The 71,062-nt window shown below is 48.7% G+C and overlaps 3 protein-coding genes across 3 annotated transcripts; 2 read left to right on the top strand and 1 right to left on the bottom strand.

The window, feature by feature from the left end:
• The first annotated feature begins 30,318 nt into the window (after window positions 1-30,318).
• LOC128731290 (N(4)-(Beta-N-acetylglucosaminyl)-L-asparaginase) lies at window positions 30,319-31,808 on the top strand. Its single transcript, XM_053824399.1, has 3 exons — window positions 30,319-30,442; window positions 30,504-30,886; window positions 31,128-31,808. Exons 1-3 carry the CDS (start codon window positions 30,319-30,321, stop codon window positions 31,683-31,685), a joined length of 1,065 nt encoding a protein of 354 aa, XP_053680374.1. The 3' UTR covers window positions 31,686-31,808.
• Window positions 31,809-34,611: 2,803 nt separating this feature from the next.
• LOC128722046 (paired mesoderm homeobox protein 2A-like) lies at window positions 34,612-69,927 on the top strand. The gene is made up of 4 exons (XM_053815861.1): window positions 34,612-34,957; window positions 52,357-52,553; window positions 66,823-67,141; window positions 69,542-69,927. Exons 1-4 carry the CDS (start codon window positions 34,612-34,614, stop codon window positions 69,925-69,927), a joined length of 1,248 nt encoding a protein of 415 aa, XP_053671836.1.
• LOC128722045 (sodium-independent sulfate anion transporter-like) lies at window positions 35,328-41,037 on the bottom strand. The gene is made up of 5 exons (XM_053815860.1): window positions 40,964-41,037; window positions 37,651-37,802; window positions 37,353-37,591; window positions 36,502-37,282; window positions 35,328-36,437 (listed from the first exon to the last, which is right to left on the bottom strand). Exons 1-5 carry the CDS (start codon window positions 41,035-41,037, stop codon window positions 35,644-35,646), a joined length of 2,040 nt encoding a protein of 679 aa, XP_053671835.1. The 3' UTR covers window positions 35,328-35,643.
• Window positions 69,928-71,062: the final 1,135 nt, after the last annotated feature.

Here is a 71,062-nt window from a genome sequence, read left to right as displayed (position 1 = left end):
ATGGAAAAGCGAAACTCATAAGCAACAAAGCACTTAACACCGAATAACAGAACAACCTTTTTTGTGGGTCGCTCTGTTCGCCATTTCTCGCCCGCTCATCGGATGCGTGCTTTTCACTTTATCAGCATGGGATGGCCCTTTCTCGAGTTCCCTGGCTTGGGCGTGGGTGGGAAAAAAAAGGTTCGAGCTGTAAAATCTCAAGTGCCGCTTGCACCGACCGGAGTCACATCTCGCAACATCCCGGGACGTCGAGAGACCTCTTTCATTCAGGCGAATGTGAATTATTAGACGTTTAAAATTGGGCTCCGTTTCCTGGCGCGATCGCTGATCCCTGGGTGTGGATGAATTCCGGACGATTGAAACAAAAGCCAGCTCCCACAGTGCAGGGCATCGGGAGGCATCTGGCAAAACGGTGACGAACACGTCTGGCAGCTTCCGAACCGGTTTGCATGCTGCTAGAACCTTAAGATTCCGGCACCAGCAGTCGCGTTGGGGTTTTATCAGTCATTGAAGGAAATGAACGGCCCAAAAAACAGGCGACTTTCGATTGTGCGCCCGAAGATCTTTCTGCTCATAAGGGGTGGTTCGTCAGCGCACCAGACGCTAGGCGTACGCACGATCACCAGATGGACGAAAGGATGATGAATCGCTGGATCGCTGGCAGTGGCTTCCGCGGATATTTTGTTTTTTGTTTGTTTCATTCTTCAATGGCACCTTTTTTACGCCAAGCAAAAAAGGGGATAACAAAAGGAAGATATCGTCAAGTTGACGCACATCGTCATGGAACGCTGGCGTAGAGCGTTGCGTCTTGAGGAACACCGAAACCCACGGTTGTAGGCGTGTAATTTGTTATGAGTCAGTGAGCCGGGACATCATGTGCTGGAACGCGTAGCGTCTGCGTGTCCTGGCCGGATGTTCCAACCAGCTCCTGCAGTTGCGGTGAGACGAATTAAACATCATCGCTGGTGGTGAAGTCGTCGTAATGAGGAACAAGTCTCCGTTAGCGTCAGGGGGTCCTTGTTGGACGAGGTCGAAGGGTCACCGGTTTTCGAAAGCGTGCCGTGAAGGTGGTTCCGTTCGTAGTTCCTCACAAAAAAAAACAGAGAAGGGGTTCGCTTCCTCGAAAAGTGGTGCAGTTTTTATTGTTGTTTTGCCTCCTTAGGCGTATCGTGGTTCAGGGGTTTGGAGCTCCAGGAGCTAGGCGAACTTGGCGAACAATAGGCTAAACGGGCAGGAGTGACGCGACCGGCGCGACGTCTCGGCGCACAACACAATAGCTTCTGGAAGGTACGCACGAGGGCGGAAAAAGGGCCAGAAAAAAGAAGGCAACGCACGGAACACCTGGACGTCGTTTTTTTTTGCTCACATGCGTGTGTATGTGCGACGTTGGCTCATGCTCGCAGGACCTCCAGGATCTCAAGCAGAAGAAGAAGAAGAAGAAGAAGAAGAAGAAGGTAAGAAATGGTCCTTCGTCAACGAATTTATTGCTTCATGAGTGTGTTGGTTCATCCTGTGGGGTTATGTGCTGCTCCCATTGTCACAGGAGAAAATTGCACCACACACACACGCGCACGCACGCGCAAGCACCGCAAAAACGAAACAAGGTGAGACCTGTTTGGCACGGGCCGTTTCGGCTTCGATTTGGCTCGAGCGATTTGAACGTTAAAAGAAGTCTCTTCCAAAGTACACCGCGAACAGTTTGAAGGGCAAAGGAAGTGATAAAAAAAGATGGCCGAATAGAACCATCCACCCAGTGGCTCGTGAAGGCGAACGGGGTCTTGGGCGAGCAATTTTCATCCTTTTCAACCAGATCAGTCGCAAGGAACCACAAGAGCTCCCTGTTCACTCCGGCCGGCGGCATAGGGAAGAACACGAAGAACAACAGGAGCAACAAAAAGCAGGCGAAAACGTTCCGAAATCTCCGCACACCAAGCGTATGAGCGGCACTGGCCGTTGTCGTTGCTGGCGCTGACTTTAGGCTTCCTTTTTTTTTTGGCGCTTAATCGTCTCGCTAAAAGACGCTGGCGCTGATCGGCGCTACATCCGCCATCGCTGAATGGATGATGAGGTTATTCTTACGATTTTCTCTCTCTCTCTCTCCGTCTCGTTCTGTCTCACGCTTTAAGGCGAGCGCCCTTCGACCGTACGCATCCATTTATCGATCGGTGATCGGAGGACTTAGCTGGGAGGACGATCGACGGCACGCAGCGCTACTAACTAACGACCCTAATGGGCCGGTTCGAAGGAGAGGATCCGTCCTAACAACTTAATTGTTCGCCGCCTCAAACGTGCAAGCCGTGGGTGCGAGACGAAGCGGAGAATGGAATGTTCGATTGTAAGTACAAGATTGGGGTGTTGTTTTTATCTCGCTCACTTATCTCTCTCTCTCTCTCTCTGTCTCTCTCTTGCGCGTACGACCTCGATTGTGGCCGCAAGGTACCTCAAGTGGACCCGGCAATGCTGGACGAGCTTTTGACGAGTTTAAGCCCCTACGATCGCCTTTCAGCGCAACTTCGCCCCGTAAGGGTCAATCGGTTTGGGCAAAAATATTTGAAGAAATTATTTACCTGCTAATTCCCAAATCCTGCCGCCTCCGTCGAGCAACTCCTTGAGAAAAAACAGGCGCTGGCTCTGGGGGAAGAGAATTACATCCCACCGAGGTCACCGCTAAACGGCGTTGTTTGAACGGTTTGGCGGAAAAACAAACGTTACCTTCCGTGAAGGGCGAGCGGATGTGTTCTAGACAAGGAGATGCGTGCTTTTTTTTTTCCCCGAGAGATCCTTCCCGAGATCTCACACAAGCGCGGCTCTGAACCGGGCCTCTGATTAAACTCTCAGAGGTTTCATTTTCTTGTTGTTTTTTCACGGTATTTTCTCTCGGCCTTTAATGATGAAAGAAATAAATCAAACCGCTCGTAACCGCTCGATCTCAGGCGTCGGCGGTGGTGACGTTTTACAACGCGCTCACTCACCGTTCCTGGAAGATCCTCGCAATGGCTGGACGGGAGTGCATTCCGCGGTGCGCATTCTTGATCCTCGAGATCGAGATCCTGCATGCTCGAGATGTGCATTTAGGTTCTTTCTTTTCAATTTCTCACAAAAAGGACTCGCATCAACGCAAAGTGTCCGCGGATCGGACCGCCTTTGGGCCCCTATTCGCTCGTTCGTCCTTCTCGAATCGCTTATCGCTTACGCGTCCCGATTAGGTGCCGGGATGGGTGGAGGGCAAACAGACGCGGTCAGGGTATCCTTTTTTTTCTTCCCGCGGCCCATCCCGGTCCTTCTACCGGCCGGAAGCCCACCCCGAGCGCTGGGGCCGAAAGGTGTCAATTTAAAATCGTGATACTCGTTTCCCGAGCGCTGATTAAAGGACGGCTCTGGCCGAAAGGAAAAAAAAGCAGCGGCCCCGGGCGGTGTTTGGTGAATAAATAAACAGCCAGCAAAGGGGCCAGAAAATGCCACCATGGGCACGGCATACCTGTGGGAAACGGCGCGAGAGTCAAACGTAGAAAAAAAGGCAAACCTCACGTTGGGCAAGCCTGCGTGGAGGAGTCCGGCCATTCTTCGTGCCCCGTTGCAAACGAGCAGCTTGTTTGGGACGTTGTTTGCTCATCCCGCAAGGGCCCGCAATTCCGGCCCGCAAATGGTCCGAAACAGGGGAAACCATTCCGTGTAGTAGCGTGTAAGACAGAAACACAAGCGAGAAGAAACAGAGCCCCATTCCTAAATCAGGTTCTTCAGGGGTAGAATTTTTTCCAGAAAATATTTGCTTTTCTAATCGCACGTTCGTGGACGCTCGTCTTGGTGGTGCATCCTTGTTGGCATCCTGTCTAGAAGGTGTGTTCGATTTGGTTTCGCCCGCAATTCGTGGTTGGCCACGCGGCTAATTCCGTGCTCCAAATACGCTGCTAAACATTTAGCGAGCTCCAATCACGGGGACTCCGGAATTTTGCCTTCTAAGACAATTCTAAGGAGCCTCTAAATGGAGCCAATCCTTGCCGGTACGATTGTGCCTTCAATGCCAACGGCACAAAGACAGGCGCATCATCATTACCGGTCTGCTGTGTTTACCATCCCTCGAACTCTGGTCCGGAGGCTCAGTTTTCGGGCTCACTTCGCTTCCTTTTGTTCCAAAACCACCTTCTAATGGGCTTTGGTCTCCTCGATTACCCGACATTGGTTCGGTGCTGTCTGAACTGCTTAATGTTGGCCAAAATTTTGCGCTCCTCTCTAGCGCAAGTGTCCGTGTCCTTTCGCGCTGGTTCGTTTCTTGTGCGTTGCCTGCGTTACCGAAAATCGATCCGCCAAATCCCGGGCGTTCGTTTTGTTTTTCCTTTTTTTGCAGCCCTCACACAACCCGTACAGGTCCAGGATTCCCTCAACACATAACGAACGTCACAAGAGCACCACGGTGGCTGCCTGAGACCTCGTGTCTCGCAGGACGGAGGCTTAAATTTGCTTAATCGATGCCGTCAACGAACAACAAGAGCGTCCAGTTTTTTCCTTCTTCCAACCAACAAAGGTACACCAAAAGGACCCCCTGGTTTTGGGTTGGGATTTGCGTTTTGCACTTCTTGTCCTTTTTGCTCGCCGGCGGCTTGGGTCGTGATTTGATCATCCGAAGATCGGCAGGATTCCTTGCAGGAGCAGAGAGGACAGGGATGCTTGTCACCCTTCAACCCTTCCTTCGAACTCGTGAACAAACTCCCGAAACCCCGGTAGGGGGTGTTAAAGGCTATTCCGGCGAGCGGAGGCAGCGAACCTAATCGCCTACCGTGTGGTCGCTCGCAAGGAAAACAAAGTGCCTAATGCATTCTGTCACTTGTTTCGCAGATATATGTGCCTTTTTTTGTGTGGTTGTTGTTCTGCATGGCGCAGCACGTTCCAGGTACGGTCAGGACGATCAGGAGACACCGTGTGGCAGTTCTGGTTTCGGGTTACAGTTGCAAATGATGAGATTACGTGCAGGTAGGCGGGCGATCCCGCGGTGAAGGTGCATTCTAATGCTTTGGAACTTTCACTCGTTCAGATTCGGGAAGTCTTGCTTTTTTTGGCAATGCCTACAGACTCCCAAACCCGTCTCGGTGGCTTGATAAGGCTTTATGTTTCGGATTTTAATTGACATTCCTACGTGAGGAAGGCGCGCAGTATTTGTTTCGCTCAGCAGTCGGGAAGCAAATTAACCGCCCATCCTTTTGCTGGATTTTTGTGTACAAATTGGCGAACGAGGATCGTCGAGTTTAATTTGTTCGTGATCTAAACAATCATCTATGGTAGATTGAATAAAAATGAGGATGAGAAGTTTGAAAACACGTGATGCTTTTCTCATGTAATTTTCAAACAGTGAAAAATTAATAAAAAGGATCAAATTTTAAACATCAAAAATCAAACTCAAACCGATCAGTTGCATTTGCACCGATGGGTTAAATACGTGACGGCGTTAAATACATTGTTGCCGCCCGAAGCCTAATATTTGAACAGATATTACTTCATGCCGCATTCTTTTCCCGACCGATAACATCTTATATTACCTTCACAAGCACCGACCGGATCGGTTCGGTTGTCGGACTGAACATTTTTTTCTTCTGCTTCTTTATTTCAAGCTGCTCCTTCTTCGCCCGCACACCTCATTAGCACATTGGTTTATCACAAAAGCGCTTATCGTCACCATCGGCTTTGCCGGCTGCAGATGCAGATGCACTTTGGCGCATGCACCTTCGGGCTTCCACCTTTCGGTTTTAATTGTTGAGTTGCTTTATTTTTTTTTCGCCTTCTTCGACTTGCGAAACACAATTTGCTTACATCTTCGAACATGGGGTTTTTGTGCTTTTTTTTCTCTTTTCGTTTTCTTTGGCTGCCTCCCTGTTCCGCCCGTGTTGGTAAATATTAAACACAACAACAAAATAAGAAAAGAAACGCAACGCGACTCGCTGCGTGCCAAATCGAATTGGCCTTCGATCGGGCTTTGTGGGACGGTTTGGTTGGGCTCAACACCACCCTCCGGGGAAACGGTGCCCTGAACCTCGGGGACAGCTGCAAACGCGATCAAGGAGCTCGATCAAGGAGTGCGCAAGGAGTGCACAAGTATAAACAAATAAAACCCCATGCACATGCGCGAGCAGCATCAGCGGTGGCGGTGGAATTGCAAGAGAAAGAGAGAGAGAGAGAGAGAGAGAGAGAGAGAGAGAGCGAAACGAAAAAAAAGAACCATAATCCGGTTGGCCCGCCGTTGCTTTGTCTGTTTGCGTGTTTAATTTTGTTTTTGCATCGACATCCTGGCTGGCCGCCAGATGTGAAGATGACGGGCCCTGTCGGATGTTGAGCCTACGGGCGTCTTACGCGACCCGTCTTGAGGCTGAGGCGGTTCAGCAAGCGAGTAGGCTTAAAAAATAATACAATAATTGGCCTGCGCAAAACGCCTTCGGTGGAGCGCTCGAGCACAAAAGATACGGGCACGTGCTTGCCTCGAACACCTGAGAAACCTGCGGGAGTGATCCTCGAAGTGGACAATGTAGCAATTTGCTTCGTAGGTGCGCAGAAGCTGCACGCTTGCAGCTGCCAAAAGGATCAGACGCAAACACGCCCGGTGTCCTTTTGCATGAAGATTTCTCAACGCACGCTGAGATTGGAGATTTTTTTTCACGATTTCTTTCATTTCAGGCGACACACAGCCTTTGTGACGTTGTGGGGATTTTCGTTTTCTCGAGGACCCAACGCCTGCTTCGATTACGTCTGCGTCCTATAGCGCACCGTTACGGTCACATTACAACGCAATCTAGATTGCCTTTTCTTTGGATGTTGCTCCCGAAAAAAAACTCGAAACACGCTGCGAAGGAGCACCGGTGAATGGATTTCGGCAGGACCTTCTGCGGCAATCAAAGTTAAAAGGAAAGAAGGTCTTCAATCACCCGAAACCAGGTTCGGGACGAAAAAAAAGGCAGCTCGTTCCATAATCTCGTACTCAATGCATTTCTAATTAGAGCACACACAAACGCGTTTCGTAAAGTACCCCATCTCGTCTACTTCCAGAACCAGCCTGCCTCAACTTTTGGATCCTTTTTCTTCGTCCCATTTTGCAGCCGTTTCAGCTCGTAATGGTCCATCGTCTTGCCTGGTAGTCGACCGGAGCCAAATCTCGGTTTCGACCCGCCGCTTCCGGAACGATCACCAAGATTGCCGGGCTGACTCGGGGAAGTCTATGGGCATTGCGCTGCGTTGAAGAGGATAACCGATAGACACCGGTACGCAAGGGGTGTCCCAAGCATGCCACTACACCTGGTCTTCATTTTTTTTTACTCACCTTTCTTTTGGGTAAGGGATCTTTGATAATGTTTTTATTTGCTTGCGATACCTCCGAGCGATCCTTCGGGATCATCGCCGGCGTCCGTCGGGACGGTTTCGTCCTTCCGGGGCGCACGTTGACATCGAACGGTTAAGATCGAAGGATAATGCGCAACCGGACGGGTGGTGACGAGAGCCCACCAAACCGTGGAGGGTTGTGTTAGAGGAAATTTATGAACCTCGACCGTACTTTCTACTCGTGCAACCCGATTTGACCCGCTTTTCTCGGCCCAGGTGCTGGTATTGCCGGAAAAGATCCTGAAAGATGGCACGGGAAGGAATTGGCTAAGCGTGAAAAAATACCCAATTTCCACATTTCCAACGAAAGGGACGAAAGTTGCTTTCTTCCGGCATTTCCTTCCGGAACGGGCAAGTAAGCATCCCCGTTACTGCTGTAAGGACACGGCGATCGGGCAACACCAACGGCACCTCCTTTGATCGACAGGAGCAAAGGAAAAAGAGTCCCGAATTATGATATGAAAACACCACAGGCGGAAGGAACGATTTTGATGCGATTTTTGGTCTTTGGGAGCCAGCTCACCGGGTTTTGGGAGAAAAAGGAAAGTGAATGCATCACGTGGATTCGGTTCGGTCGGTTGAGGCCGTCGTAAAAATTTATTTTCCGTATTTTTCGCTTTTTTGATTCGGTTTAAATTGCTCACCCCGGGGTAGGCGCTAGAAGTATCGAGAATATGTGCATTCTTTTTTTTTTATAAATTTTCCCATTTCCCTCCTCACTATTTGAAATTTTTTATCCCTTTCTCTCTCTCTCTCTCTCTAGTGCACCAAGAAACACTCGTCAGGAGCACTCTTCGGGAGTGACTTGTTGTATTCGCCCCAGGATTTACTTGAAGCGCCTTGGCGTAACGATTTCTTTGCGCCGGCTGATCGAAGGTTTTTTCTCAGCTCCCTTCGGAAACTGTCCCCTTGGCCAATCAGCACAGGAGGTCCTTAATTAAGGCGCAGCCGCACCGTGAACGCAATCTCGGCACCCATTGTGCGCCGGTTTGGTGAATATTTGCTTGCGGAGTCGAGATTTTTTTAATGTTATTTTAGGAAAATAAAGCCCACTCATAAACGATGGGTGTGCGTGAGTATTGAGCTGCATGGAAATGCGTTCGATGGGTCGAACATAATGAAGAATGGCTGAGAATGTTCAAAATAAAACGAATAAAATAATGGAATATCGAAGAAAAAAATAATACATCCATAGGCATGACCATGACGAATGGGATCGATGAGGTTGTGGGTATCGTTTGAAAAATCGTACCTTTCTGAGAAATGGCGGTACGGAAATTAGGAAAAATATTTTTTTTCTTTAGAAGCGTGTGAAATTTTCTGCCCAAGAAAGCTTCTGGGCAGCGTCCCATTTCTCGTAAGAGCGTTCTGCTGACCGCTTGTAAATGATTTGAACGATATTTTATCCTTGCACGGAGATTCTCCCAACTCGCCAGAAGCCTATCGATCGCCCGTCTGTAACATGAGTCCTCGGTTGATACGTTAAATGAAAAGACCACCAGGCGAGTGATGAGCCGAGTGCCGGTGTCGGTGGTTTTATGAATGAAAATTGAACAAATTTAAGCGTTAGACGAAAACGTTCACTCCGCATCAACATGATACCTTGCAGTGTGTCCGTTTTTGCTCTCAAAATGTTTCAAATTATGCTCGCCCTCGGTTGGGGTGGCGTTGAGAGGGAAAAAATGGCCGTGATTTCAGTATCTGATTGCAGCGAGAAAAGCCATCCCAAGCCGGAGAACGTGCACGTGAGGAAGCCCTTTCGGAAGCCCTTCTGCCCAGGAGAATTGCACTTGAAGAAGGCATCGAAACGCCGAGGAAACTGGATCCTGCCTTGGCGGACCGGCCGCTTGGACTTGCACCCACAGTTTCCCACACGCAGGATCACCGACTGCCGGGTGCGCACAATCATCGTCGGTTGGAAAATTGCCGTACCGCTGCGTCCCTTTGCTGGAAATCGGATACTTTCCCAAAACCGTCGTCGCATCTTTTGGGCGCATCCCTGCTCACGATCGGGCACGATCATCACTTAACTCGAGCTCCCTGTGACTCTGGCACGCAGCTTCCTGCCCGGAGCGTAGTGTCCTTCTACCAAAAGGGTAGCAAAAAGTGTCACTGACGACTCGAACCACCGGGGTAGTGATCATCGATCGACGGCTTCCAGCGATCCTTGTTCACACCTACTGAGCCTTGTTCGTCGAAATCACCCCTTTCGAGGGCGAACGAGTGCTCGCGAGTTCACGTCTCCTTGCGGGGCCTGTTGTGTCATTGATCCTTTGACTCGATGGCAGCTGGCCGAAGAAGCTGGCCTTTCCAGTGGGAAACGCGCTCGAAGGTGCATCGGAAACCAAACCAACCATTGCAAGACGGGTGAACGCCACGAAGAAAGAAAGAACCACAAAACAACACACACAACTATCATTATTTGCCCACAATGACAGGAAGAAGTACCGTCATGCGGAAGAGGTTCTCCCACCGCAGCACTTTTCGCGCACGCAACTGCGCGGTTGTTGCAACGGCAAAAAAGGAAGAGAGAGAAGCAAGCAAAAAAAAAAACATGGTGGATTTAAAAAGCGAAACAACCGGGCCCGGCAAGAAACACGCGAAAACACACGGCGAAGCTGTAAGCCCGGCTTCGGTTTATGCAAATACCGACAGATGCTGAGAAATGGAGTTGAATGCCTTCCCCGACATGCCGTCATGTCCTGTTTGGGCTCTATTTCCTCCCGCGAGGCCAATGGTTGCGCTGTCCAGACTGGGCACATGTGCGCCCGGAGGTCATGCTGGCCGGAAGGCTCACACACACACACACACACACACACACGCGCACCGGGTCATCTAAAGATGAAAAACACCCTACGCAACCGGGACTTGCGTAAGACCTGCCGTTCGGAAGTGAAATTCCCTTCACGCGGCTTGGTTGGTGTCGTGCGGTGCCCTCGCCGGGAGTCCTTGCTTCTAATGAACGGGTTGCGAGAAGAGCGAAATTAGAGAGGGGAGCAAAAAAAAAAAATAACAACACAACCTGGACTCCCAGGATGTCGATGGCCGGGGAAAACACAAAGCATGGTCGAAAGGAGCGCCTCGAAAATAACAGCCGAACAACTTGTGAACATTAGCTTGTGAACACCGGCGTTGCGTTCGTGATTCGTGGTTCGTACGCAAATCCTTTCGCATCCCTTTCATGGAAGCCCGACGATGTCCTCCCGGGAGCTTGGCTTCTCAAACGGCTTTCCATCACGCGCATCAATCACGGGTGCCTTTGATTGGGAGGATCGCGCTGCAACAAGAAAGTGCAGTACCACGGGAACTCGGGCTTTCCGGTGAGTATGCAAATGAGACAAAACTGGCATTTTTTCCTCTCGTTCACCCGGCATCTCGGCTCTCGGAGGCTGATGAGAAGCTAATGAATTTTTGAAACTGCCGGTATTTTGATGCTTCCCTGCCAGGAGTTGTGATGGGTTGTCGAGGCCATCGGCAGGGGTTGTGAGCGTGATGCGACGGAACTGTTGCTTTTATTTGTACTTTATGCAAATGCCTGAGCGAGCCTTTTTATGTTCCCGGCTCGAGCTGAGCCTCGAAAGGGCACCCAGAGGAGAGTTTAATTTTCTATCGGAAGGTGTGCATGGTGTTTTTTCGGTACGAAAACATCCTGGTTATGGGGAAAGTAACTTCAAGGAAGCGTTCCGCATCTTCAGCTAGGCGATACAACGCAAAGTAATACATCTAGACGAAGCAGGATTTTATTGCTTTTGGTAACGTGAACTTTGACTCGACGTAAATCATTTATAACTTCGCCACACGGAGAGATGATGATAGATTAGTTTTTCATTAAACGCATTTATTTGCGTGGTTGGTGGTTTGGATCCTTCTTTGCATTTAGCGCATATTCCGTGGGGAGATGAAATTTCATTTTTCTTCCATTTATTTTCCTGTTGGAGCGGTTGTTTTGCTTGGGAAACAAATGACATGAAGACAGCGTCCCTTGATGTTCGGCAATCTCGGTCACATCCTGATCGATCGATCTTGTCCTAGACAAATTGGCATTGGGTGAAATGTGCGGAAAATCGTTCGCCAAAGAAGTAGAAAGAAAGTTGCATTCTCGCCCAAACCCAAAGCAAACAACCAGCGGCATCTTGGAAGGGATCGTAACACGCCGTAAGGAAAGGAGCCCAACCGATTGGGCAATTTCAGCCTGAAGGTGTCGAATGCAGCACAGTTGCAGCTGTCGTACTGATGAGCTGCCGTTGATTATCGTCCTAGAGCAACTCGCAGACGCTGGCTGCAACAATGGTACAAGGTAGAAATATCACAGCCCGGTGTCCTTCGGCCAGGGATCGGTTCGATCCGCACAATGGAACCTTAACTAATCTAACGTCAGCAACGGAGCAAAAACGGAGCGATCCTGCGTAACGGCAGAGAAAGTGTAATCCTGTGGATGTGCGGTCCTTTTTGGGATCCTTGCGCGTTTAACGACACCCTTGTCGTGCTCGGTGTCCTGGCAGGCAGCGCAGTTGCAGTTTCTACACCCCGTGGACTCAGGACGAAGCCAGCCAACGAGCTGCGTCACGTCATTGAATCTTGGTCGAGATTAATGGCTTTCTTGCTGCAAAATAGACACATTGAAGCGAAGCCCATAAGACACCGCTGTGGGTTGACCTTTTTCTTGCTCGCTGGATGCTCGTGGATTCGTAGCCTGCTGCGATCGATTGCGGTGGTCAGTAGCAGCTGCCGATGCGCTGAATCCAAGGTGGCTGTGTCACTTTGGACAATTTGAAGTTTTCTTAAGACGCCCAAAGTGACATCCCGAACCGTTTCGGGACACGTGGATGAGTAGGTCTTTGTCAGGCGATGCGCGTGCCCAGGTAGAACGTTCCTAACTCAACCGGGCAGATAAACATATGCTGAGAATAAATGCCATTCATGATGCTTTCGAGTGCTTGAGCTACCGATCGTTAATGGACAACGTGGAGCAGAATCGTACAAAAAATTAAACGTGCAAAAACGGGTGACATTCTGGCGAGTCAATGTGACAGCTTTCGATCGTCCAGAGATTATGAGCGTCAAAAGTACGTACAATTTGTTCCCTTCTTTGCCCAGAAAAGTTGCTTCCAGATCACACGATAAAGTTGTCAGTGGTTCGGGAATTGACGCCGTGGGCGTCCCAAACGTGATCGTTACCGCACGCGGTCAAGCAGCAATTAATTGTCCCTGCGCACGCTATGGTCTGCTGGAAGTCCTGCACTCGTTCCGATCGAATTTACGAAATGCGGGGGTCAAAAACTGACCAAAATTGCACTCTACCAAACAGCCCTCGTAGCCTGCGAGGGTGTTCGCGTGAAAGCCCACAATTAGGTGCCATACTGCTGCCATCCACCAGCTTCGTTGCGGTGTTAGACGATACTTTCGAAGGTGGATACAATTTCCGGACCACCAGTTGAAAAAACAACGGCGAACCCGGTGCCCGCAACCCGGGGTTTTATTATTTTTACGACCCAAAGGCGCGAACACGCCGTCCTGCTGGTCCTTTCGCCGGTCAGCCGGATAATTAAACGAACCCATTTGGAACGCCAGCTAACCCGGTCAGGAAGCAGGAAGCAGGACTTTCTAGGTCATTGGGTGGAACTAATTTATCGCTTCACAATTGATCGCCAAAATACTTTCACCCAGGCGGCCCATAGAGCTTGAATTTCCGTCGGCCAAAGGTTTGCGCATGCGGGTGACGTCGAGGTCTGGCAATTTGAGACGCGTTCTGAGATTATTTACGACCACACCACGGTCCCGAAGTTGTCCCGGAGCGTTCAGATCAATGAAGATCTCACCCGGCTACCGGAGTCGACGGGGTTCCCATGGTAACGAACGAACCCAGAACGAGCCGTGGAGAACACGAAATTCCACTCAAGGGACGCTCCAACACCGTCCGGGACCTTGGTCCAGTGGAAGACGCCGCTGGATCCTTGCGATTGCGGAAAAGTCGTGAGAACGCGCCGGCAGCACCCGAAAATACGCCCGTTCTCGGACGTCCTGCCACGGAGCTAACGAGCGGTAATTGTGCACACAATGGCTGCGCTCGGGTTCGGCCGCTATTACACCCTTTCATTTCGCTCCCGATTCCATAATTACATGCCCTGACTCGGTGGATGGCGTGGAACGGCAGGCACCCGGGGGTAGTGACGTAAGAACGAATTTAGAACCCAACCACACACACACACACACGCACGCACGCGGGCATTCTCACACTGGGGGCATGCGTTTTCGCGCGAAAAAAAAAGAAAGGGGTGCGTGAGAGAATGGGGTGGAGAAAGTGTCACACTTGGACTAATTTCTTAACGCCCGGACTCGATCCGAATCCTGGGAAGCGTGTCCTTGCGTCCCGGAAGCGACCCGTGGTCGTTCTTGAGACGTCTCGGGGCGTCTGTTGCTGTTTTGTAGCCGCTGAGCGAAAGAAAAGCGCACAATCGAGCGGCTGCGATCGGAAAAGTTGTCCCGCAGGATGCAGGATTGATTTGTCGCCGCATGAGGCGCGGCCCGGTTGGAAGGGCCAGAGAGTTCAGCATTGTTTGCAAACGCGAGCTATCGAAGGAACGTTTTTTGGTCGAGTATCGCTTCGGGAGCGATTGATTGAGGCTTGTGTTAACGGAAAATTTTTACCAGCAGCTTTTGATGTTCAATCACTTTTCCAGAGGCTTTCTGGCGATTAACGTGCCAAGGGCGAAATAATGCCATAAAACCCATTCGGTGTCATGTTCGATCGTTAACCTGAACGAATGGAAATTATCCTGACGGGGCGCACGTCGTGTCCTTTTATCTGGTATCCCTCGTTAGTCCTTCTCGTGTGGTCAGCCATCGGGTACTTAAGCGGTGGCCATTCGCGCGGTTAGCGTGAAATTGTATCGACCGCGAGCCGCGAGGATCGCATCTTGAAGCGTCCTTTGTGGCCTCTTGACCATCGCGCTTCTGCGACTGGGTGTCCTTTACGGCGCCCGCTGACCAGTGGCCGCGTTATAGGTCAAGGAGCGCATATTACACGCCACTTTCTCGCTGACATGATCCTGCAATGGGACCTCACGTCAGGATCGCTTCCCATAATGGCGGTGTTTGGTTCGCGGGCACAACCCTTGACCCTTTTCCGCGGGACACCACGGATCCACGGTGTCCTTCCCGCGAGGTTAACGGACGTAACGTGATTTATCCTGCCCGTAAGAGACCTCGCGGTCGCGTCCCTTTACGATCGCGAGGTCACGGGGCTAGGGTTGCGTTGCATCGGAACAAACGAAGGGTAAAAAAACACGTATGGTCGTTTGGTCCGTTAAAAATGACCGAGCGATCGTTAATTTTGTGCCGCCAATCGCGGGACAGCTAAAAAAAGGGGTCCTGTGTGGTCGCGCTTGTGCCCGTGAGCTTTCGCGGTCACATTTTGGTTTCGCGCTCATCGCACTCTTTGCGTGCATTTCGTTATTATTAATGATGATGACCGGGCAATCCTTCCCGGGACAAGGATGCGTCGGGTTGCGGTTTGTTCCATCATTAAGCAAACAACGGAAGCACGAACCCGTCAACGGTGGGGCAGATCGCGAAAGGGTGTTCTTTTTGGGCCCATCTGGTCCGAGCTCTTAACTCGCGTGTGTCGGTATGTGACTAAGTGTTATTAAATTACGTGCTTTACCGGGGGCGAAAAACGCCCACCAATCGTGTGTGTGTGGGAGGGGAAAACGATGAAAAGGCACTTTTTCATGCAACAATTACGCCGGTGATTACGAAACATGCGTCCCGTGAGTGCGCTTATCGTGTCCTGGTGATCGTGTCCTGGTGACACTTTGATCCTGTGCTGCCCGAAACATTGACGTGTGCCGACCGTTTTTCCAACGGCACGAATTCAACGGATTCCGATGGACGACGTGCAGCTGTGGACAGGACGATAAAAATTCCATCGCTTTCTTGTGACGCTGGGAGGGAAATTTCACCGCAAGATTAAAGGCTGCAGCAAAAGGAAGCGCCTATTCTTTGGTGACTAATCGATGAAACGAAAGGAAGGATTTATTACGAAATCATACCCACACCCTTAGGGCTGGAAAACTGGGCCATATCTTTCCTTACAGTCCTGGATCAATCCCGATTGGCCTTTCGTTGCACAATTGGGTGCAATTTATGGGTTGATGCATAAATAAAAGAACCGGCAGGATATGAGGTCCTTGCCAATTTCGCGCCCTTCTAGCTCTGATCGAAACCGTTACGTCCCTTGAAAGGAGTTGCACACCCTTTTTCTTCTTCGCAGGCTATTCGGAACCCAATCGCTTAAACTGGCGAAATTCCGTTGTGCATTTCTTTCGGGGCGCATCCTTAAGGGAGGAACCCGTGATCGAGCCGTGATGCGCCGACCGTTTGTGTACCATTTTTCCTCTCGAACCACTCGAATGGAAAGCGGGCCACGGATCAGCCGGAGTAAGTTATGCATGCGCTATAAAATGGTTCATTTCGTCGGGGCGGTACGGCGAGTCACGCAAGGATGTGGACGTTTAATCCCGGTCGAGCTGGGGAAGATCGCACGGGACGGGAATATGAATGTTCCAGAAAAGCCCGGTGAAAGAAGAAGAGCCTGGGAACGGTTCGGAAGACCTCACCGAAGTAGGCTTTGTCAAAAATCGATCCCATGGATGCGCACAAATCAAACGAGACGCGCGCGAGAACAAAAGAAAGAAAATCCATTTGCGAGGATAAATCGGTGCATGATTGGTTTTAATGTCGCGTTAAATTGCAAGCCCATTCTATGGGATGGGTTTTAGGAGAAGTTGGCATGAAGAAAAAGATTCTAAATGAAGAAGTTTTTTTTTTCCGTTGAGTAGCTAGAGTTCAAAAGAAACATCAAATAGCGCTTGAAGCATTGAAGTGTGAATTGTACACGATGTCTAATGTTATTTTCAAACACTTGATGACGTTGTTTAATCGCCTATGGCTTCAATGCTACTAAATCATTAACGGACCATCACCACTAATCATTTTCTCCACGGTGGCCGTTTGGAACAAATTTTTTATCACTTCGAATCGAGTCATGCTAATCAAAAAGCGACCGACTTCGAAACCGGAACCAAGCGCCAGGCAAAACTGACCGCAATAAATTGCTTGTAAGTCGCTGGACGCATCATCGGAGCTGACCGATGCACATCCGGAAAACTGCCCTCGAGGCGATTAAACTGAACGTTGCTGCGTTGGAAAACTTGTTTCCATGCGACGGAATTCGCCTGCCGATGAGGCGGTATCCTTTTTACACCCTTTCACGGAAGGCACAATTTAAAGGTAGATTGTGTGCGCTCTCTATACCGGGAAAGGACCCGAGGTCCTTTTAAGCCTTTTCCCAGCACGATCGACACAGCTCGCTTGCCACGGAAGGATAAACAACGGTTACAATTTCTTCCCCCGTGTACGTGTGTGTGTGTGTGTGTGTACGCGTGCTCGCGCTGAGATAGTTTTCGAGGAGTTTGAATGTCCTTTGGCTTTCCCCCTTTCCGGCGGTTCGGTTTGCATTTCTTCCGCATGATCGCACCGTGCCGTTACTTCCTCGTTTGTGAGTTGCATATTTCGCTTTTTTTCCTTACACGCTCTCCCTCTCCCTCTCTCTCACTTTCTTCCCTTCTTTCACCTCGTGCCTGCTGCTTTCTTCCTCGGGCGTTCTTTGCGAGATCACGCAACACCGAGGCGGCTAGGACGCTTCGTCACCGTGTCGCCTTTCGTTTCGTTCCAATTTGGGGGTTTTCTTCCGGTTTCCTTCCAGCTTCGTTTCCCTGTTTTCAGTTGATTTGTTCCCGTTGTGCCGGGGTGCCAAACCGGGCTCAGATAAAGGGCATTTATTTGCGTGAAATATGAAGCTGAAGTCTTCCGTATGTTTTTTTTTGTATGTTTTTTCCCTTGCTTCGTCGGTGTCATCGGAAAGGTACAAATTTCGATGGATGGAAAAATTAGTTCAAATTTACGGGCAACTGGGAACAGGAGTCGGAGTGGGCCGGAAGAAGCCGGAAGCCGGTTGTGGTAGGATTCAGGCCGAGACTTATGAACTGATGATCGGTATCATAAATTATCGGATTCTCTTCCATCAGAACAGATGAACAACTTCTACGAGACGAGAAACATTTAGATCGTTTGTTTAGCATTTCTTTCTACACTGTTATCATTTTCCTTTGATTTAGGAGCGTAGTAATTTTGTAGTTGGGCAAAAATAATGATATACTGAAGGCATCGGTAAAAACAAAAGTATATTTTTTTCAAGGTGTAAACATGTATTTCTGGCCTAGTTACATTTTTAGAGGCTAAACATGAAGCATGCCAAGACCTAAGCGACTAATGATAGATTAGCTCTTAATGACTCAAAATATCCTTTAACTCTGTCTTAAAGGACGTGTAAAGCGCGGTTAGCGCAAACTGAAAAGGTTTATCAATTGGGTGATAACGAAGCTCGATTGCCAACGGTTTAGTATAAATAAAATCATACTAAATAAAAATTGGTCATTGGTTTGAATTTAAATTACTATTCATGTTTTTACAGCGTCATCTGGAAATTGCAACAAGTATCATGTTATTCGAAGAAGAAACTATTGCTTCGATGAAATTGCACTAGATGGCGCTGCGGAACAATTCGAAGCGTATCGAAGCGTTTTGAAACGCTTCCATTTTTCGAAAGGGAAATTAACCAACCGAATCGAGAGTGTTACCAGGATATAGAGAGAAAAAGGATCTTTTCAAGCTTCATATTGAAATGAAGTATTTTCACAATAAACCTGAAAATAATAAGGAGCTGGTTCATTTGCCTTCGATTTGTAAGTCATGTAAGTTATAGTTGTAAGTCCACCGTCATTCATGCGTAAAAAACTGAAGCTGAACATGCATGTTACAGAAAAATCACCCTTTGAAAGTTTGAAAGAAAGAAGGCTATTTTTTTATGCATCAAAGTTTGAAGAAATAAAAAAACAGTCTCTTTAAAAAGTTTAAAACCACAAACTTATCCGCCACGAATAGAAAGGATGTGAATCTGTCGCATTTGTGACGCAAGCAAAAAAGCTGACAAACAAACTTTGCCACACTTTACCCGGCCCGCCAAACAAAATCGTATCTCGTTCCTTATTCATAACCCAGCATCGTTATCATTGTCGCCCGAGAAACGCAAGCTGGTGGCTTTTCCGATTGAATGTTTGATCGGCCACGAGTTGCCAAGGGTGGATGGCTGGCCTTTGGTTGAGGCCTTGGGTTCCCTCGATGGCGTCTTGTAAATATATTATCACGCATCGCCTCGACCGGCCGGCCAACTTTAAACGTTCGCAGACACTTACGACATGCCACGAGGCAGGCTGTCCAGGGCCGTCAAAGTTTTGCTTCGGAAGTTCACGCGTCCTTCGCCCTCCCGCGGGTGTCCTTTTTGGGGGGAGTTTAAAGTTGCCAACTGTCGTCCTTGAAAGGAGAGCCATATTTGTTTCTCTCTCACATCGCTTGCGGCTAGGGTCGGAGAAGATAATCGTTGCCATTTTCCTTCATGCGCTTCGGTGCCGGACATGTCCGTTTTTTAAATATTCATCCAAGCGCTTACTTACGCTTTCAATTGGCACCGGTACAAGCGCGTCCTGGAGCTATTTTTCTCTGCTTTCTTCTTCCAAGTAGGGGACCCTTCAAGAGAGAGAAAAAAAACGAGCATGTGAAATTTTGCGTGTGGGTAAATTGACATTTCCCTGCTCGTGATTTTCGGTGTCTGTGGTCGTGCTTTCGCGTGTAGTATTCCTGCTCTTTTGATTCTTCGGCAATATGCGAGCTTCCAACGCGTCTGTCTTGTCTAATCGACCCCATGCTTTAGCGAAAAGCTCCAACAAATAAGCGGCAAAAGAAAGAAGAACAAAACAAATACACTCACACACCCTTCGCCGTGGAAAAGCGGCGGTTTTCGATCGGCCTTTCGGGACGGGATAGCGGAAAAATTCATTGACCCACAAATTATTCATCACGGCGCAGCACCATTTTATTATTCAATCTTCATTTTCTATTTATTGCCCACGCGCGTCACAACCGGCCACAGCGGGAAAGCAGCGTGCGTCGCTTCCGAGAAGGCTTTTCCAGGCGTCCACCCCATTCCATCGGTTCCGTGATCGGAGCAGTGATTCGAGATGGCGACTGTGAGGTCCTTTGCGTTCGGTGTTTTTTTTTCACATCCAAAAAACACCAGCTAGCCAGGACTTGCGAGGCCATTGCTCGTTCGGGTTGTTTGGCCAGAAGCTCTCGCCTCGAGCGGGTGAAAATGACGAACGTCGGTGTGGTGTGTTTTTTCCTTCTTTCCTTCCGTCCAGGGCTTTGGAGGGTTTTAGGATTGAAGGATTAGCAAAGAGTAGTGAGCGTTTTTTTTCCCACACCCCCAACAGTGTTTGATTCCACCACGGCTCGAACGCTAACGATTGTGTAGATGTTTGATTTGGCAGCATTCTGGAAACCACCCAAAGCTGCCAGAAAATGCCGGTCTTTGAAGGACGTTCGATGCGCTGGGTGTCCTCACGAAGGACGCTCCCGTGACAGGACCGTGTGACGGTGACGCCGCCAGTTCCGGTACGCTCGAAAGGATATTGATTTACGTGCGTTCCCCATCGCGTCCTGCTCGGGCCGATGCCCTTGTCCTAACATTTCTCGCCCCGGTAGATGGCTCACATGAAGCCGGATGTGTGCAGGACATATCGCGTCCGTGGCAGACGGTACCGGTCCTTTCTCCGCTTCCCGGGGGACATCTCCCGCAGGGTCGGTTGGAATTTGGCGTGTTCATGCACGGTGTCTTTGACACGTCCTTCGCTGGCCGGAACGACATCCTGGACCTGAGCTCAGCATTGGAGCTGCATGTTTGTCCTGTCAGGACAACCGGACGTTTTCCGCTGGTTCGCTTCGTGGCATGTCGGAGTTTTTCGCCACCAAAGGGCTCCAATCGAGCCCGTGCAGGTGTATATTAACAAATAATAAAACCTCCGGCTGGTCTGGGGAACCTCTAGGGACGCGTCGACTCGGGACCAGTATTACGCCTTTGGCGATCTGAGGACACACCCGGCCAGTGCGACTCATTAGCTGTTCAAACATCGCGAACGGCGCATGTGTGCGAGTGTTCTTATTTTTCCACCACTCGCATCCTGAAAGGCAGAAATCCTGAAGCCCCCGTTGGAGTGAGGATCTCATCCCATCGATTAAATCCGGCACCTTTACCGTGCACGGTGTCACCGTCTTTAACCCACCGCTACTAGGAGATACCGGGGCTATCGAGAAGGATGGAATTAATTCGCACCTGCATAAAATCGAAAATCGTAAAGTTTTATCACTTTGGCGACACTGCTTGAGGGCTGTCGGTCCTTTTTGGGTAATTGAACCGCCCGGAGAAAGTTTTCGTACCGTGCGGGCCACCATTTGTGGGTTTTCGCGGTGAATGAAAGATACCTTCTCGGGTGGAGCTTCTTTGGAGTGAGATTGAAAGGAAAAGAGAACACTTAAACACGGCTAGAGATTGAGACGGCGCTTAATGAGGAATTAATACCCGCCGTACTTACACGTTATACGAGGTGTAGTGTTAAAATTTCATTAAACACACATCGACCCCACGGTGTCGGGTCGTTAGAAATTAATTCCACCCGCAATTCCCGTACCGAATACGCGAGACACTTCACATCCGTAGGAAGCCCAAAAGAACCCTTTCGCCGAAAAATGACACCAAACCGCTCAGAAGTGTCGTCCTTTTCCGCCGTTTGTGTGGAAAAAAGGGCACGACGCGCCCTTCGAGTGCGTGCTGCTAGCGAACGAACGACGCTTCTAATATTTCCTGATTGATTATTATTATTTCACGATTGTCATCCTGACAGGCTGTTGCTTCCGTTTTCCTTCGTCCGCCACCGTGTTAAGGCTAGTCGTCGGCACCACCACCCTATCGGAATTGGATGAGCGGAAGCTCGCTGCTCGGTGTTGGGGAAGCCATTTTTTTCGCCTTTCTGCGTATGCGTTGCTCATAGGAATCACTGTCTAAAACCCCAAAACTCCCCCATACGTTCGAATCGAAGCAGGCGACGAGGTCGTTACGGTTGCCAATGGAGCATCAGCAGAGATGTTAGAGAGCAACAGCAGCAGTAGAAGCGAATAGACAAGCGAAAGAAAAAAAAAAGAAATACAATCAAGCATCACCGAATCGGTCAACTGAGATGAGATGAGGTTTGGTATGACAAGCGAGTTTCCTGGAGGGGGTTAGTTTTTTTGTGTCTTCTTCTTGGTGGCGCTTCTCGGCGTCTTTGGCGGTGGTTCGTCACGTGATAAATTATTTATGTAATCCATCTGATGATCAGGATGATGTGGAAATTTATCGTTTTGCAATCTCCCGGCCCGAAGCCGGAAGGCGCGCCAAACCATCTCGATTATTTGTCATCTGTTACTGTGCTCTCGGTGGGCGAGTGTTTTGTTTGTTTTTCATGCCTTTCCTGGCTCCTGGGATGGCCACAACTGGCCGTGGTTGAGTCTGGTGATGTGGCAGAGCCATGTTGTGGCCTCTCGGGAGAGTCCCAACTGTCATTGCACGTGCACGTGGCGTTGGTACGCGTGCACTCGCAACCTGCAAGTGCAGCACGTGCGAGACCGTTCGCAGGACCAACTGTCACACCGACCCGATTGCTATCGGTTCGAAGGTCAAGAGGCGGTTTGGTGAGCGCTTTTCCACCCTATCCGAAGGCGCCAGTTAAGTGGACCGTGAAGTACCGCCGAAATAAAACGACCGACTGTGGGGTGATAAACTTGCGCACATAATACCATAAGCAACTCAATAAAGACACCTCTCAACGGGTGTGTGGGTGAGAGCTTTCTTTCGTTGCAGCTTCACTCCAATCTCTACTCGCCATCATCGCAGCGCCATTTCATTACGTGGAGCCTTTCGGGAGCGCCAGGAGCACGTCCTCGGTGTTTCCGTAAGGTTCCGTAAAGCTACGGGACAGCCACAAATGTTGCACCGGAGCATCCGTTTACAGCCAGGGTTGGGATTTTATTTTCATATCCGTCGGCCTCGTATCTTCTGGTCCGTTTAGTAGCGCTGGAAGGCAAGCGGTAATAATAATAATTTCAAGGATCTACTCGTACGTTCAAGAGGGAGTCGAATCTTACGTTCGTAAATGAATCCCTCGTCTTCGAACTCTTGAGTGAAGCTTTTGTAAACTTAAGCGTGCAAGGTCGATTTGATAACTAAAACAAAAATGTTGCGCTTTGATATGTAAGTTTATTTTCGAAGAAAAGTAGAGGAGGCTTTGAAATGCAAACAATATCTCCAATTTCTGACCCGTTTCAGTATCCTTTTCGTCTTTAAGGGTTTACCAGATCCACTGGCTCGTCAATTGCAGTTTTAAGCATTCTGTTTTCCAGCAAAAGCCTTTCGTTTCTTCGCTTCCCTAGGATGGTTCCGTCGAGACATTAAGAGAAAGCAATATTTTCCCTCCCATAAACAGGAACGTTGTCATCCCAAGACGCTCCCGGGGTCAGCTCCAGGACTTTACGATCATTGCAATTCCAAGCGACATTCGTTCGGATGCGCTGCTTATGCCCTTTTCGCTCAATTTACTCCCCTTTTTTCCCCGTGTGCATTCCAAAACGGACGTCCACCCTGAAGCGGATGGCTCCTTAAATCCGTCCACTTTACGAGCATGGATGTATTGGGGGCGTAGAAAATGGACCAGAAGATGATTTTAAATAAATAAGCAGCCTCTAATCGGATCATCTTTGCCCGGTCTGAGCTCCAGTACGGGCATGCTATTTCGGCTAGCCTTCACGATCATACCCTCCGCGTGGCTTGATGAGGTTTGATTGGCGAAACGCTCACCGAACCGGAAGCCGGCATCGACAATCAATCATTGCTCTAATCAGCCCCAAAAATTGCCACCTTCCAAGCGTACTATCGGCAGAACGCGGACGCATCTGCCGATCTTTGTCCGATGTCGATCGGCGCGCCTGGATCTGGGCTAATCAATCAATTAATTCCGGGCCGGTTCCGGTGCCGAATTCTTGCCGCGCTTTCGAGGTGCCGTTCATCATCAACAAGCGACACAGACTCGCACACACTCGCACATATGTGCCACGCAGGCTTCTTGGGCTTCTTCGAAAAATTCGTTAGCCTAATCGAATCGTGCCGCCGTTCGAAATTAATGTCAATTAGTGCCTCCACTAGAACGGGTCTCTAAATCATCTCAGGCCCAAGTGCCAAGTTTGGGGAGGCAGGTGGACCGTGATCGGGGACTTCTTGCACGTCGAGGTGTCTCACGGAAGGCGTCACGGGTTGAAAAGTAGCCCTGTCGACTTTGTATTGAGCGAACGATGCTCAAGTCCTCACGCTCGAGGGCAATGCAATTAAAGCCCCCAAACACGGAGGCTAATGCCGAAGATTGGTCGCAAATGATGAACGGCTGCAATGACGGCGATGGCAGGCAAAATAAAAAAAAAATACAAGACAGGATACAGAGGAAAAAGCAGGCCCAAAGCTCCGGCAGCAGGCTTTCAGAGGACGGCATTTTTTCCGGCAGGATCATACATTCTCCGAGCGCGATCGTTTGTTTCAATAACGCCAACGGGTGCAATCATTGGCTGGGCCGATGCGAAATTGTCGAATCTTTTTCCTCGATTTTTTGTTTTTCCACTCCCAGTTTGGGTTTTCCGAAAGCCCACGATGAGGTGTCGAGGCATTTTCTTTTTCCACTCACCTTCGGCTGCATCGGGTGCAATATTGCACAATAATGCCCATTTCGATTCGTTATCGCTTCCAAGTCCGGAAAACACGCTCGGGGGAGGTTTTCTTGTTGTGCCGATGTTTGTGAGATAGCGCCGCTTGATTGCGAGCCATAAAAGTGTCCTCTACGCAGACGAGGATGCGCTCGATCCGCGCGCACCATGCACGTTGGGTTATAAATTTTCCCGAACCCAGGCGGAGGCGCATGATTCGATTATCGAAATGATTCCATGCTGCTCTGTGGCATCCGCGGTGGCACGTGGCTCACTCGAAAGCTGCACATGTCGTTCGGGGGCCATTTCTAATCCCGAGTTGCAGTACGTCTGTTAATTCGATTAGCCGAACGATTTTTTTCTCCTATTTTTGGGTGTCTAAATCTTCCGTATATCCGCCAGTAGTATTCGCGGTGTGATTTTTGCTTCATTTTACATTCATTTTTACGACCGTTTTTCCTCACGAGGGCGCGGATGCCGTATGGCGGAAAATCACGTACCCATAATTAGCCCGATAAATCTTTGTTTTGTTGGGTAATGGATGCACTTTTTCCGCTGTTTGGGAGACACATTGTAAGACACCAAGGGCCATATGGCGCTTTTGGGGATGGGAGAGTCATTTTTCTTCAAGAAGTGCACTGAGTGCAAGTGCAAAAGCACCCGGTGGTGGATTGGGTCCATAAAGTTTGCCTCGTTCATTATTTTGCATGCAGCTTGCGCTTTTCCAGATGGCGAGTGCGGAGATTTCCTTCCACGACACAGCGTGTTATTTATCCTTATATATCTTCCACACTTCTTCGACAAGAACATGTTTTAAATTCTTATTAATCCGGGAACAGATAGTCATCTACTAATGGCTGGTTCGATTCCAATTGACTTCAGTCCGCTTGAGAATGGCTAAGTATGAAATTGAATTTTCTCGATTTGAGGGGTTTGATTCGCGATTCTATTGTGTGTGTGGCCAGTTACTCCTTCGCAACAATCAAACCCTCAGGAGCTGCTCCCGTAAACAAATAGGGTGCAGGCATCACGTGGACGTGTCGGATCGTCTCCCAGCGTGAGAACACATTGTGTTTTCCACGCGACCCATACACCCTGCTGGGCGCGAGTCGAGCGAAACCCAGAGGGCACCAGCGACCAAAAAAAGGAGGAGAAAGAAAACGCACGAAAAAAAAGGTGATTTCATGAATCAAGTGAAAATGAATTTTATCTCAATTCCCGACGGACACCAACCGAACTCACCACCTCACAGCGAAGGGATCGAAGGACCTACCAGGGGCGTAGTCGATTGAAACGTGCGTCGTTTGAACCGGCCCCCGGAACCCAAGGTCGTAAAATATTATCCGTCTGATCGCGGGGTGAGGTCCTGGCATGTTTCGGGGTATCATCAAAATTCATCCTACATTGCACGGTTAATGCTTTGCCGGGCATTACCTTCCCCTATGGCAACAGTTTTGGCCCTACCAGCAGGCGGCGTGCTCCGTCGATTCGCGGATATTGAGTTGATAAGTATTGAGGGAAAATAATCGGCTTTGTGCGTTTAAGAACAAGCACTTGCCTAATACTCCATACTTCTTCGTTTCTACAATTCTTACTATTCTTCCAGAATGTTGAAAAAATTACGCCTTTTGGGTATTTTTGTCCACAAACTTATCAACCCAATGATCCATTACGGACGCGCTTCGAATGCGTATCAGGCCCAGATAGCTCGTAGATTTGCCTAAACGGCGTAGGAAAAACACCGCTTTCACCAACTGCACGCGCGCCACGCTTTTCCGCAACAACGCGACAAGTGTCACGCCGCAGGAGGGTCTGGCGGGAAAAAGCGCAAGGATATAAAACACATTTATGACAGGCGCACGCACACGCACACGCACGAGCAGAGGACGTATTTCACGGCTCCGTAGCAACCCTTGCGCGGGTTCGATTTCCCTGCATCGCTTTGCTTGTGTTTTTTTTTCTTCATCCCATCCCTAGCAGGCTGGTGGGTTTTTCCCAACGAGCACTCGAAACGAATCCCTCCCTCGCGAACCGGTGACAATCCGGACGGCGTTCGGTGCCGTTACCATCGAGATGGATCATTTACTCCTCGAGTGCCCGGGAAATGGCGGAAATGTAATGCGCTAATGCGCGGCTGGACCGGGACGTGTTTCGTTTTTCCTCCCTTCCTGGCTTCGATCGAACGATAAATAATAGTTTGACTTCCGTTGGCGGGCGCTTTTTTCCCACCGTTCGAGGGAATCCTTGCCCACAGCAGGGACCTGTTCGGGTAGCCCTTTTTTATGTTGCACAAGCCACCAGCCAAACGGCACTTGTTGGTGTTTGGTGGAAAAATCATAAGAACCCGCACAATTCGCCGTTTTCCCCGAGGGACCGGTGCGTTCGTGGGAGTCGTACGTTGGTTCTCACGGCCATACAAAGTTGCGGAAAAGGACACCGTTTCCTTAAGAAGGTAAAACTCACTGTCCGGGAAACGGGTGCACCGAGAGGACGAAGGACGCACCGTAATTTACGGTTTAATTTACAAAATTCCCTTTCAATTGTACCCACCAAAGACCAGCCCTCTGGTTTTCCCTTCCCCGTAGGACATGCGCACTCCTCCTCCCCCCCCTCCCATCCAGCGAGCATGTGTCCCTTCGAAGGTCGGAAAATCGACGCGCTTTGGTTTTGGTGGCTCATTTAATAATGGCACCAGTTATCTAATTAAGTAAATTGAATGTCTCGTGAATGCCATTTTCTTTGCTCGTGTTTAGCTTCGCGCCCTCCTGATTCACCAATCCTCCCTTCACAACGAAATATGAAAAAAATGCACAGCGATGTAAAAGATTTTCCACAAGTTGCGTAGTAGCAGCCGCAGCAGCCTCCACGTGCGTGCGGTCGCCGAGAGCGCCCGGGCCATTAAATGTAGCCGCCCGGGTTTTTCGTGACGGGAAGTGCCAGCTTTTCCAGCATTGGGAAACTCGGCTCCGGTCGGACGTAGTTAAGTGGCCATTTCTAGGTAATTACGAGCAATGCTTGCTCACCGATTTACAAATACATACACAAAAAACAAAAATAACGTACCACCCAGATCGGGCTCCATCGGGCGGATGCGGGTGAAAATGTCCTTTCGCACCACGCACATTCCCGGGGTGCTGTGGTTTCGCGTTCTCCGTGTCGTGAGACACAGGGGCGGCGGCCCAAATGAGGTAAGCATTTTCCATTTTCCCTAATGTTATTAGATTGTGCTTATTTATCAGTAACGGTTTCAATTATGCTTGAAGTTTATGAAAAAGGCTCCACACCAGACCACCGACCGCCGGCCATGGGGTGGGACGCTGGTGAGCTTTTTCTTTGATTAGACGCTTAGGTGCACAATCGTACGGTAATTACAGCGGGAATGGTAAGCGAAATAGGGCAAAAAGTCCTGCCGGTGACAAAACCAACCGTGCGAGAAGGATGACAATCGAAGCAGGCCGGGGGGGGGGGGGGGGCAGAAAGCGCGGCATACTTTGGTGCATGATTGTAATTGGTGTGCAAGGATTCGCGCCACGAGTCGGATGGAGCGTTTTATGATTTTGTTTTAACGAGGAAAATGCGTTCCACGCAGCACCGGGAAAGCAGCGCGTTACAAGCGTAATAAACGTGACTAAGGGATAATTGAGGTTTTAATTTGGGTACGCTTCCTTGAGCGTTGCATACACATTTTTCCACATAGTGTTGCAAGTTTAGAAAGGAATTATTATACTTATTATAATTCAATAACTCCTACGTAATAAATGTGTGTTTAAATAGAAACAATGTATACCGCTTTATAATGATACTTTGACTAATATTTAAAGAATCTACATTCATTTTAATCTCAATAATGTAAATAAATTTACAAAACATCATTTACCTTGACCGGCACTCTTTAAGTGTTGTTTACGCTCCATCGCGTATGAGCAAGAGTGCAGTGAAATGAACGCAAAAAAAGAACTGTTCTTGATTAATAAAAACGTTAATTTCATACCGGCACTTGTTTGTCGTAGCTCCTGGTTCTGATGGGTGCGGATCGGTAGTGAGGATGGCTCCCTTTGGCCTCCCTGTAGCAAATACCCCTCCCAATCCGTTACAACAATGGAACACCACCGTTGGGCTGCGCTGTAATCAGCCGCTCGCTCCAATCGGTCCCACGGTTCGGCCATGACGGATGTCCCGTTTTTGGAAGGCGCGGGAAACGGGACGCCGCACGCAGCAAGGATACGTTGCGTTTGCAGAAAATGGCTAAATTAGTTAAGTACTCAACTGACCCGGGGGTTAACGTTGCTAAAGTAATTAGCAGCATTCGGTGGAAATTCCCTGCCTACAAGCACACGCGCGCGCGTACACACCCATGGACATAAACCTGTCCACGGATATGCGCGTGTCCCCGGCGCTTTTCCAGGCTTTGGTATGTTTGCGTACCATTTCCCGACCGGATCATGCGGCTCGCCGGAGCGAACCGATGAAAATTCCAACAATGAAAACTACCAACTGACCAGCGCGTTTGCTGGAGCGAAGAGGGGCAATGTGAGGTGGCGGTTGGAAGGGGTTTGTGCATCGGGAAGTGCAAATATTGCAGTTTGCACCACCCGTGGCCGGGTACGTGTGCGTGCTCATGAGAATGGAAAAAATTCGATTAATGTCAATTACAATTTACATAATATTTGCCCCAGACCGTGTCCGAGCAGTGGAGCAGAGTTGTGCAATTTATGGGCCGCCGTGTACCTGGCCGCGATGCGTAAGGTTTGCGCGTGCGAAGTGAAATGGTTGCGCGGTGCGATATGTGAGCGGATAATTTATGATATTCCGCAATCCCCAGGATCCACACGGTGGGCCGTTTTTCGCATAGCTGCATCGCGAGTTTCATGCGGTTCTCGTGCTTCTCGGACCCTCGGGTGGCTGCATTGTGCATCCGCAGTGCACGAATGCACGTGTGTGGGCAGATTTATGATCGTATAAACGCATCAGGACACCTGCAAGTCGAATGGAGACACCCAGTTTGGACGGGGACATAAATTGTGTCCACTCGTGTCCTGCCCATAGCTAGGATCACGCACGATGCACCAAATGCACCAGATCCACGTGTGGGTACCCTGCAGCGTCACTCAAACCGACAACTGCATGGTCAGTACCGGTCCCAGTGCATGGTGTGATTGAGTTTGACTTGGGATAAATTGAACGAAAATCAAAAGCTCACATGAAGGGCTGTTGTGCGGGTATTAGAGATACGAATGAAAAAAAATACAGACATCCAGCCCGACTGGGCGCTTTCTGTTTCAGAACATCGATCGTGGCATTGGGTACGGTCGTGGTGTTTGGTCAGGATGGAAAATAATTAACGAAATTAAATGAATTTATTTGTTTTGCACCAACCGAACGCGGCCCAACATCGTGCTGGTTTGGGGCTCTCGGTGCAAAGGGCTCAATAGTTCTGCTTCTGTAAAGATGCAGCCTGGAAAATGTGCCGGTAGGAAGAGATGCGTTGTGGCCATAGCTCAAATTTTATTTCGGCTCTGCTTGAAGTGAATTATTGACAGCGAGACCGTTTTTATGGCTTTCCCCCGGGGTCGGTGTCTTCTGGCTCGTCGCGGTGATTAACGGATAAGTGTTGTGTCTTCTTACCGACAATCTGTAAAACGTTTTAGGTTGCTCGAGTTACAGTGACTATAATAGGCGGCAATTTAAGCATAACTAGTAATTATTTGATAACTACACAAACAATGCAATAGTTCTCAAATAAACAGGAAGAATACTTACATTCGAGCAATAAAATTATATAGTACAGCATTAAGTAGTATAAAACTGACAACATTATACTTGAGTAGATTGTTTATTAAGAGCCACCCTATGCGTGATATTTTCGTCGGCTTGTCAACACACCCGGCTTCACACACTATCAAGGCAGAACGAACAATCAGCTGATCTAGCAGGGCCATGACTTTATTCCACGGTCGTTATAGTAAAGTGGTTCTCGAGATCGCCCAGAAGTGAACGCTCACATGCAAATGGCACTCAAATGTGACCTATAATTGCCAGATGTGGCCAGCACGGTGGCTGATAACGGCCGGCCAGTGAAAGAACGGCGTTGCGCCGTATTGTTTGAGTGTAGTTTACGCAACGTCGTCTCTTGGCTGCTGAAGCTTGGCGGCAGTTTGACAGCTTCTCGCGGAACGCGATCCGGAGCTTGTTTTGTTATTGTGTGCTATGTGTACTACGAAGATGCAGCGCCTGGGGATTGTGTCTTTGAATTGCGTGATTTTCCTCACGCTTTTCATCGGACGCGCAAACGGAGGGCTGCCGTTGGTGGTAACTACATGGGGTTTTACAAACGCCACTCTAAGAGGTAAAGACGGCATGGAGCGTTTGGGTTTGCATTCGTATGATAATCTTTTGGCCTTCTACAGCGTACCAGTCGCTGACAACGGGAGAATTCGACCCGATCGAGGCCCTGGTGGAAGGTTGCAGCGTGTGTGAGCGAGAACAGTGTGACGGAACGGTTGGGTTTGGTGGAAGTCCTGACGAGAATGGTGAGACGACGCTGGATGCATTGTTGATGGACGGAACGACGATGGATATCGGCGCGGTGGCGGCTTTGCGTGATGTGAAACACGCCGCCGAGGTGGCCAAGCATGTCCTTCGGAACACCAAGCACACGCTGCTCGTTGGAAGTCAGGCAACTGAGTTCGCGCTCATGATGGGTTTTCAGAGAGAATCCTTGCAGACGGAAGCCTCCCGGAGCATGTGGACGCAGTGGCAACACAACCATTGTCAACCGAACTTTTGGAAGGTAAATTGAATCGATCTGTGGCTAATGTTTCAACTCTTAGCGAGATAAAATATTCCACAGTCACAGTGCGAAACGTTATCGATATTGAGTTGGGATGGCTTGATTAGAGCATCGTCAATGTGAATACACAAGATAAGAAAGCAGATGCTCACAAGTAGGCATTGATTTAAGAGGCAGTCAAAGTAATAAGAAGTGAATTGTTTCATGTGAATTATTTCACTAATGCTACACTCACTTGCAGAATGTCATTCCTTCACCATCGATGTCCTGTGGTCCTTACGAACCGGTTTCCGCCAACGACGTGCGCTCTGCTTGCGATACCTCTTCGGAAGATTCATCGGATCGTTCAAACTTTGCCTTCGGTCGGTACAATCACGACACCATCAGTATGATCGTGATCAACAGCGACGGACACGTGGTAGCTGGTACGTCAACGAACGGGGCGCGCAACAAAATTCCTGGCCGTGTTGGTGACTCTCCGATACCAGGAGCTGGGGCTTACGCCGACTCAGAAGTTGGTGCAGCAGTGGCCACCGGTGACGGGGACATCATGATGCGCTTTCTACCCTCGCTGCTGGCCGTTGAAAGTATGCGCGCAGGTTTGACGCCGACTGTGGCGGGCCAGCGCGCGATCGACAGGATCGCCAAGTATTATCCTTCATTTTCCGGGGGCATCGTGGTGGCTTCGAAAGATGGCCAGTATGGAGCTGCTTGCCATGGGATGGAGGAGTTTCCGTTCTCGGTTGTCGACGGTACTAAAACAAACGGTGAAGTGCTTGTGGAAAAAGTAAAATGCTGAAATAGGAAGAAAAATCGTTGATCAACGGAAAATATCGATGGCGAACGACCGACACGAAACACACACTCAATCCCGCTTTAAACCATTTTCATAATTTGGCTCAATCTTGTAGCATGCCGTTTAATCGAGTGTAATAAAGCCACTCCAAATGGAATAATAAATCCGCTCTCGTGGTTGTTTTGATACCAGCGATCATCCTGTGTTCATTACATCAGAGCGACCTTAAAACCAGTGGCTTTAAGAAGCCATCCGGCATCGCAAGGCGTGCACCGTTTTACCCAGGCCGCGAGAAATCATCAATCGTAATCCAATAAAAGGATTCACCTCCGGGGGGCCGTTCCCGAATCCGACCGGCACACGCGACCGAACCGATGCAGGACCGGAGGCAATGGCAAACAATCCGATGGCCCGGTTTTGTTGTAACCCAAATACTCTTAGGCGCGTGGTTGTAGCAGCTTCGATCCGGTGGTGGAACCGAGTGGCAGTGTCCCGTTTCTCCGTCTTTCCGTCAGCTTCAATGGTGGGTTTTGAGGGAAGCGTAAAAGTAGACTCCAAAATCTGTGTTGAATGTGTTGAAAAATAAAAACTGCAAATAAAATGTTGCACTCTACCATTCCGCTCGAACGCACGTGGTGACGGAGATGTACGAGCTTCTGGAGGCAAGCAGGACAGGCGATGGCTGCAAGAATGTCTGACCGAGGCGACGTCCTTGCGCTAGCATCTGGGCGAGGTGTTCTGGACGGGTTGTTTTCCTTCGTGTTTGTTTGTGTTTTTTTTCCTCCACTATGGAAGCATTTTTGTTATTATTGCTCCTCATCTACGGGCCCCGTGAGGATTGCGAACGGGTACGTACACAAATACGTGACCACCCATCCATCCATCCGTCCAAAGATCGCCTGGAAACGCAAAACCAATACGAACAACTAGAACAGGTTCTCACGAGGACTCGGTGTTCTCGAAGAAAATTTGCCAGCACCCGCGGGAGCCGGATTTTTTCCGGAGTTAAAAAACTAACCGTGACGTCATCGTCGTCTCTCTCACATTCCCGCAAGAAAATGTGCTCTCATTTTCCCATTGGTAACTAAGATCCGGTGGCTTAGCCACGCCCATCCGCACGGGATGTGTTTTCCCCTGCAACGCATCCTTGCGCATCGATCCTTGGCGTTTCGTTGCTTTCATTCACTCCCGAAACTCAAATTCGTGCAGAAAGAGCCCGCTAGACGAAACGAATGTGATTCCGGACGCTCGGTCGTATTCAAAGGACTGCGTGGAGCGAATAGGACGACCGTGTGTGATTTACGCGAACCGCACCCTCTGGTGAGCCCTCGTGGCAGGTTGCGTACGTGCCGCGCGCGTGACATGTGTTCCGCTCGCTTTGCGTAGGGAAATCGCGGGGAAACCCAACGGAACAATAGACGACGACGACGACCAAAGGACGATCAAGGGACGGGGTGGCTGCTGAAGGGCTGGCGGAACCAGCCGGACTATCGCGGCGGCACAGGCTTTGAGTTCGCATTTATTGAATTAAGCTTATCATTTGATTTCGGCAAATGCAAGCAACCGGTCGCAATCCAGCAGCAGCATCAGCAGGTCTCTGCATCGTCCTGACGTTTGGAAGCGTCAAGTGTTAATCGAGAGTTCGTCGAGGGCCGATAGGCTCGTTGTATTTTGGTGATCCTTTACTGAGGTGCCGTCGTGTGTTTCGTGGATTAGTGGTTCGGTTAGAGGCATATTTGAGCGCGGTTGGGAAATAAACAGAGAGAAAATCTTAAAAATAATATTGCCACTTTGCAAGGAGGTGCAGTGATTTAAATTAACATAATGTCAACCGACCGATACTAGTGCGCGTGAAGTGATCGATCGAAGTCCTTTTAACGGAAAACAATAGTCACCCCGTTCAGGGAGCGGCTTTAAGCCAATTCAATTTTTATTAAACCTCCCATCGTTAAAATAAAAATAAAGAATTCCTCGATATCGTTCCCTTTCTGTGGATCGTTGGAGTTCACGCGAATTGGCCATAACCATCAGCAGGTGCGGGAACACATTGCGTAGTGACGACGTGCAAATCGTACCCATTCGGGAGCAAATGGTGTGTTGAGCGGGCGAAATTCATGGATAATAAAAATAAATAACGCCAAAAAAAAGATAAGCGTGGTGGTTGTGCGTGGCTCGTGGTGGAAAAAAGAACATCCATTTCCTAGCTGGTGGGAGGCATCCACAACAGGAACGTACCGAAACTGACAGACATTTCGACGCGTGTGTGAACGAACGCGAGTGCTGGAACGAGCGATAGGCAGCAAAATATTGGGTGTAAAATACGGTCGACCGAAAAAATCGCCTTCAACAACTACGCGCAACCATTGCAGGTGGAGTCGCGGCTCCGGTTGGGCGAGGAACTGGAAATTAATATTTAATTTCAATTCAACCAAACGAGCCGTTGTTTTTTTTTCATCCCGCCCCCGTTAACGGTTCCGGAATTCGGTAAACTCACTGACGGCTGGGAGGTGCGAAAATTCGGTTTTTCCGGTCGAAGTGTGTTTGCGGTTGGATAGGAGCTTCCGGTGTGTATTTGTTGGTTTGAGAATAAATTCCAATCGCACAGTGGGTGGCTAGCGATCAGTGAAAGTATTATTGCAATCAGCATTATCATCACCTCCGTTCAACATAGTGAGGGGGCTCGTGCGTTAGATCGAGTGCGCCTAAAAGGTATGCAATCCGACGAACGTCTATTAGCGATTAAGTGCACTAAGAGAACTGACTTTTGAACATCGGAAGAATCGTGGATCTCGGTGTTTGCTGTAATCCTCCGAGCGACAGTTTAACGCTTATTTGGTAGAACTCCTGACAACGAAGCGTGCAGTAGCACCCAAGTTTTTCTTCCTGGTGACCCGTACCCTATAAAATCGCCAAAATTTATCCCCACGATATGGACTATTCGTACCTCAACCAGGCGGCAGCTAGCTTCGATTCTAGCTGCCTCCAGGGTGGTATGGACCCGACGGGGTTAGGCAACATGCCCTGTTCGTACGGCGATCTAACGTCGTGCAGTCAGATGTCACAGGCTGCGTATCGCTACACGGCGGCCGCGGCTTCGATGGCCAGGTCGTACAATCCCGTCGGCACAGGTGTTGGACCGGGAAACGTGACGATGAGCGCGTTGCATCATGCAGCTGCAGCCGCCGGACCTGGCTCGCAGTGCTCGGTGATGGGCGGACGGACGCATCAGGACGTGCATCGAGCTTCGATGTTTCAGACGTCGATGAATCTGCAGTGTAAGTATCGATGCTATGATGGTGGAGCTTTTCCAGGATTGATGCTGACAGTAGTTGAGACTGAGTTGGCAGAACTAGTCGGGAATTGACATGCGATTTCATTCGATATTCGAGCTGATTTCCAACAGAAACTAACAAAAAACAAGCGCTGGAGAGTCAATACGATTAGGATTAGCCTGCTAATCGACGAAAAGCTCATTTTGCCGATTGAGTAGCCTGTGGTAGTGACCTTTTAAAAGAGGTTTAACACATGTCAGCTTTGAGTGAAAGCTCTTCAATTTACGAAATAGACACTTCGGAGTATGGCTATTATTACATCACGTTTGTGTTTATTTACTGCTTCTGTTTGACAAATGCTTACGATCTAGGGTGTCTTCCGAGCGATATGACGCTCGCATGACCATTTCGTTACGTGCCATCGCACGCGTGGTCCGCATACCGTTAACGTTCTGACTTGTTTTCTTCTTTTGGGTATTCATCGGGATACGAAGCACATGCGCTTTTCGACAGGAACTCGTTTAAACGTACAAGTATTACTAGGAACAAAAATCGTGCCTCCATCAGCGAGGTGGTTATAGTAGCTTAAGGTTGTCTTTATCGCTAAAATGTACAGATCACTTTTGTCTTTTTAGAGTCTTAGTGGGTGAGCCGCGGTAAAATCGCGTTCGCTTTCGCTAGGGTGACCTTTAAGCCGGAATGCTCTTCCGGCGGCATTCACGGATCGCCTTATCGAGCTGCTCGAAGTCGTAGAACACGCGATACTCGAGATCAGCCCCCTCGAACACGTTGCCCACCGAGGGCTTCAGGTTGAGGAACAGCAGCAGCTGGTTGCGGCTCTTAAAGTCCTTGATGAGCGTGTCGATGACTTGGGCCGCGGTAAAGTCCGCACCGTAGATATGCGTGCAGTCGATCACGACCGGAATCTGACTTTTCAGACCGTGCTTGTTGATCAGGTTGCGCACATAGTCCACCGAAGGGAAGATTAGACAGCGGTCAGGCGTCAACATGAGGTACTTGACACCACACGGTGTGATAGCCTGGTCCATATGGATCTTTGGCCGGGCGGCGTGGTACAGGATGAACAGGATGTTCAATCCGATGCCCACCAAAATGCCGTACTCCAGTGGAAGAGCAAGACATGCGACAAACGTGGCGATTCCGGGGATGAGGTCCGACTTCTTGCTGCGCCACATCGGTTTCACAACGCGCACTTCAATCATGAAGATGACAGCCGCAATGATGATCGCTGCCAGGGCCGCTCGGGGTATGTAGAAGAAGTACGGTGTAAAGAACAACAACGCTAGAATGACCAGAATTCCGGTGTACAACCCCCCGAAAGGCGTACGAACACCACTAGCGTTGTTGACAGCACCACGCGAAAGCGCACCCGTCCCTGGATAGCCCTGGACGAAGGAATTGGCGATGTTGGACACTCCGATAGCGATCAGCTCTTGGGTTGCATCGACGGGCTTTCCATCAGCTGAAATAGGAAGATGCTACTGGTAATAACATCCAAACCAGTGGGAAAGTCTCAGAATACCTACCAAAAGCCTTGCAAATAGCGATGTTCTCAAGCAGCGCGATCAACGGGATGACGATCAACATCGATCCCAATCCCTGCAGCATATCACCGAAGCTTTCGTACTCTTGCGTTACCGTTCCATTAGCGTCGACTATCTCAGGCACGGAAAACGGTGGAGCCTGTACACTCGGTAGTCCACTTGGGACTTCTCCGATCATGCGGAAAGGTTGTTTACCATTTTCGTAAAACGCTGCACCGATACCACCACACACTACCACGATGATGGCATTGCGAGCCGTTCCGATAAGCCATAGCGACTTGTTGATGATTCTCTGGGCGACGGTTTGATCGGTGGCCTCTGGTGGACCAACCTTAATGCGTGGAAGTAGCCTCATCAGCAGCAGTACGATGATGCAGATGAATCCCATCAGTGCGTCACCGAGCTGGGTGTTGTGTATGTCATCGATGATCGACGACCATTGCTCGATGAAGGTGTTACCTTTGGCGACGATTCCGAGTAGGTCCTTTACTTGGGAGCTGAGGATGATCAGCGATACGGCTGAGGTGAAACCGGAGCTGACTGGGCCGGACACGAAGTCGATCAGGAAACCAAGACCAAATAGTCCCATCAGCAGCTCGATGATGCCAGACAGGAAGCACAGTAGTACGGCCCTTTGCCATACGCCATCGCACGCTTGGAAGGTCAGGAGGGACGCAATTGCTGTTGGTCCCATCGGGACGTCCTTGCAGGAACCGAGCAGGATGTACACGAAACAACCCACGAAGGAACCGTACAGTCCATACTGTTCAAAAAGACCGTTGAGTTATGCTCCCTTATTCCATTTTACCGAGCACCTGCACGACTCTACTTACCGCTGCCGGTAGTCCTGCGATGCTGCTGTAAGCGAGAGCCTGTGGGATGACGGTGAGACCCACGGTAATGCCAGCCACTAAGTCACCAACGGCATCATCCATGCTGTATGTTGGCAGCCAGTTTAACACCGGAACACGCTTGTACAGGATCTTACGGCGGCAGACGTTCTTGCACTTGCGCCGAAACCAGGGTCCAATCGATTTGATCTGATCCATCGTCGACTGTTTGTCGTCCGTTACTGTAAACGACACGGTCGAATAAGCTCCTTAAATACCAGGGTGAACACTTCAAACTTACAGATGAACTCATTGCTTCCACGGTATCCAATTACATCCTTGTGGATTGGCGGCACGCTGAGCGAATGCTGGGAACCGCTCAACCCGTGGATGTTGTACACGGAGGCCGACTTGATCTGGACCTTATCCAGCTGGGTGTCGCTCGACGTTCGTCTGAAGCAGAGAAGAAGGAAAAACACGACGCGTTAAAGTCTCGCCGGTAAATGCTACTAACTGTCTGGCAGCGCTGCGCTTTTCCTTCTGTTGCTCGGACGGCTAGAGTTCTGCTTTTTTCCATTTTCCTATTTGCACCTGCTGGACACGACGACAAGGTGCCAATTGGCGAATGAGTCATCGTAGCCAATGGGTGGCGTGCTCGTAAGAAAGCGTGCCCACAAGGACGACCTTGAGGTTATTGCTGCGCAATAAGCAGTTTGACGAACTGCACTGGTTTAACAGGCTCTAAACTGGAGAGTCATCAATTTTGCCGTCAACTTCAGCTGATGAGGTTTTTTACCCAAAAAAGTTTTTAGCTTCCCCGGGAAGGTTATACTCCTGCTGCGCGGCTGTATTTTACACGTTTTTCTACGAAAGAAAAACCGGATCCTAAGTCCGGATGCGTTTCACTCACAAGGTGTGCCATTTTCAATTTTCATTCTCGCACACGTACATCGCGGTGTAAGCGGAAACAATCAGAGAGTGGAAAGAGTTGAGAGAAGCGTACTTTTTAGCAGGGTTTTTTTATCACAAAAAACACTCGCAAACAACGCTGCCACGATCACTCTAGCAAATGGTGACAAAAGACCGGTGGGTGGTGTTGGTGGGCTAAAATTAAAATTTTTGCAAATACCTAGCCACACCGTGGAGTCATCGGGGGCTGTTGCTTGCTTGAGGTGTTGTAATGCCGAGGAAGTAGCGGGCGATGTTCTAATCGCCAGAATCAGCTGACGTAACGGAAAGGTTAAACGAGGTGTTCTACCCGTCATACATTGACTGCACACGGGGGTGGCGTTTTGTTTTGCTGTTTGAAAACAATCGGGAAAATGGCGTTTAACGCCATCTAGAAGGCAAGCCGGGTAAGCCTACTGGGTCGTTTGTTACCTACATCTGCAGAAAGTAAGAGTCAACAAAATATGCACCTCCAGGTAGTGGCGTCTGTTTCGTTGCACTGCCAACGGGTAATAAGATGCAAACATAAGCTCATAATTTATTCACCTGCACGCGTGCAGGGTCTACCTCTGGCGCTTGGTTTGCGTTCTCTCTTTCTCTCTCTCTCTCTCTCTCTCTCTCTCGCTTTCATAGGCAGCACGCGAACAGGTCACGTTTATCGGTCGTACGCGAGCTACTAGTTTTTCGCACTCGAGTAGTGCGAGCGCATGGCCACGCTAACGCTCAACGGTCGTAAATCCATAAGTGTCTCGGCATAAGGATAAACAGAGCGCGTCCGGTTGCGGCAGGTGGCAAATCTGTTTAAGCCTGTGCCAATGAGAGGGTCTCATGGCTGTTTGGCTGCCTATCTATCAAGTTCTTTTGATGCTAAATGCCATTGGGTTTGGAGGAATTTCCAACATTCCAGCACCTGCCAATCAGCAGGTATAGTACCCGGGAAACACGAAGCACCCCGTACAGGTGTGTACGGTTAATGTGCCGAATAGTACAGGAAGCGATAGGCATTGTGGTGTGCCAACACGCTGTGCCAGAAACCCGCCTAAACACGTGCGGTGTAATGAACGGCCATGATTTTGACCGCCACGTTCCCCACAAGGCCAATTGGTGTTGCACAGGGATTTTATCTTCTCCCCTATTTTCATTTATGAAAATTTTTTGGCAGCTGACGATGAGTTTTGAAGCAGAGAATCAGTTACCAAATAGTGCTAGTACATGAGGTGGAAAAAATGTAAATTTTTCTTACGTCCACTCTCTGTGCTTGTATCGGTTTATTAGAAGCACGACTTGATGGGAATTTTATTTCTTCTTTTTTTATTCATGTGACGCATTAACAAAATGAACTCAACCGTATCCGTGCCCCAGTAGGTGCGGAAGTTTTCCACTACCGAGTCAAAACTAACCGAAGACGGCCAATGACACAGGGAACCTGAGTGTCGCCAGTTGACCGAAATCGTCGCTGCGAACGTACGTGAAGTTCATGAACGCGAGAACGTAATTTGGGCAGGTCTATTTTCGGCGCCCGACACAACCGACATGTTCCTCGCTTTTCCGCCAACACACACGCACACATGCTCGATCGCTTTCCCGCGCTGATGGTTTACCAAAGTGTGGCTTCTGTTCAACGCCAGACATTTCTTCGAATTCGTAAAATCAGCTGGTTACGGTCCGGTTGATGTATTCTGTGTTCTTGTACGGGGACGATGAATTCCTTCGTTGGTGAGGACTGTCAAAAATGCCCCTCGTATGTACTTGTCGATGTTACAGCCACCTACAGGTGTGGAATAACCCGTGGCAACCAGCATAGCAGGCTGCAATTGCAGCCCAGCCCAGCAATTCGCACAACCCTGAGAAATTGCGGTGCTCATCGCCAAGGTGTCAATTGCAACCGATAAGGCCGCCTGATGGGCCCGTAATAAAAAGCGACTGACAATGGAACAAATCGGCAACAAGATATCACCGATGTTCCCGCGATTGATGGGTTTCTCATGATGAGACGATACCGGGAGTCCGATCTGACATGTGTGTCATGTTGACAAGGGACACTCGGACATTACTTCACGAGACCACGATAACGGGGGCGTTGCCACGGTTCTACAAAAAAAAAAGAAAGCTTTACAGATACATGGTTGAGCCCCCGGAAGAGTGTTCTGGAAGATTGCTTTAATTGCCCTAGGAATTCTGCAATTTGGGCCTGTTTGTTATTTGCACCATTTAGCAAGATATCAGCGCAGTTGGCGACATTAGGCGAATTCTTTCGCGAAAATACGTGAAAAACAAACGAGGGACTAATGCCACTAGCAAACAAACAGAGCAATTCGGCAGCATCGGCAAAGATAAGACGCGGCAAATCTGGTACCAGGTCCCAGCGACAAACGATCGTACGATCCTTATCACCGCTTAATTGCCCCATAGCAGGTGGGAGCACTATGAGCGCTTTTTCGGGTGTTTGAGCTTGGCTTGTTCCCAGGACGCGCTGTTTACACAGCAGCATTTGCGCACACGAGTACTGTGGAAGGGGGTGTTTTACTGTTTATTGTTTACTTGTGTGCTTTAGTTTCCTGTAGTGTTCTTCTTTTTCCAACACCATATCGCACTGCGTCTCGTGCGTAGGTGACTGATGTCACGAGATGTCGACGTTCGCACTGACCATCGACCAGATCTCTTACCTAATCTCTATTCGAGGGATGGACAAGCTGAATGTACTGCTTGTGGCTGGTTCTGGTGAGTCGTTGTTGGCCATTTTGTTTTTTTACTTCACTTTACGACACACTAGCTTGAACTCGCGAAACTAAACCACGCGGCTAGGATGGGTTGTCCTGCCCTATCGATGGTTACCGATCGACTAGTTGGACCATAAATATGATCAGTTTACGGTTGCGAACGAGCAGGGATGCCGAACATGTGTTCGGATGTTTATGCCTCTGAACGCAAGACTCACATTTTTACGCCAACCATACAAGAAGGGTATTGGATCACTGTCAAGTGATGGCACAACACCAACACAAAAGTGTCACAGTTCGGATCTTCTGGCGTGGCTTCGGTTTTTGCGAAAGACGTCAAAGCTTCGTAGTGGTTCGTAGTGGTCCTATTGTACTATGGGTATTGTTGTCAGCCCAGGATACTAGCTGTCACCTTTGCTTCAGGACATGTGCGAGATTTTTAACACGACCTCCAAAAAGAGCATTGTTTAAGTTACAATGCATTCCCTATTCGCGTCTGGTATTATCACACTGCAAAACATTACGTCTGAGGTAATCGTCCAGTGCAGTCCAGACAAACCTGCTAGAAGTGACGCTTTAAAGCGCAATAAATGCATGCCCGTTATCGTTGTGGCATTGCTAATCGTTCAAGTGGCGGGTTACGGCCGTCGTCTAATGACGTCCGGGTGGCGTGATTTATGAACAGGGACGAAATATCTCCCTAAATATACCCAAATCTGCGACAAAATCCACGCGAAAACGTCATTCGCACCACCGAGCACGTGTACGATCAAGTGGCCGATAGCGAAAGCATGCGAAATGCCGATTGTTGCCCAATCTGCGAGTGCGCTGGTATCGCCTGCATATCTGGTCGCGAGTAAATCGGCGATCACCGCTTTTAATGGCCCACTCAAAGGTGTGCTCGGATAAGGTGAGCGAAAATTGAGTTGTTTTGTGTTGCGGAGCTTCCGATTGTAGTTGATTTGTGCATTTGCGCTAGACGTTTATGGCATGGATTAGTGTGCTGATTATCTGGCTCGAAGTGACGCACTGTCTAGGGACAGGAATAGACGTTATCGGGGTATCTGTCTCGAAGATGTGCATGTTAAGGAAATAATCGAAAATGATGCATATTTTGAGAGGACATGCATCGTAAACCATTTACAAATAGCTATTGATCTTATTTGTCACACAAATGTAGAAGGGTTGTAACGCTTGTGTGTCATTTAATCAATTAGGCATGGCTCAAGTGTGCGCCTCCACGCGATTAAGTGCTTTCCTTCACTTTCATCAAACAACCGGTATCGGTAACAATGGGTGGCCGTTTTTTTGCGGTTGTTGCGACTGCATTGCGAGAGGAGGACATCGAGCAAGGCCCCACAACTGCCCGCGAGAGCCCTTGTGATCTTATGTGTCCAGAGTACAAGTGGGCGCAAAATGACCTACCACTCGATAAGGAGCAGGTGAGCTTCGCTCCGTGAAAATGCCGTCTGCCAATATTTGAGCGACGATATAGTTTGCGTTGGTTTTAAATAGTTCCTATCAGTTTTATCTCGTTCCGTCGGAAAACACAGTGAGGGACAAGCTCGTTAGCGAATGGCCTGTTATACTTTAGAGGTCTCTCTTGACGTGAACCTAAAACAGGTTGTCAAGAGAATGACAACTAACATTCAACTAGACCACTAGGTCAGCGTCACGTGAGAAATCGAGAGTGTAAGGATAAGAATAACAGAACGATATACTTACGACATATTCGATCGTCACCTCGTCGGCACAATGGACACACACTTTCACTCACTGCACGTCCACAAGAACTCGCGACACTCGAGCTTTGTAGCCCGTTTCTCGAGCTAAGCAGAGTCTGAAAGTAGACTTTTTCCCAGCTACACGGCTGCACCAGTACACGGTTTTCCGTGGCACCTAGATAGGACGCTTGTCTGCCTTCTTTAGCGACGCTCCTAACCTCGGAGACCTTGATACGGAAAAACTTTGGACCTTTTCGCACCGTGCGCTGGCAGTTTACTGAGCCGATCTGACCGCTGGCGGGGAAATTTTAATCGAATCCACACCGGCAAACACACGACAAGAAGACCGTCAAGAAGCCGGTGGTCTGATGATGGAACCAGCCGGATCTTTGCAGCAAGGCTCGCTAGCGATGTCGCGGGAGGGCTAGTACATCTATTGTTCTCGCCGCTCCGTGCGCTGATTGCGCTCTCCCGTTGTGTCTCTCTTAAGTTCTAAGCGGGCTACTAACGCTGAGAAGTATGCAAGACACTCTCTACGCGACTAGACACGCGTACTCTCGGGCGCGTTTACTGAGCATTTCGCGCAAAATTGTCAATTACAGGGTTGCTCAGACCGGCGCTGAGATTTTTCAATGTGACTAGCTTTTCAGTTAGTGTGATAAGCAAAACAAATATAATGAGCCTTTGTAGTTCTATAGCATTTATATTTTCCTTTCATATCCTATTTGAACAACTATGTAGCTTTCGATTTCCACCGTGTAGTATATGGTTGACGTTTATGGTTCAATGTGGCTCTAACTGTCGTCTTCTCCAGCATTGCTCGGCGAGTAGACCAACAGTGCCGTGGGAACAACGCAACGCGAGTGATTTTCTCTCACATTCTTATCGAACCGATCGAGTACGTTGTCGCGATCGCAGATGTCATGCTGCTTATCGGTCCTGGCCCATTGGGAAGCACCGCCACTGGGTGAAGCATCAACCGGAGGTGGGAAGCGTTCGATTTTACTAATTGAAAATTGAAGTCACCCGCTAAAGTGGTTGTTTGCGGTCAGCTGCGTTCCACGCCGGGCCGGAAACGGTAAGCGTTTGATAATGACAGTTCGCACGCGAGCAAACAACCGACCCGTGCGCGATGGTAACGTGTTTCCGCGATTGCACTCGCGCGCGCGTAAGCAGTATCACAACAACCGAATATTCGTGTGAACATACCTCATAAATCTTTTTGCCACGGTGCGCGGTTGCGGTTTGCGTCATTTCGTCGTCGGAGGGTGCTTTTCCACGGGATGACTAAGGAGGCAACCGTGCGAAGGGTGACTCGTACCGAGAGTGAGATCTCATAAAGCACAGCTGGAACTGCGGAGAAGGAGAAATACAACTAAAAAAAAGATACACAGTTCTATCCCCGTCAGCAAACAGCTGATAACAGGTTGAAGGTGTTGGCTTGGTTCGTTGAAGCAAACAAGCTCCCGATTCGGTCGACGGATGGCGCAGGTTGACCTTTCATCTGCGCCCGGATACATTCATGGTTACCAGCTGTCAAGTAAAGCGCCGAAGACGCGCCAGTAGCTGTCACTAGGGCGAGGATAAGTATTATGATGAGGATGAGCACGATAAGAACAGGATCGTAAACTCATTTGCTCCCGATAACAGCGCGGACATTGCAAGAAGGGAGGGACTACGCCTTATCCTCACTCAGTCCTGGGTCCTGGAAGAACTGGATGTTGATACGCTATTTTTGCGAATGAAATTAAATGCGATAACCGTGACAGTGCAATGAACAGCTGAAGGTTATCGAAAGGTATCGCGTTATGATAGGGTCTTATAACAGTTGCTTAAAATAGCCCATCGAAAGCTTTCAATAATTATTTGAGGCGCTCATGCTACGGTGTCACACAATTAAACCACCAATTGGGTCCAAATCAGAACAGTTTAATAGACATGCGATAATTTAGGTTACTCAGAATAAGAGGAATGGAGTGGATGGAATATACTGGATTAGATGCATTGTGAATGGGTGGATCAAAGTGATAACGAGTCTTTTTGTGGCATGGTGATGCCTCCAGATAAAGTTCCCCAAGGCCTGAGCTGGCCTTTTATTGCTGCCATATTGAGGGGCTTTATTTTACGCCGCACGTTTATGGCGCTCGCTTGTCGACCCCGATGCATCTCGAAAGCGCACCTCGAGTGTGGCAGTATCTGTCGCTATCTGCCGATCGATGTTTATTTTTGGATGCAACTGTTACCGCGAAGACAATGTTGCACCGGTTGCATAGCGCCAGGCGCTGCTGCACGAGCATTGAGGTAATTGTTTACATCAAATTCGATAGGATATCGGACACTTTGTTTTCCTTCTGTAGAGAATTCCGCTCTTCCCAACCACTCTACGTAGGTTAGGGCTTAGCTTGCTGAAGAAGCATGTTCAAGATACCCACCCCATTTCACTCCAGATTGCGCAAAAGGAAGAACCTAGAACTTCTAGCTTACTGCAGTGTGGGAGCCACATCTCGAAGGCCATAAAACCTCCACCGGAATACCCATTATCGTAACTAATCGACCGCAAAACCAAAGTTATCCGTGCCACCGGGCAATTAAGGCGTACGGTCCTTCGTACGGTCACCGCACCCCCGAACAGGTGTCGAACCGAACAGAGAGTAACGCATTGGTCATCCCCAGCACCACCTGGAGACGGATAGCATGCGCCATGCAAAGCACGGCCAAGGCTCGGGCGTGATTTAAAGTTGCATGAAGACGCTCCAAAGTAAGCCGCACCGTGACCGGCTCCTGGCAAGACGATAAACATCGGCCACTAATTGGCAAACGGTCGCTGGACCTAGAAGCCAGCAAACCGGATGCCTGAACCACCGGGGATGGGCGCGTGTCGGTTTGGCGAAACCAGCCGCCCGCTAACGATCGCAGCAGGCCGCAATTAAACCACATTAGCTCTCTAAAACGGTGCTCTAATAGCGTTAATGTTATAGGCACTAAATTTACATTACACGCACACAGCCTCCTTGCGGCTCGCGGTCGTCCTTAGTGGCTCTCGGTGTGCGTCTCAACGAGCGGCGAGCCCCAAAGTGAAAGCCGGCGTCGGGAATAGTCCCTCATAAATAATTCCTCCCGTATGGGTAGAGCGGTTTGCCTCACCAAGAAACTTGCTGCTTCTACCGTCCGTCTTAGGGCACGTGTGGATGTGGGGGTGGGAGACATCGGAAACTCACAGCCACACACAAACGTGCTCTCCAGTGAGACAGCCGGTTTCCATTAGGGGCGCCCGTTCGATGTGCTCTAAAGCCCAAGAATGGATGGCATCCATTGTCGCCGGACGACAAAAGCGTGTCCTGCCTCGAGTCCTTTGGGGATGCACAGCTCTAACGCACCCACACAAACACACATCCCACACATGTGGTGTCGAGCGTGGAGGTTTCCGTCCAGCCCGTCGGAACCGAGCTCCCTGGATGACGATGATTATCACTGATGCCGCCGTAATTGGTAGTGTAATAATAAATTAACATTCCCAGACCATAACTCCGTTCGCCATAATCCACCCGACCGATCCGATGTGTGGGTGGTAGTGTGTGACCGAACGAAGGGTTTTCCGTTCGTACGGGTGTTTGCGTACCGAATCTGCCATCGGAAGGTCTTTTGGGAATTCCTAAGGCAGGCAGCAATTGAAAAGTCCGGCCCGTAGCCGTAAAGAAGCGAAAACTATCATCCTTTTTGAGGTCCAGGTTGGAGGTTGGAGAACATTTCTGAGGCGGGTACGGCTCTTGGGGCAGATAAGCCAACCCTGCGTGGCATAGCTCACCTAAGCCGATTGGCATCCGGCATGTTACGGGTTTTTCGTAAGCTCCCTCCACCCCGAAGGACTCGCCGCCAAAGGCCGCCAGTTCGAGGCCACCAGGATCCGGGCCAGCGTTCAGGTGGAATGCGCGCTTGCAACCGGGCCCCCGGGAAGGTCATAATAAATTCAGCACGCTTCAAGCGGCGGATTTTAAGATTCAAATCTCGGCGTTTTAATTCGATTGCCGCCGGCGGTAATTGTTGATAATTGAGAATGATTTTGCAAATTGGATTACGCCCAGCAATTAGTAGCCATTTAATCGGATATCATATTTCACGGCATCGGATTCGGTCAGGATGCTGGGATGCCCCCGGTGGGTAGGAGTCTTCCTACCAGAGGCTTCCGGGAATGGAACACTGCATTGGTTGCGGTTTTCATGCATCGTGTTTGCGCCAAAACCGCATCCGGGGCGGGCAAAGAGTTATTACCGATCGATTAAGGGTGGTTGCATTTTTTTTTTCTTTCATCCCACTCCTGGTTAAAACACCAGCGTTAAATTACGGTAATTATGCGTCAGTGCGGTTGCAAGCCCTCTGACCTGCAAATGCGATTATCGAGTGAACAAATTTGCAGGTTTTCTCGTTTGATTACCATCGGGATGCAATTTTTTTCTTTCGCGCTCGGAAACTCTGCACATTCCTGCACAAAGCAACTCACAACCACCAAAAGCGGCACGTTTTCACCGGAATTAAACGTTCCCTCGGAGTACCATTCATCTTCGCAGGTCGTGGTGGTTTTTCTTACCGTCAGCTTTCCTTTCGACACCGCAAAATGGCGACGACGAGTCCGTTCCGAAATAAATGCGCCACAACGGATGCCATTTGTGTGCCGAGATTTCATCACGTACCGTTGATGTGTTGTGTGCATTTTGCATGACGGACGATGCTGGGATAGTCCATCCGAATGCTGGTGGTTTTGCTCGCACAGGTCCTTCAAGACGCGAGTAAGGATCGGACCGTGGTTCGGGGCATGAAACAAATTCCGCCCATTTCCCAAGCACAGTTGTCTTGCGGTGCGATGGCAAACGTTAAGGATGGCAGCGCGGTTTGTTATTTCCGATCCACTGGCATGGCGAATGCACAGAAGGATCAACCATTTCTGCCCTCCATTTTTATCGCGTCGAGGCACATTTATTTCCTCCGACGCAAAACCCACACTACTCGATCCTTGCACTCACGCCGTTCTTCTTGTTGTAGTTTGGAGCTGACCGGTGGCGTGTAGCAGTACCGTGGGTTTTGAGAGATTGCTCCAGTAATTGAAGCGGCGTGTCTTCATCTTCTGTAGCCCCGACCGAAGGACGACGTTCGTCTTTGGCCGATGGCAGGATTAATACCGATTGACCATAATCCATAACCCACGCCCCGGTCGTTTTATGCTGCCCGGTTTCCGGGCTAGTCGTTTTCTTTTGGGTGATTTGTAAATCCGAACCATGTGGCGGTGTAGCCAACCCTTGGGAATGGTGCTTCCGGAGTGTCGTTTGGGTGTCCTCGAAATGTAGCTCGGAAATCGCTGGCAATAATCCTCGGCTTTGGGGTGCCAAAAATATGTCCATCGAGTGGGAGCCATGGGATGGGTTGGAAAAGAAGGATTCAAGGAAAAAAAGGGGAAGACTTTTTCCTCGTTTTTCATAGCAATTTCCATGGACATGCCTTCCAACCACTCAATGTAGCTTTTGGCAGGGAAACGAAAAGATGGAAAAACATAAAACGGAACGACACGTGGGTCTTTTTTGTGGTATTTCTCCGTTTTATGTGTTAGCGCCTTTCCGATATTCTTTTGATTCACTGACGATTGTGTGATTCATAATAATATAGTTGAGTGGAAGTGGAGCTTATTTGATGTTTTTTTTTGTGTTTTTTTTTATATTTTTACTGAATAAGTAGCTCGTTATCGAAGAAAACAGCAGGGATAAATACCAATTTTATAAGGATGCATTTGTGTCGTTTACACTTGTGAGTTGAATTAAATATTTTCCTATTTCGATAGTTTATGGCACTAAGTCGAACACTTGACACAATCGAGAAGAACAACGGGAAAAAATACAGTAGCGGCTCTAGGCGCCCTCTGTACGGCATGGAACACGCACCACACAGCAGAAGGTGGCGGTGGTAAATATTTGCTCATCGCTACGGCCGGTTTCCTCGCTCCTCCGTCGTTCCATTTCCAACCGTCTAATCTTTTCCCGAGGCCGCCTCCCGAGCTTCGATCGCCATAATCAAGAGCCACGCTGCTGCTCATCAAATATACATCGGCCTTTGGGGTTGCGCTTCCTCGCAAGACAGGCCGACAATGGCTGGGGTGAAGAGAAGACGCCTGTGGTAGGACGCGCTCTGGCCGTCCGCTGTGTCCCCTGCCACCCGGACCCTTGTAGGCCGTGGTCGAAAATTAGCTTGTTTGCATTGAAATTTCCGCCTGCCCGAGCATTGCCAATTGTCGGGTCCGGGGTTTTGGTCGAAGCCTCACCGAAGGGTAGTGACGTTCGCCTGGACGGCCACCGGGAAAAGGAACTGCGGACGAACGTTCTCCAGGGAATGCGCGCGCTACCGAAGCTGCAAAAGTAAACAAAACACCACATGAGCGCTGGGAGCTGACGGAAAGGAAGCTCGCCAGTGAGAATGCGAGGGTGATAGGCAGCGTTAAAAATGAACAATAGCCGAGAATGCCTAGAGAAGCAATCAATGGTGAGAGAATGAGAGAGAAAGAACGAGAGACGGAATGCTCCAGCCAATGTGCATAAATCAACGGAGAGGATAAAAAATGGCCAGCTGGAAAAAGGACGAAAACAGGCGAGTTTGCTTCACTGTTCGAGGTGGGTGTGGTAGTTCAAAGGATCCGGCCACTTTGTCTAAGACGTAGCGGCGTGGTTCGGAATGTTTAAGCGAACACGCAAATTGGCGCGCTGTAATGGAGGCGCCTGGTGGTTCATGATTAAAACGCAATTCGGCACATTTTACGAGATGCATTTTTTTGAGGCAATTGAAAAAATAAGCACGTATAAAAAATTGACGCAACTGTTTTACAAAGCTTAAAAGTAAGGAATCTCAATTTGGAGTCGCAAAAACGACGCCTTAAAATCGATTACGTTGCGATCGTTTGAACAGCCCTGACCACAACCAAGCTAAATCGCATCGACAAACCGGGGAAAGATTCAATACTTTTGCCCATCTTTCCAGCACAGAAAGCTGCAAATCGTTGCATCTGAAAACGACGGGCGTTGTTAAACATTTACCCACCCAAAATGGTGGGAAAGTCCCAGAATCGCAGGTTTCCACCTAAATCGACGCTGATGGGAAGCACGATTGAATGCGCATTCCGTCGGTCATTTCCGGAAGGCAGGCAGGCAGCAGATGGAGGGCGATGAGGCAATGAAATCTTTCAATCGTGAATCGTGTTCGGAATATCCTTGCTCAAACATTGATCCTCGCTCACCGACGGTACGGCACCGGGGCACGTTCCGTCTGCCACGGGTCTAACCGCGGGCCCGGGTTTCAAGTATTTCCAGTTTTCTCCACTCGTTCGAAACCCACGTTTCTACGGTACCAAAAAAAACAAAGACAGCAAAAATAGAAACTGCCAACAGACAGAAACCCGCCGGGTTGGTGATCAGGATCAGACGAGAAGCAACCGGGCGCGTGGCGACGAGGAAAACCTGTTGAAAAATCAATACGACGAGAGAACGTACTCCAGCACGGAACCGTGGAGTCGAATGAGGGGCTGGTCGTATCGCTAATGCAAATATTCCGCCACTCGGGAAGGACATACCATGAGCCGAGTGCCCTGCGTGTGCCATTTTGTGTGATTCGGCGCTTAATTTGCGAACAGACCAAAGTGGCGCTATCGCTCGACTAGTTTCTTGCCGAAACTGGCGTGCTAACGCCCCGGTCGTTTGCCGTCGACCGCAAAACCTCGCACACTCGTTCATTTCGAGGGAGAAAATGGGAAAACGTTTTATCAGCAAGTTAAATACGCCAAAAACGCTCGAGGAACGTGGAAACCGTTCGAGTGGGTTCGGGAATTGGTGGCAGAAAATCGTGCCAGGTTCTAGCATTAAGCTTATCTCGCTTATGGTGTTCGTTTTCTCGGTTGCTCGATGGGTGTGTCGAATTGAGTCATTTGCGTTAGTGGTGGTTTTGAAGAGTTGCTTGTTATAGATTTTCCAGGTTTTAGAGATCATAAACGAAACGATTCAATTTCGTGCGCTTAAGATGCAGTTTTGATGAATTTCAAGAACAAAATGTAAGAATAAATTGTTGAAAGTTTACTTCGTATGATATACTTGGATTAAAACGAAACGTCAAACAAGAAGAGCCAATATATTATTGTCACACCTAAAATAAAATATCTTATCAATGTTAGTACATATAGCCTTTAGTTATCCGTGCTAAAAATAATTAAGGCTATGAAGAGTAGAAAAAACGAAGTAATACCAGAGGGTTCAGGTAGCTGGGCTCTTATATCATACCGTGTTATAACCTTAGTTCAAGGAAGAAGAAGAAGAAAAAGAAGAAGAAATCAACCAATGCGATTGATTGTATTTCAGCTTTAAGGTATATAGAAATTAAATTCCGAAGCACCAGCTACCAAAAACGCACATCAAAAACGTGACCGAAGAAGTAAATAAATAAACGACATCCCAACTCGACGAAACGACGTCATAACCGATGAGCGAAAGCTGGCCGTAACGCGAACGAAAACGCAAAGGGCCAGTAAAACTTTCAAAAAAAAAATGGACTCATAAACGAGGACATGAACCGAGAGACCGCACAGAAGAGCCTTTAAGTAAAAGCGAGCGAATGAGCGAGCCACAGAGAGCTTCTCTCGATGAGTCATGAAACACGAGTACGTTAAATATGAGCCTCGAGAGCGGTATAAGCACGTGCAGACGTCTTTATACGGGCGCTGAAAGAAACTTCGAAGCCAGCATTCGAGGCAGCCAGAACATAGATGAATGGACGGCCGCAAAATGTCTCCCGTTTGTCGAAAGTCCGCGAAAAAAGGGACCTAGAAAATGGCTATCTCTCGGCCTTCGTTTGCGTTCTAGCGTGCGTTCTCCCCACCGAAGGAACCGAGCCGACGTGCGGCCATTATTCATTCGGGCAGAAGATAAATGACGACATGGCGTCCTGTTCTCCTTCCACCGCCGGGCAAACCGGTGCGCATCCGCCAGTTGTTGCCATCGTTAGGCAAGATGGGGACCGTCACCCATCGCCATCTTCCTTTGGGACGCTACGGTCTCGCTCTCGCACTCGGTACTAGCGCGGTTTCGCGAGTGTAGTAGTGAGAGGTTTTGCGTGCGTGTTAGCGAGCTGCATTTAGTGAACCTCTTTTCTCCTAGTGTTCTGGCCGATGGTGTCGTAAAAAAAAGGACGACCAGTTCCAGATTGTAGCTTGGCTGATAGCGCCATCGTTTTTTTCTTCTTCTTCTTCTTTAATTCCCCCGCCATCTTCTGGGGCGAATTTTCCAGGACCAAAGCCCACATGCGCACCGACCGCCTATGTCAGCTGGCTCGGAGTTGAGTTGTAAATAATTTTACTACCGATATAAAAATCCTCACCTAATTTCATTTAATTAACACTAATGAATGGAGTCGTTGTTTTAATTTGGATGGCGCTTGTTGGGGGTGTTACTGGGGGCGCATAAAACCTCCTGACGTCGTGGTGTGGTTTAAGTGGCCAGTTGCCTTTGGGACTTTTTATCGAGTTTAAGACCTCGCGAGTAAAGCTTTTATTTTCTCTCTCTCTCTCTCTCTCTCTCTCTCTCTACCTATCTTTAGCTGGTCTGCCGTACAAGGTTTACGCTGGACATGATTCAGTGCTCGCGGAGAAGCGCAAACAGCGCCGGATACGAACGACCTTCACCTCTGCTCAGCTAAAAGAGCTCGAGCGGGCCTTCCAGGAGACACACTACCCGGACATTTACACGCGCGAGGAAATTGCGATGAAGATCGACCTGACGGAGGCTCGCGTACAGGTGAGTTTGCCTCTACAGACCTGACGATTTCCCTTCTGCATCCAAAGCGACAGTTAATCGAGTGGCTTAGCCAAGGACACATCTGGCCCTCGACAGGACTCTCCGTTGTGGACTACTCTACCAGGATTCGCTCCAGAACGTCACATTTTGGGAGCAACTGAGCCCCGCTCGGTTGATTGATTAAATTGTTTCCCTTTTTGCTGTCTCCCGGATTTCCGTCTGGAAAGGTCCTTGTGGGCGATTTTTTTAGTGCTTCTTGCGTTTCGTGCCCAATTCTCCGCCCCGATAGTCTCGGAAGAGACAGAGAAGGCTCGATTCACACGAGCCGAGGCGAGTGAATAAAGTCCATTATTTATGACACGTGCCTTGCTCAATATTTCATAGGTCCTTGCTCGGGAGTCGGAGACGATGCCGACCCGCAAGCACAGCCGGCCTGGATGGGCCGTTTCCGTAATGGTTCTGCATTTTATATGATGCGCCCTTTCCGCAGCGCACGCACATCATGGCGCTGGCTATTGCTCGGTGCCTTGACACATGCCTTACGATTACAGCAGCAGGACGCGTTTCAGTGAGGCAAGGGCGCCATAAATTTATCACCTTACACGTCGTCCTCCGTGTCCGGGATGGATTGGCTGTGCCGGGTCGAGCAATCAAGCAATCATGGTGGGCCCGAAACGAGGTGTATGAAGATGATCCAAAATTTCTCACCAAAATTGCTGCTGGCGCGTTGTAAGTCCGCGCTCGAACAGAAAAGCAGGTCATCGCCAGAAGTGACAGGTACCGAACGGAGAGCGGGAATGAAAGAATGATGGATTATTGGGTGTCGTTTGATGAGAACGCCTCTGTTGGGTGTGTTCATTCGGTTTCCCCTTCGCGCATCCTTAGAACACAATCACGAGCTTGTTTTGGGCGGGAAATTTTCATCTCTCGGAGAAGAGGTCGTGTGCGCGATTGCTATCAGTTTGTGTGTCACGGTGACACACGCCTGCGGAGCAGAGACACAATCGTTCTATCCCTCCCTGACGACTGGAACTAATCAACCACGCCGAACCAAGCGCAAGGCCTCGATGAACGGTCCCTCGCCCTTCGGGAAAACAAGTGTAACAAATTGATTAGGGCACTCGCTTGCTTTCGGTAACCCGATAGTGGCGTGTGAAGTGGCTCGAAATTGATGTCACATGCTGCCGGTTTTGTGCGATTTTATGGGGTCGGGCGCATGATAAGTGGTCCGGGAAGTGGGCGTGAAAAAAGCCCCGGAAAGCGCGCATGATTGCTCTTTTATTCGGCGTGGAAAACCTACCGAAAGTGCGTGGGAAATTATGCATCTAGCATCGGGATGGTTTGCTGGTAATTATTTCTAGATGGATGGACATTGGAAGGTTGTCCGTTTACGGTGCAACCCGATGATGTCCTTTTGAAGGGAAAACACTTTTAACCGACCTACCATGCTAGCAGGCTGGTGTTTTGATTGAATTACATCGAATGTTATCTTTAATTACATTACACCAATATTGTTCACCACTCGGCGCCGTGTCAAGTGCGGTGGAAGGTGTGGCTGGTCGGGTCCGTCGTCGCATTCGAGCACCGGAATGTTGCGGATATCTCGCCCTTGATAGACTGGTTAATTTACATCCTATTACCCAGTGTCATGCTGTCCCGTGTTGACGCTTGACGGGCGTGCAAACATTTCCATTTCAGTAAAGCAATTTTGCGCGCGTCTGCTTTGCGTCATACGCCCGAGAAGTGTCATTATTGACGTACCGCGATCGCGCACTTAGTCGCGTCGCATGTGTCAAACTTGACAGATGAGGAATACTACCGACAATTGCCTCCGGAAGCGGTTTGACCACTTCCGAGCCCGCGCTAGGTGTTGATCGATTCAATTTATGCCCGAACGTGCGTAACTGTAGCGCTCTCGAACGGGCAGCTGCACGATCGGGTGTGGTAGAATTTAATTGAAATTTCAATTCAATTATCGTGCATTATATGCCGCGACCGGTGCCGTACTGATGCCGATCGATGCCAGCGATGCAATCCGTCTGTCAATTTGCGCCAACAGTGAACGCTCGGAAGCGCTCCAACGGAAAGGACTTCCGGACAAAATGCTCGTTTGGTGGCGCCGTTCAATAATCAATCGGGCATTATTGTATGTCAACACGACGCGTCGACTGGCCCTCGGGCGGTCATGAACTCTGAGCGAACGAAACGAACCGCTCGTGGAAGTGATTATGTGATGGAACAGAGAGAAATGGTTTTCCAAAAGAATCAAAATTGGGAAAAAGCGAAAGCAGGAAAACATAAACAAAACGTTGGTCGAAAAAAAAAACCAACAGCCACGTCATCAGGGAAAGGAATGCGAGAATCCCCTTTATGTTCGCTATAAATAAAAATTAAATTTTTGAATGTTTCATTTTGGCGATTGAGAAAAAAAATGAAACGTGCCAGCAGCAGCGAGTGCAATAAAAAAAATACTTCCAAAATGCATTTTGCTAATGAAATTCGTTGGCGTTCGATGATGGAATGCAGTACGAGGAGGAAAAAAACCTGCCACGGTCGACCGTTGACGATGCATATTTTAAGACCAGAGTGGTTGTCCCTTCGCCTCCCATTAGCGTTGCTCTCGGGGGAGCCGAATTCGACTGGAAACCGTCCCGGTTGGTGGACGTCCACCAGTTGCAGGGTCTCATTAGATTGCACATATTGTTGAAATACTGCCACCGCGGACACGGTGACTAACAGATCGCCCCGCAAACGGCTACAAAGTAGTGCAGGAGATCGGTGTCAATCAGATCTGCCCTAGCCGGGCCGCTTGGTGGAGGTGTTCCGAAATTTCCGTCCGTAATTAGTGTCAAAATCGTCGCTGACGTTAACGTTTGTCGGTTGCGAGTGAGGATGACTTCATGCCAATGCCAGTTGTTGGGGTGGGATCAGGATTGATCAGGCTGTCAATTAACGTGGACTGGGTGGTGAATGTTGTGTTTAGTTCCGCACAGATTCTAGGCTTCACGAGGTCGTTGGACTGGTGAACTGTATTGCTTTCATTACGTTTTTAAGATACTTTATAGACAGAAAATTTGTAAATCCACAACATATTGCATTGATTAAGAGATTTCTGGCATAAACATTTCCACACATGGGCCGTTTGAAGCAAACCTGCTTCAGCAACACCTTCAGCTTTGTTGCACCAACTAATCTCTGTCATTCATCCTATGAGCAAACATAGGGTCGAAAAAAAAAGAAACCAGCCGATGCATTCCCCGTGACGGGAAATGCCAGGAGGAACCCTTCAGGCTCGATTTCGTTGCGATTCGGTTCCGACCCAAGAAACGATGATTGAATTAAAATTCATCACACATCTGTGGTGTTTGATGGCATAAACACGTCCCGCGAATCGGGGTAGTGCTACCAACGTGCCACAAGAAGGGGCTATTAAACTTCAATCCTGCTTGATGCCTGCAGGGGTGACACATGGAAGGTTAGCTGATTCGGTAGGGAATCATTTAAAAAGGAGCAAAACGGATCCGAGGGTGCAGTTGAGACAGAACAGAAAACAAGCGGGAGCGTTTGCAGATTTTTATGAGCAAAAATCGAGCTTAGATGTGGTGGTTTGTCGTCCTGTTCTCGAACGGCAGCATTAGGTTAATTAAACCGTATCATTGCACTCTTGTCTGGCTGCCTGCAGTTGAGATGTTGCCCATAACTGAGTGACGATTGATTTATCTGCGCTCGTATCGGACTCGGTTTCAAGGAGTCATTATTGCGCGGAGGGATTGCTCTATATAGAGGGAAGTCGAATGGAAATAAATTGTCCTCTCGAGTGCCGAACGAGGAGGACGTTCATCATTTTTCTTTCCGTATTGACTAATGATGAAGTCAGTATTTGCGAGTGCTTCAAAGCAGCACTCTTTCAAACGATACTCGGTGCTTCGATGCAAACATCAGATGAATTGCATTCGAAAAACTAGTGAAAAAAATGCCTGAATGATAGCCTCGATTATACGCATCATCCGAAGCAGGTTTGACGAGGCGAAAACAGAAAAATGGACCCAATGATGGACTTTCGGATGGATCGGGGAGGCCTAGCCCAGTTCCCAATGGTTTGGCGGTCGTAAAAGAAAATTCATTTCGTTCATTCATTTCGCCCCGGGTCGTGAGCAGAGAGTGCGAAACGAACGCGATACGGTTGGAAGGAAAGTACGTGAAAATTAAATGAGATAAAAATGGAGGAAAACAAAAAAGAAATTCCTGCTGTTACACGCATACACACGCTTGTTGGCCACGTTGTAAGACGTCGACAGGAAGAAACGACGAATACGCACTGAGGAAAAACGCCATGGAGTATATACGCGCGCGCGCTCAGGTCGTCGGCGCGTTCTCGAGCTAGAGATGTCAAAACTTTGAAACAATTTAATTCATCACAACCATGGCGGTACAATCCGCCAACATTAAGCCGAGGGAAAAAAGGGGACACAAAGCGGGGAGGGAAATAAAGCAACATTTTGCTTCACCCAACCGGATGTGGATACGGTGAAAGTATGGGCTAGGGAGAGAAAAGAAACCCGCGAAATTTATTCCCATCGCGAACGCAACGCCGTTCGTCTTCCGATGGTAGTAAAAATGGAGAACAAATACAAATAAATTCGTTTCATTCGTGACAGAGCAAGAGTTGCCTCTCTCTCTCCTTCTATCGTGCTCTTTTTCATCTAGAAGGAATGAAAGAGAACCGAAAGAAAACATGTGAGTCGGAATGGGAAAACATTCACAGCATGCTGTGTTTTGCCGGGAAACCCTCAAGGGTGTGATGTTGAAAATTAAAGCACCGCGCGCATTGTCGTCGGGCTAGCGAGATGTGGCAAAATTTAAAGATTTAATCGCGGTTCTCTCATTTGGGATGTTTGTGAAGAAAGCAGAGCGTAGAAAAGGTAGCATTTATTCCAGTTTCCCGAACACTTGTTACCGAATCGAAGCTTCTTCTAATCGAATGAATAATTGATTGAAGTGTAAGCGCATGGGATACGTCTCGGGCAGGACGGTTTGGGATGTTTTTTGTGTCCTTGGAGGACAAACATTGCAAAAAATTTGCGCACCAGATGTGTAGCACGAAAGAAACGACCGGTCAGTGTTCAGGTATAGTTGATGAACTGAAAAAAAGGAACACTTCATCGTCGTAGCGTGATCCGAAGGTACGCTGCTTTTGGCAAACTCGAAATTGAGACCGCGTTTAGAAGTGAGTGGTTAGTTTTTTTTTCTTGTATTGCCAATGAATATCGTACAGCAAATGAATGCACAATCAGAAGCAGCGTTTTTGCACGGCGAACTTTTCGCCGTCATAGTTGCCAAAACTGCTCGCGGACATATGTTCGAAGGTTGGGATGGAAAACATTACTTTAACAGCGATGATGAGAAAGTTTTAAAGTGTGTTTCGTTTGTTTAGCTATTTATAGCATAAATTTTGCTGTCTAAACTTGGTAGAATTGCTTATATAATGTTTTATCTGTTAAAGCCTAATAATTGCTGTTTCTTAATGATGTAGGAAAAAGTGAGAAGTGAAAAAAAGTGAATAAATACGCATTATTTTTTATAAAATACCGTTCTGAACAGAAAAGATATTTAAAAGGTTTAAAATTTTTATTACAAATGTAATTTTTAATCATCTACTATTTGAGAGTTTTTTGTACAAAATACAAAAATGAAACTATCTCTTTTTCATGATTTTTAAGCACCGTCAGCTCTAAAAGAATGCTGCTTTTTTCCCGACCTGTGGCGTATTTTTCCAATCCAATCTCAATTAGCACTCTACCCCGGATGGCGGACGGTCGTGTCTGGGGTTTCCGGTCCGGTCGATTACATCGTGTTACACCGGGACGAACGCAGTAATAATAGTCCAGCGAAACCGTATGGAAATACGGTACACCCGGTTCACATATGGTACCCGCAAGAATGGAATTATTTTTCTCGATAAATATAAATCGTCGTCGCCGCTCGTTCGTGGCCCACCTTGGGACGAGTTGCTCAGGCCGCTCCATCAGACCGCGCGCCATCGCGGCTCTCGGGACCGCAAATCATGAAATACTGGAGCCCAACCGGAAGCCAATCTGCCACGGGTTTTCCCGCCCAATCCGCGTCCTGGGGCCGAGTGGGTTTTTAATGGAAAACAAAATCAGCTCGTGTCTAACAGAGAAGAGAAAAAAAATAGCGGAAAACCCCATGTTTGACCTCTCCTGCATCCAGTTGCACGGTCATGTTGGTCGGAATAATAGCAACAGTGGGATGTGGAAAAATAAACGCGCACATGAACATGCGGATCATCACACGTGAGTGGGGGCCATTTTCATCCGCCCATACGAAGCTCGGCGCGCTGGGTCTCTACGAAGGGAGGCATCCGGAACGAGTTTTCCACGGGGCATTCCGCGCAAATGACCGCGTAGTGCAATAGGTTTCGGGTTTTGCCATTAGAAGCAGCTGTAGTATGATTATTAAAATTTATGCTTACGACCGGCCAGCCCAAAACCACGACGGTGGAAAATTATCCATTTCGCGGTCGGAATGGCACTGGCCCATGGTGGTCGGACAGGGCGCAGTAGTTTTGCGTTTTTTGCTCTGAAACTCGCGTTAGCGCCATTTTGAATCATTTTTCCAGCTATTTCCGTATGCTGTAAGCCCGTTTGGTGTCTGATGTTTGTGATTATCGTGCACAGGTGAAAAGATATCGGTCGGTTTAGCGCATCTGCATGCAGGTGCACGAGCTGAATTGCAGTGCAAAATGCACAAATTGTTATGACAAACAATCACTTCGGCGTTGCGGGCCCCTTGCCTGAAAAACGCAACCAAAAGTTGGAGCGTGCGGGCTGTGGTTGTGTCTAATCGAAATTCAAAATTCATGCTCAATTATTTATCGCTCAGCCATCGGACGAGGACGAACGTTCGTTTGACCACAACGAGGCGACGTGAGAAGGGCGTTGGATGTTGGTTTTCCACCTGCACCGGGATCAATCCCCGGGAATTAATACTATTAGTTCCCGGAAATGCCTGACTGTCACGGCAAAATCATAACCCCAAATGCCACACGGTAGGCGTTAGTCAGAAGCAATAAATTTCCTAAACGGACACGGTCGTTTGCGTTCGTGCGCATCCCTGCGGAAAACTTCTGGCCCGGGAAAGGTGGCAAAAATTGAATCGACAAATCGAGCAGGATCAGACCGAAAACCACAGAAGCAAGCCTCGGGCTCTATAGACGCCTTCAAATTCATTGGAGCTGAAGCCCATCGGGAATAGGATTTTGCAAATATTAAACTACAAACTAGCACACCGCCAGCATAAGACCAGTACCGAGGGCTTCAATAATCACTCGAAAACAATTTAAATAATTAGTGCTTTTTTCCCTGGAGACGATCGGAGGTGGTTTTTGGGATCGCCTGCAACGATTCGACTGTTTGGGATGCAATGCAGCTAAGCGCTGGCAGTGAACCGGTGAAGTTGATTGGTTTTTAGACTAGGGGTCAGACACAGACTTTCAAATCTTTATTAAACATACTGTGTTAATGCTGGGTAAAGGAAGATGATTTGCGGTAAAATAGGCCCATTAGGTAAGGGTGAATAATTCGGAGAGCAAAGAGTAACATTCCTGCTTGTATCGATATATCGTCATTACACTGCAGCTTCTCTGGTACAAAAGTGTTGCCTAAAGTGACAGTTCACAGGATAACAAATGATAGTGTCAGCTGTCACCGGGTTGTTTAGCCATTATCAAGAGGATATGGATGCTGCGAAATGTTTTATGTCGATTTGTTTCTATTTAGCAGGCCTTGAGGGACTTCTAGCTGAGGGTTGTCCAACAACACTGGGTAAAACGCATGTAAAACAAGTGCACTGGTGTAAACACCGTGCAACAATGAATAAAAAAGCATTGTGGTCATTACACAGTTTTCTGCATAAAAAGACCGGGGTGCCGTTTGCCTCCATTGGAGGAAAACGGCGTTAAAAATGGATCTTTTCGTATTGTCGCGTCCCTTCACTTGAAGGGTGATTTTCTTCATGCAGGGGGAACGCTACGGTCACGGAGTTAATTGAATAAACATCGAGTAACACGGTCGAAAAGTGATTTCTGGTTCTGCACTTCTGCCAGGGGTTGGGTCGCATTTTGCGCAAGGACTATGACGCAACCCTCCGCCTCGCTAGCGGATTATTATTCGTCGATTAACAAGTGAACGCACTGCTACACCCATCGGTGACCTGTCTTGCCACCACGCACAATTCGTCCCTCGCGATAATTCCCTTCGTATGGCAGTTTATAGTTCCGCTGCCGAAAAAGCTAATCAAACTTCACGGACCCGAAGGACAATAGCGCGAGGGGAACAAAACACCGATGACAATTCCTTACTCGCTACGCCATTTGACGTTTTACACCTCGGCTTTCCTGTTTCACTCAGAGTTCGCCGGTATCACCACCGTGATGAAGGGAAAATATTAGCACAAGTGCTTCGTTATCCACCGAGCAGGATAAACAATGCTTACTGTATTTAGTTTATTGCTTTACTCACCCTACGGTTCCGGGAACAACGTCCAAAATGCATCGCATCCCTTCGTCCTTTTTTTGGCTTCTCTCATTCACCCTAGCCCGATGTCGAGGACAATTGCAAGGGACGGAACGCGACCCTTGACGACCCTCGCGTGCATCATGGTTCTTGCGTTTGCACGTGGACGAAGCCAAGAATGAAGATATCATTCGAGCTCGATTGGGTGGTATTTGTTTAGCGAAAGTATCGCAACATCTGTCGCAAAGGCTGTTGTTCTGGTTTTCGGAAGTTGATGCAACCGCACATGTTGGTGAACTGAACAATTGTAAGAATAACGAGAACGAGAAAATCACTTATTTTGTAAGAACAACCATTAAACGCCAGATAATTCAACGAGAAGATTTTTTTTATTGTAAAAATCCTGCTTCTGTCTAATCTCAGCCATCCCCAACAGGTCAACTCCATTCGGCGAGCTCGAAGGTCCTTTCCGCAACGTACCCGTAGCCTGTCCCTTCAGCACACACGTCGTGTTCGGCTTACGTTGATTAAATTACAAACATAAATAAAAAGGAAAAAGAACCTCAATCCCAACGCTTGCATCTGCTCCCTCTTCGAAAGCGCTTTTATTGCCAATTGCGTACGTGTCACTTTTTAATGGCATCGGGGCACAAATTTATAGCCCAAGACGGTTGATCGATTGATCGGTGGCTCGCAACGAAAGACCGGGAAAATGGTATCCAGTGAAAAAAATCCTCACTAGGCCGGAAAAATTGTGAAAGAGAGCTCGATGGGGCAAAGCCAAAAAGAAGCAAAAAAAAATCGTCCGCGATGCGTGCGGGAATAAAGTTTAAATTTTTAATTCAATCAACTTAGAAATAAACGCCGTCTCCAAGGAGGCCTCCAATGATCGTTCCGGTTGACCCGTAAAGCAGCGCCCGAGCAAGCCGTCGTAAACTATCATCGAACCAAGCGGGTCAGATACGAACGCCGAGGAATGGAAATGGAAATCAGTTTGCCTCAAATCCTTTCACCCGATTCGGGATGGGTTTATGTCGGTTTTTATGGGCATGCCGATACGATTTTTTTACAAAGGAGTGTGTGTGTGAGAGAGAGAGTCAGAGAGAAAAGGAAATAGAAATCAAACCCCAGATGAATTTTAATCGCTCCCAAATCCACCACTCGAAAAACCGGTGGCGTAGAATTGAATTAGAGTCCAATTGGGTGCACCCTGATGCAGCCAACCAGCCCGGGTGGGCGAAAAAAAAGGGACCCAATTTCGCGGTTTCATAGCTCTGGCTCTAACCAAATCAAGAAAACCACCTCCCCGTATCGGGTGCACGAAGCAAACTCGCAACAAACCACCACCCAGCCGTAGATTAATTATTAATGGGGCAGTTTGTGTGAGCGATATTTGATGACGGACGGTGCGAGTATTCGAGAGAGTCCTGGCAACCAAAAAAAAAAGGATATAAAAAGTCCACCAACGGGCGACGATGACGGGCGTAGAAAATATTCGCAGGAAGCCCTGAGGGGCGGGTCATAAATACAATTTGGCAGGGAAAGTTTTATTCCATTCCGAGAGGCCGTTTTCGATCATAAAACAGCCCATCGGTTTCTAATTTACCCTTAAAGTCCCACCCACACGGGACCAGGCGTGCCCTTTTGCGGTGGCGAAAAACCGGCCCCAATATCCGTTGGGTCGAGGATAATAAATTGAATTGCCCGATCCCGGTGCCCGGTGGGGCTACAAAATCTTTATCGAAGATTTTCCATTTTAGTAGCAGCGTGGGCAAGCTTTCGGTGAGGTACCGGGGATAGGGAAGCAGCAAAACGAAAATAAAAAACTTTATCTAAGCGAAAAAGGAGCCCGCCGTCGTTGGGACACCGCTGTTTGAAAACCACCGGCACCGGGGGGTTCATTTAATTAGGCATTTTCCTTCGAGACTCGTGACACTATCGGCGGAGGTTTCGCTCTTCTCGTTTGCTGTCAATTTAGCAATCAGGCCGCCCAACGGCGCCAAAGAGCTGCTGGGTTCTCTAAGAGGGCAAAACAAAAAGAGAGACGAAATGTAGAGTTAAGAAAGCAGCAAAGAAAACTTTCCTCGCACATAAATTCCTGAGTCCATTCATCAAAATTGTCCAATATGCAAGTCATTTGTTGTTGCTTGTTGGTTTTCCTCCTAAGACATAATTTAAACATATCCTTCATCGACGATCTTGTGGTCACTTTGGTTGCCCACAGTTCGTCCTTACTTTCCGGTGAGGGTTTACTTGAAAATTGAAAAGAAAAACAACATACGCTCGCCAATGATGGAAAAGTCAAATAAAACATCATCAGGCTACAGGTTTCTTAACCGAACTTCGGACAATCCCTCCATCTTCCAGAGTCTTGTTCTTAGACATCACTCGACCTACCGGGCGCTCGCCTGCTGCGATGATGAGACCGATGAACAGTAAACACGCCCCAGTAGATCCTTTCCGGGGAACTAAATAGGGATAAAGATACAACCACCCGGCCGGGATGGGGATGGATATATTTATAAAAGCCACACATGGACGGTGGCGGCCGCCATAAATGAATTGTTTATTTTAATCATTCATAATCAAATAATAAATTAAGAAAGTTAAACACACAGCGCACACGCCCGTCGTCCTTCGTCCTTCTTGAGACCCATCTTTGAAGGCAGCATCCGTTTGGCGTACGATGTTTGCCATTGTGCTTTCTTTTCGGTGTCCACTCGGAAGAAACGAATCGACAAACGGTCGTAAGAACGGTTTCCTGCTGCGTTCTCGAGGAAAACGACCCGGCATCTGGGTGGTCATTTGTCGTGTTCGACGTCCGATTGCAGATGGCCAACGATATAAGACCAGCCAGACCTGGCCTGCAGTGTGTCTTGATTAGCTGGGGTCGGATGGGAAAGTTTGGTATGAGAAGAATACCAACATGCCGGCTAGAGCAAGGACAAAAAAAGTCGGTTTCCCGACAAAACCCTGAACAATAGTTCAGTGGGGGTGAAATGAAAACGCATAAAAACTCGAAGAAGCGGTGTGAGAGAAGAAAAAAATAACACCAGCGCTAAACCGGAGGCGCACGGAAAGATTCAGCACTAATTGCATTAAAATTCAGCACGATTTGGGTCAAGACGGTGGCCAAAAAGAAAATGAATCGGGCTGACCAGGGAGGAAAACGGAACCGGTCGGGTAAGCGGCAGGACAACAACCGAAACGCGCCGTGAATAGCAATCGGTTGGTGAGCGTGGGTGAGTTTTGCTAAGAAAGTTGTGGTTGAGAAGGAGATATAAAAGAAAGAAAAGTTTCACAAGGACTGCAGAAACAGACCATATGAGAAGCCGACAAATGGCGAAGATTTGCTCAACGGTTTTAAGTAATTCCGGCAGGGATTGGAGCTCGAGCAAACTATTGCTTGGTGGGTCTTCGGGAAAAAGTTTATGGCATTGCAGCTGCGTTAGAGCTGGTAAGCGCAACATTATTCATGAATGAAAATATTTCTTTTGGTTTTATTCTTCTCAAAACGGTTTAGAGTAATATTCAAAAATGTTACATTAACGATACGTTTTATCCAATGAAGTCAATTTTTAAGTAAATATGTTGTCATCATATCCTTACCCTATTGTCTGAAATGAAACTTTCCATCGTGTCACGAAAAATAGCTTCATTTTGTCACTATTTAGCCAGGAAGTTAGCGAACTCAGTTGACAGAGAAAACTCGTCAAATGGGAGTCCGAATGGGTGGTGGAAAATCCCAACGGTCAGTTCAAAAGTAAACAGCGTTACTTCAGCAAACACAGACTCGTTCTTCCGCTTGCTGGGTAACGTAACAAATGATGGATAAGGATTGAAAAGAAGCACCAAAAGGACACAGTACGGTGAGCACTGATTGGCTAATGGTAAGCCAACTGACCGTGAAGCAAAAGAGCGAGTGGAAAACAACGTGCACACACGGCGCAACAACACAACAATGTCCACGGCAAATATTTAGGCGAAAGAGCAAACGCAATTTCACCAGGCAGGTGACCGAATCAGGCGTGATTTACCAGCATTTAGCTGAGAGGGCTGTCGATGTTGCTTCGACAATCGCACAATCGCAGCACAAAGCGTTCACATTTGTGCGCCATTCGAAGCGCGGAAAAACGAGCAAACGAACTCCAATTCCGCGGGGTAAACGAAGCCTGGAGTAGGAGGGTTTGCCGGGATCCGCGAAAAAGGGTCAAACAAACGGAAGCCAAACATCACCGGGGCGGGGCGCACTCGCGCGAGCGTGAATTTGCAAAGTTGATTAGATATTTAAACACGACACGCGTGACAAAATAAAGCTTTAAAAATGGCACCTTTTCGCCTGCCGCGCTCCCTGGTGTTCGTCCTTCCCACCAAAAGAGCCACCACAGCGATGCCAGTGGCTCGTTGCGCTTCATTTGGTTAAAGTTTGTTGATTTCGACGTTTTTTTTTTCAAACCCACACTTCGCTCCACAGCAGCTTGTTTGCAGTTGGTTCGCTTTTTTGCCTCCTAGCGCTGTGACATTTTGTCAGTGCCCCCGCGTGGTGTGTCATTGTGCCATTGTTGGATCCTGGATAAAGGAAAAGGGGGGTAGCTGACTCCCGCACGCACACTCGGCTAAAATCCCGGTGTGTTTGCGCACCGACAAAGTTTGCCCGCTCTAATGCGCGCGCCTTCGCTTGGTGCGCGGAAAAACCAGCAAAAAGCTACCCAGTCGTTTCATTAATTGGCGCACGTAAATATTAGCTAATTAATTTGAATATTTCATAAACGACCCCCCTCCCCCCCATAACACTCTCTCGGCCTACTCCCGGACGTATGTGTGTGTGTGTGTGTGAAGGGAAGGAAAGGGAGCAAATCCACGCCAGGAATCGGGTGCCTACGTTTCCATCGCGGTAGCATACATTAAGGCGCAAAAGCAGATGCGTTTGGTTTCAGCGATTGACAGTTTGCCAACTGTTTGTGTTTGTGCTCCGGTTCGTGTGCACCGGTGCTGGCTGCCGTTGTTTCGCGTTTGCAAACAATCGGGTGCATTAGCAGGGAACAGGGAGTCGAGAACAGGGTGGCTTGTTCGCTGGCAGATTAGAATTTCGAGCGATATTTACCGCCAATAGTGTAATTAGTGGTAGCGGTCGAGGGTGCCTGCGTGCGCCGGTTCGTGTCGGGTTTATTAATGTTTGATAAAATCATTGCAATTAAGGGGCAAGAGGCCGTGCGCTGATGTGGCGGGATGAACATCCGAAAGATAAATCTATTTTTCATAGCAATTGGCGGCGTTAGACGGTGGCTGTAAATGACAATGACAGATTGTTTTCCTGAACACGCGTGTTCGAGCTATGTTTGAAGTTAGGTGTGTGACACACGTGTGCATTAAGCAACAAAATTAAGGACAGTCGTTGAGAAGGAATAAAGTTTGTATATGATCAGAAATTTATAAATCTTCGAGCTTTAAAAAGCTAATACAAAATTAAATCGTATGCCATTAGTTTACACAAGACATCGATGCTGTCGACGAAGGCCATGAATTTGCTTATTTGCTTACTCTTACTGCCAAATGTGTCACACCACAACTATCCGGTTTAAACTATTAATATTTTCACAAGAAATCTTCACCCCATTCTCGGAATGTAATCTTATAAAACTGCTCCCTTAGTTCCGCAATGAATGCGCTCTGGAATCCTCACTAAATCTGCACCACTTTGCTTGCTTTTTGTTTTTCTACCTCGCCTTGGGCAGGTCTGGTTCCAGAACCGGCGGGCAAAGTTCCGCAAGCAGGAACGCATCGCCCAGCAGAAGGTGTCCAGCAACAACAGCAGCAACAGCAGCAGCAGCAGCAGCAACGGCAGCAGCAACAACAGCGGCTCCGGCGGCGGCGCTAATCAAGATTCATCGTCCGTGAAGAGCGAGCAGAAGTCGTCGGCGAACGGCGGCAGCACGACCCCGAAGGACATCAAGCCGCCCGGCTCACCCTGCCTGTCCGTCACCACCCTATCCACCACGCCCAACTCGAGCGCCTCCTCCCACCAGTCGAACGGTGATATCAAACCAATTAATGGTAAGTGTTTTCCGCCGATTCCGGCACAACGTTTTCTTCTGCTTCGCTCTCAACCTAAAGCGATTCTTTGCCCGTTTTCCATCCTTTCCGGCAGTAGTGATTGTCGCACAATGATTGTCGTCCTACTCTCGATTTGTAGCACACCCACACATACACATGGCGAGGAGCAGGATGCGCCATTGTCATTTTCCACCCGCCAAAACATCCTCCCAGCGTACGCCATTGTACCGCTCCGGTTGGCGAAAGTGGTCCCATTTGGTATCGGGGTGGTGCTGTCGTAAATTTTTCATTATAAAAGTCACCGGAAGCCAGTCGGTGAGCCAGCTCCGATCGGTCCACGAACTCCGGTGTCGGTGGAAAAACAAATCAAGAGAAAACGCCACCGAGCTTGTTGATTTTTTTTTTGTTCGCTCTCTCTCTCTCTCTCTTTCTCTGTCATATTGTTAACCGCCCCTTTTTTCCTCCTCGCAAATGGTCGCTTTCATCTTCGATGGTAAGGAATTATGTGCCCCGACCATCCGTCCACCGCCCGAGAACCGTTTCTCCCCATATACTTACGCAGGATGCTCATCGGCTCGGCGTTCCGAAGCTCGGAGATTCGTCGTCACGACGGCGCGTCTTTGGGCGCGATGTAACGGTGCGCTTGCGATTTCCCGGAGATGTGAAGCGAAAGCTGCCCCACCACGCAAGTCATCGTGCGTTTGCCGCAAGGAGCCCACGGGGGCCGCATCCTGGCGCGGGCTGGTGCCATGGCGGCAGGCGCGACATTTTCGAAATAATCTGACATTAATTCGTATAAATGAACGGTGTAACAAGCAATTTTCTTGATTAAACCAATTTAATACATTTCGCAAGAACTGCCCGCCCTCGGTGTCTTTGCCTCAATCCTGCCGTTCGCTTCGTTCGCATCACAAACAAAATGAAGCGTGTAAGAGTGAGCTTTCGGAACGGACCTGGCGCTTACCGTGGAGACCATGTAACAGGTGGTTTCACATTCGCGGAACGCCCAATGCCATCGAAATGTGCCCGCGAGAAAGTGTGCGTACGCGCACGTATGTGTGTGTATGTTAGGACATATTTTTAAACTGAATCTTTCTTAGTCACTTTCTGACATGTTTGTAATGGCAGGTGCATTAGCGTTATGAGCACTAAATATATAAGGTCCCAATGTTTGCACCCGCATCGTTAAAGTTCGGATTGGAGAGAGTTTGTAACGCGCGATAGATTAATTCTAATTTGCCGGAAGTCATAAGTTACAGCCTGTTTGTGGGGCGAGTAATTCCCGGAAAGAGATTTCGTTCGTTTGGTAATGTGATTGAAGCAGTTTAATTGGATTTACTAAGTCGTGACGACATAACTGAACATTTCATTCAGTAAATTTACATGGCTTGATAAGTTACATCCTATTCAAGGAACTTTATAAAGTTCTAGCTTACTGAGTTTAATATTTGTAGCTTTATAATAATGAGAAAATATCAAGTTCCGTTGCATGAAGCGGTCGTGTTTCGTCATTAATAATGATGTTAAATAGTTCACAATTGTCTCCAAAAATTGGTTCGTATCAGCCTTGGAATCTCGGTAAACAAATAAGAAATAATTTAAATCTGCCTTCAATTTTCCATGCCTGTCTGATGCTTACAATCGACCCACAATCAGACCCACAATCACGTGCGGCATATCTCATAATGATCATCATCCTATACTGGCTCAATTCCTGCTCCGAATAGTTCATCATTCCGGCTGGTTTCGACTCACTGTCACTTTAGCTGAAAAGTTTCGTAAATCTCATTCCAACGGTCCTGCTCCTTCTCGGTCTCGATGCAGAAGCCCCGAGTCAACCATATTCATTTTCGAATATTTCGATCGCCTCTCACGATACGTCGCAGAGACAGAGTTTTGGCCGGGTGGATGGGATTTTTTGTTCGTTTTCCCTTCGATTCCTCCACACGACAGAGTTCATGCACCGGGAGTATGGCCAACGGTGACGGTGGTAGTGGCACCGGGCCCAACTTTTCCAGTTTATGAATTATGGATTATGAAGTTTCGCCCGCAACTACCACCCCCTTGGGGACCAGCGTTGCCGTCGTCGTCGTGGAACTATTCCACATTCGTTTTTGCGGTAGTGGCAGGATGCGATGGGGACTTGGTGGCATAAGGGCGCTATCGGCATCGTTTCGAGAGATCATCCGTAACTGTCGTGGTACGTTTTGTCGCATGTCACCGCAGGCAACCGTTCACCGAAGCGAACGGGCGCTCGAGTCCTGTCGAGTCCTTCCCATATGGTGCTTGTATGTGTGTGTGTGTGTGTTGGTGGGTGTATATGCCATTGGGATGTTCATTCGACTCGTTTGCATCGTGTTTCTCATGACATTTTTTATTCGCTTGTTCGCTTCTCCGCAGGAAAACTGACAGACGATCTGAACGGGGCTAGTCTCCACAACGGTCCCAGCCATCATCATCTCGTGGTCAGCAATGGCACCAGCAACAACAACAACAACAGCCATCACCACCACAATAACAACAACAACAACATCAGCCACAACAACAACAACAATAACAACAACAAGTGGAACCCGTCCTGCAACCCGCTGCTACAGAACCAGAAGTCAACCAACCATCTGAGCATGAACCACAACCTGCAGAACCATCACCACCACGCAGTGGCAGCCCTATCCTCACCCTTTTCGTCCTTGCTGGGAGCGGCAGCCGGTGGTGGAGCGGCCGGGTACCTGCTGGATCCACTCGGTGGGCTCAACAAGACGACTGCGGCCAATCATCTCTTCTAGATGCCCATTACAGAGCAGGATGGTTGAGGCATTAATTAGGGAATTTGAGGAGCTCTTGCGCACGCTGATTTGAATATGCTCGGTATTTTTTTGTCTTTTCTCGTTTCGTCCTTGTCGTGCTGCAGTAGTCACTAAAATTAGCCCGCTCGTCCGGAGAGCGTGGAGGTGGATTAATTAGGCAGCAGCTTCGTCCCAGGGGTCTCAGCACGCTTCAGTAGCTGGAGCTGAGAGGGAACCGGTTTAGGGGTGCGCCGGATCGAGTGATCGAGCTGACACCGACGTCAGTCTGTCATCGTCAGCGTGGGTGACATTAATCAAAAAAACCCCTTCTGGGGTACTAAGCAGCGCTAGGGTTAGAGAAATGGATGGACGCAACGGAAGAGGTTTGCGAAAAGCGCAGCAGCAGCAGATACGTCCACCGAAGATCAGGAACGAATACAGTTTGGTATACGGAACATGGGGGATTGCATCTTTTTACGATTAGCGTAAGCCGAGGGTTGTGCGTGGAGATCACTTGTAGGGACTCTAGATGGAAATGCTAAACACAGAGATAAATACATAACACTACTAGATGAAGAAACGAAGAAAGAGATGATTTCAAAAAGGAACAGTAACTAAACCACTAAACATACCCCTTAGTAGCGTACGACCCGGGAGAAGTTTGTAAATAGACGTTCTGGATTAAGGTGATCTTGGCTTAGATCGCCCGGAAACCATCATGCGGATACACGCGCCACGAATGTACGTACAGCGGCGCATGTTCTCACGCCAAAATGATCTCATTAAAACCCTTACGAACCATACCATGAAAAGGTGCCAGTGCCAGAGCAAGCGATTTCAGGGGATACAGATGGAGGCTTCTAACGCTAAAGACTTCGCATTGGATGTAGTGTACTTGAAAGCCAATGGAGCATATGAGAAGCAGTGGTACAGTGTTGTACAGAGGGCTACCACTGGCTGGAGAATGTAGTATCATCGCTTGTAGGAGCTCGCACGCATCCCAGAAATCGCAGTGTTTTGTTTTTTAGTTGCTCACTCATCGGGGGCAGTGTTGCCAGCGCGAATGTCACTGTGCCAAATGGCGACGTTCCAGTACTTCCCCGGGTCCTGACACGGGGCGCGATCTAACCTATAA

Source organism: Anopheles nili, chromosome 2, assembly GCF_943737925.1.
Source record: "Anopheles nili chromosome 2, idAnoNiliSN_F5_01, whole genome shotgun sequence".
Classification (NCBI taxonomy): Eukaryota; Metazoa; Arthropoda; class Insecta; order Diptera; family Culicidae; genus Anopheles; species Anopheles nili.
This window is presented reverse-complemented; position numbering and strand designations above follow the sequence as displayed.

Coding starts and splice junctions, on each gene's coding strand:
- LOC128731290 (XM_053824399.1), top strand. CDS start 30,319: ATGCAGCGCCTGGGGATTGTGTCTTTGAATTGCGTGATTTTCCTCACG. Junction 30,443..30,503: donor TACAAACGCCACTCTAAGAG/GTAAAGACGGCA, acceptor GGCCTTCTACAG/CGTACCAGTCGCTGACAACG. Junction 30,887..31,127: donor GTCAACCGAACTTTTGGAAG/GTAAATTGAATC, acceptor ACTCACTTGCAG/AATGTCATTCCTTCACCATC.
- LOC128722046 (XM_053815861.1), top strand. CDS start 34,612: ATGGACTATTCGTACCTCAACCAGGCGGCAGCTAGCTTCGATTCTAGC. Junction 34,958..52,356: donor GACGTCGATGAATCTGCAGT/GTAAGTATCGAT, acceptor ACCTATCTTTAG/CTGGTCTGCCGTACAAGGTT. Junction 67,142..69,541: donor TGATATCAAACCAATTAATG/GTAAGTGTTTTC, acceptor GCTTCTCCGCAG/GAAAACTGACAGACGATCTG.
- LOC128722045 (XM_053815860.1), bottom strand. CDS start 41,037: ATGGCCAACAACGACTCACCAGAACCAGCCACAAGCAGTACATTCAGC. Junction 37,592..37,650: donor TGGAAGCAATGAGTTCATCT/GTAAGTTTGAAG, acceptor TGTCGTTTACAG/TAACGGACGACAAACAGTCG. Junction 36,438..36,501: donor CGCTATTTGCAAGGCTTTTG/GTAGGTATTCTG, acceptor TTCCTATTTCAG/CTGATGGAAAGCCCGTCGAT.